This window comes from Pantherophis guttatus, chromosome 3 (assembly GCF_059756535.1).
Source record: "Pantherophis guttatus breed Tessera chromosome 3, ASM5975653v1, whole genome shotgun sequence".
Classification (NCBI taxonomy): domain Eukaryota; kingdom Metazoa; phylum Chordata; class Lepidosauria; order Squamata; family Colubridae; genus Pantherophis; species Pantherophis guttatus.
The window spans coordinates 188,561,635-188,633,723 of NC_142065.1; the positions used below are offsets into that span (position 1 = coordinate 188,561,635).

General features: G+C 37.0%; 2 protein-coding genes across 3 annotated transcripts; one reads left to right on the forward strand and one right to left on the reverse strand.

The window, feature by feature from the left end:
• Nucleotides 1-537: 537 nt before the first annotated feature.
• On the reverse strand, nt 538-11,839 carry MTERF3 (mitochondrial transcription termination factor 3). 2 transcript variants are annotated; one of them, XM_034422484.3, is made up of 8 exons: nt 11,456-11,839; nt 9,674-10,001; nt 8,645-8,797; nt 7,662-7,851; nt 4,797-4,944; nt 3,917-3,988; nt 2,995-3,156; nt 538-2,486 (listed from the first exon to the last, which is right to left on the reverse strand). In XM_034422484.3, the coding sequence occupies exons 2-8, from the start codon at nt 9,984-9,986 to the stop codon at nt 2,292-2,294; spliced, it is 1,233 nt and encodes a 410-aa protein (XP_034278375.1). In that variant the 5' UTR covers nt 9,987-10,001; nt 11,456-11,839; the 3' UTR covers nt 538-2,291. The 2 variants fall into 2 exon arrangements, with proteins under 2 accessions (XP_034278375.1, XP_034278374.1); XM_034422483.3 differs by having other exon boundaries at nt 11,645-11,746.
• Nucleotides 11,585-44,173, forward strand: PTDSS1 (phosphatidylserine synthase 1). Its single transcript, XM_034422482.3, has 13 exons — nt 11,585-12,115; nt 15,975-16,066; nt 22,803-22,847; nt 24,569-24,693; nt 27,788-27,946; nt 30,014-30,165; nt 32,424-32,565; nt 33,474-33,586; nt 34,789-34,854; nt 36,964-37,063; nt 38,813-38,878; nt 39,787-39,856; nt 41,057-44,173. Exons 1-13 carry the CDS (start codon nt 11,937-11,939, stop codon nt 41,164-41,166), a joined length of 1,419 nt encoding a protein of 472 aa, XP_034278373.1. The 5' UTR covers nt 11,585-11,936; the 3' UTR covers nt 41,167-44,173.
• Nucleotides 44,174-72,089: the final 27,916 nt, after the last annotated feature.

Below are 72,089 nucleotides of genomic sequence, written 5' to 3' on the forward strand. Positions count from 1 at the left end.
CTATGAAAACTGATAAAAGGCTGAATATTTCAGCAAGTCAACTGTCTGAAATTTAACTCCAAAGCAACCATGAAGAATGTTTTGCAAGGCAGGATTTAATTCTCCAGGAGCCAACTTTTGTAATTCTAGATTTATCTTTTTATCAAGAGCAGATGTTTCAAATTAATTCAGCGATATATATACATCTCACGCTATATCTTGAATATAATTTGAGATCAAATTCAAGTTGCTTTCTGCTTTTAGATCCTCGCTGTTGTATTATATACCCATGCATATACTGTATGTAGAAAGTTATTTATAAAGTGATTAAAGGTGGGATAAAAATTTAATGCATGAATAAAATATCCCACAATCAGAGAATAAGTACCAAGTAAGAGTGGTTACAAATGATCCAGATTATAATCAAGTTGAATGCTGGCAAAGTACTGAATTCCCACAGAATAAATGAGCAAACTGAACAAAACACATTCCTTTGTGCCTCTTCGTACTATGAATCAATAGCAATAGCAATATGAAAAACCAAAAAAAATCCAAAACTGTTCATAAAATATTTTTTATTGATTTATTTATCAAATATAGAAACTGCCCATCTCCCTCACAGAGGGATTCTGGGTGGTATACAAGTAAACTAAATTATAACATCATGCTATATTTTAGAAAGTACCGTATCCAAATATTATCTTTCCATTTTCCTTCTGAGTTAACCTCCACAATCATTTGGATTATTCTTTATTAGAATAGTTTAATGAGAAAATGTATTTTGGAATTACAAGTCAAATCAGATTGCCTGTAAGGCGCAGAACCATGGTGTAGCTCACACAATAACAACCCAAGTTCTCTAGTTGTACTTGATTTCTTAAATTAAATATGGAAATCATTTCTCCATTTTGCATCCTAGCTTTAGGGAACCAATCCAATCACACAGCAAAATGAAGCAGCAAGAACATTGCCACAAGACACTTAACATTTACTGTCATTTATCCACTAGCAAAAAAAGGTGTACATCAGCTTCAGAAAGTACATTTGCTTGGCTCCTCTCAGACTAATAATAGTGCTGAGAACTTCAGGAAATTTGACTACTCAATTGGGAAGAAGTAGGAGGTATAAGAATTAAGGAAAAAAGTCTTGAAAGTTCTGCTTTTCCATTTAAAATACAGATGGTGACTTTATACACCATGGATATCCTAGGAAGCAACCCAGCTGCAGTTATAATTTCTACATTGGACATGCAGCTTTATTCTGCACTGGTTCCGTTGTGATCCTAAAATCATATCAAATATGACCTAGAATAGAGCTGTAGATACAAAATTCACTTGCATAAAAACCAAGTTCAGTAAATCACTATAATTCCATGCAATGCAAGAGTTGAGAGTGAGATGAAACTGCATAAAGAAATCCATTGTCTCTAGACCGTTGATGATAGACCTATGAGATGCGTGCCACAGGTGACACACCATGTCGTTTTTGGTGACATACTCTTATCTCTACATACATTTAATTTTCATTTATTAAATGCTTAAATGTTAAAGAGAATATCTCACTTATATTCACTGCAATGAAGAACTCTCATTAATCATCAAGTAAGCCTTTTTTCCCCCTTAAAAAAGTTTCTGCGGTAGGGGTTGGAATATGCCACAAAATTATGCAATTGTAGAATGCAGTTATGCAAAACATAGACAGACCTGAGATGAATACAGCCTTTAAAATGGATGAAAAACAAAGACTTTTGCTTTGAGGTGATTTATAATTATGTGTTTAATTATAGTATATTTAATTATCATTAAATATACACAGAATATTTAATAGGGAAATTTTGTCTCGAATGTAACCTGCACTTGTATAACAACTTTTCCTTCCTTCACCTCTTCCCAGTTTAAATCTTGCATTAGTCTAGTAACTGCTGCAACTGATGAAGTGAGCTGTATCTCACATTTATGTTATTCTGAAAAGATGCTACCAGACTTCTCTATTTTATGTAATAATATTGATTTATTCACTATGGAATAAATCTAAAACCAGATATTGTTAGGTAAATATTACATCTAGGTCACTGGTGGGAAACACTAGTGGCTGCACTCATGACTATAAATGCTCAAACATCCTTATATTTTGTTTATGATGTTTGGTTTTCTTATTTAACATTTATCAGCACACTTGGATATAAGTTGTATCTTATTTCTAAATTTGTTTGCATATTTAGAAGTCATTTTACTTATTGACAAAGTTTTGTCAACATTTGCAGTTAGAAGGCCTACTACCAAATGTGTTTATATTTTTTTTAAAGTTCCTCTTTACAGTGTTTTCAAAAATTTTTCAAAGTCTGTTACTTCTGCTTTAGCAACTTCAGCGCAAAACACATCATCTGGCATGGCTATCAGTTTTTCCAAGGAGATGTAGCTTGGTTGCTCCGGATCATATTGGGCCCTTCCCAGGAACTTAAGAAATAGATGTCTTTCTTTGATTCGTAATAACTTTGCATTAAAAATCTAAAATAGAAAAAAAAAATGAAATGTATCTTATTTGGGAACAAGTCATACTGAAATCGGTGGCATACAGTTCTGAGCAAATAGAATAGAATAGAATTCTTTATTGGCCAAGTGTGATTGGACACACAAGGAATTTGTCTTTGGTTCAATATGGCATTAAACAACAGGTCATTAAAACTAGTGACATGTGTAAGACAATTTCATTTATTTTTAAAAATACATTAATCAATATCTTTGCATCTTGAGAATTGGGTGAGCCTGTTTCTTGGTAGTGGTTATGCTAACTGAGTGGTTTTGGCTGCTATGCTATTTTATATTATTTCTTCTCTTTTTACTGTTTTTATTGTTTTTGATTGTTAGCTACCCAGAGAAATATATATGAGATGGTGGCCATATAAATCTATTAAATCTATTATGTTGATATACAATCTGCATGAGTTCCCCTTAAGCTAGTTTTTACATTTTGTGCTCCAATGACTAGTAATTACATACATTTCAAGATTCTTACCTGAGGAAAATGTACCATAAGTTCGTGGGAAATGCCCATTACATTATGCACATAATCAAAAACCTGTGTTAACTTCTTTTTGCCTATACTTAGGTTTTTAGGGACTATGTGTGCAATATGGCGGATTTCATTCTTACTAAATCCAAGTTCTTCCTCATACACCTGAAAAAGAGAGCAATTGCTATGGATCAGTTTTGAAATTTGAAAGAAGTCAGAGAAACAGATGATATTGGGACAATATTTTCAGGGGGAAAATGAAGCATTTTTTTTTTTCATTTTTAAAAAATATTACATGTTCAACACAGTTCTGTGGATTGGCCAAAATAAAACAAGTTACAATATTTTTCCAAAATCCTTGTGTGATTTGTATTCTCCGTATCTTTAGAATACTGAAACAAAAAATAAAGTCCCAGCTTTCAACAGACACACAATGTTAATTATTGTTATTGAGCGTTCAAAAAATTTTCTAACATTCATTGATTGCACATGAATACTGTATAAGGTATAATACTGCTGAAGTTTACACATAATACAATGCCATGTTAAAAAAAGTAAACATTTTAGCCTATTTCATATAAACCTGTCCTAACCCATAATGATGTTCACACACCTCATTAAACATACAGCCCCCTCTATCTGTGGTTTGTGAGCAACAAGGCACAACTTATTATACAAAGCACTACCTCACACTAGCTTTCCATATTTCTGTATTTATAAAGAACTTAAACTTATTAGTTTCAAAGTCATAGGGCTTGTGCAAAACACATTACATGTACTAGGGTATTTTTCCTGTTATATCTTAAGTATGAAGCAGAACTGGAACCTGTGAAAATTGGTCCAGTTGCTATCCTGCATGATTCTTAACAACTTTTATGAGGTGAAATAATGATTTTACAATAATTGCTAAAAGAAGGAGACTTACTGCAAGATTTTCTTCGATTGGTTCAAGTTTGCCAGTCAGCAATCTTGGAAGACGGGTTACCAGATTTCTAGTCTACATTCAAAAACAAATAAATATATATTAAATAATATATATTTGGGTTAAGATAAACATTTGTATTTCATTGGCAGAATATATTGTATTTATATATAGGCAACATGATTCTAGTTGAAAAAAATATGAATGCATAGTATAGTAAAATCACATTGGAAGACAATTTACTTTAATATATAGGCAGTTTCCACACACATGTAATTTTAAAAGCAAGCAGTGATATATCTTCTATTTTTGCTCATGCTTGTGTTTATAGAGTGGGAGCCATATTCATGGGAAGCTATTGTGCCTCAGCTATGGTATTATAGACACAGATTTTCTTATTTGGATGTTATGGTTATGTGAGGAAAAATCTGCCAGATATACAACCCAGAGTGGGAATAATATAGGAATGTATTTTATAACATAGGTATAATCTTAACAGGATTTCAGGTTCAACAATTTATACACATATGTTGAACATCATGACTCAATTACTTCAACTTTCATGGCAATGGATTTTTTTGGCTAGCCTATGACAATATTATACCATTTACATTCTTTTCAGAAAACTGGGTACAATGGCTATTCTCTGCCATCTAGATAAATGTTTATCTAATAGGAAGTTTTAAATTCTTGTAATGAAAAAGATTCTTACTATCTGTTTATGATTTTTGATGATTTTTTTCAATTATATTTTCAAATATATACTGTAATCAAAATAGAAATTATCAGTATCTCTCTAGTTGTTGCTGAATTCCAAACAAATGGAATGCTACACAGTGCTCATTTCAATCTAAAGTGGTCTGTAAAGAAAAGCAAAAAGTACCTTTCTTGGATTTAGTCCAAGTACATTTTGGAAGAAACCCAATCTATCATCCAGATTTTCCACAGAAAGATGGAGTAAACATGGAGCTCTTAAGACCATTTGTGTAACTGCTTCTTTGGGAAATTTTTTTGATATTAGATAATCGACCCTGGAAAATAAGGAAAAATACATTCATTTATAATGAAAGAAAGCAAAGTGGCAACCATTTATCCAAATGGCCACATCCCCGGCATTATCAAAGTAGCAGATATTTCAATAATATTAACAAGCAGAGCAGCAAAATACCACAATTCCCAATGAATGAGAATAAAACCATAATGTAAAAAAGAATTAGTTAACAATTTCCAGCTGCATTTAAATAAAAGTTCTGTCAATACTAGCTGAGTTTTGCGATGTGATCTTAGTATCCCATATGGATTATACTAAAACAAGCATGCAAAAATATATTTTTGCAACTGAATGCAAATACATTTTGATTTTAAGGAAAAGCTCTTAATGAACTTAAATGGCATGGTTAACTAAATCAAGAAAGGTTATCAAACAGCGGGTCTAAAGATTTACATTCTTTCTCTGCCCAAAAGACATAACCATGGAAAAAGTGCTGGGAATTCATCTTGGACATTCATTGTTCTTCTAGCCTATTTCTTAAAATAGAAGCCTTGATACTATTCAGTTCATGAAAATCTGTTTGTGGGGGAGGCAGGCTTTCTGGACAGAAGGTCAATTGTGAATCTCAGAAAGCATTGAGAGTAAACTGGCCAGACAGACTTGGATAAACATTTCCACTGTAATGTCGTAGTTACAAAAGGGACAGTGAAATGAATTAACTTGAAAAGGACCCCAAAATTAACATGTTCTTAGCATTGCAAACTGACCCATAAAGAACCAACTGTAATGTTCTCGTCGTTTTGTTTTAATTAACCTCCCCCAAATGTACGTAGTGTATTCTTCAAATATTACGCAGAAATAATCTACAGGCTTTTTATGCTCATCAAAATTTGGAAGATTGGGAGAAAGAAGATTATATAAGAGAATTGTTATTTATTTCATTTCATTTTATTTCCTTCCATTCTCCCATTTTTTTTAAACTAACGTTATGTTAAAAGAGTCTTATAATTACTTAACTTTTATCCCATTTCTGAATCTACCATTTCACCAGAACCTACTTTAATAGTATTCACAATCTGATTCCATTCAGATATAACAGAAACCATGTTTTTAGCAATTGCAGTGACGCTTAATCTTTCTTTTCTTTTGTGTGCTACAAGGGGAAAAAAACCAATGTTTCCTTTGATTTTAACATTCCCTTGTAATGCTGAGAAATCTAGGAAATTAGGTTTTTAATTATGGATTCTTTGCACACTAGCAAGTGATTTAGGGCTTACAGTCATAATTCAGCAGCATCTGAGGTGACTGTAAATTTTTCTACCATGGGTGCCTTTTTAAAACACTGCTATATAAAGCCTTCTGGAAACTTAAGAGATACTGATCTTGCACTTGAATCGATTTAAAATCCAGATCATTTTTACTTCTTCCATTAATAAGATGCATAAAGATTGTAGTGTGAAGTTAAGCTTCTAGAAAGTGTTTCAATTTCTCTGCCACCAATGCCAACCAGCATTGCAGCCCTATTAAGAATTATCCATCTTCAATGGGCCGTTATGGCACTCCAGACTCCATGTTTTTTTAAAAATATTTTTCATATCTGCTATTAGAGGTAATCATTTCCCTTGAGCAGGTTATCCAAAAAGACTGCTTGAGGTATACAGAATTCCTTAGTTGATCATAAATATAACTTTTAGCAACTTTAATAATGTTATTGTATATAAATCTCTTTTCATGCCATTTTAATTATATTATACTCAAGATGTAACTGCTGAAATATTTCCTATGTTGATAAAAGGCTAGATTTTCCCTTCAACCAGAATATGTTGATTAATAATAAGCCTTTAAGAAAATGGCAAGTAAAATGAATTGAATCTCTAATCAACCCTCTATTTTTTCATTTCTAACTACTGACAAGGAATTTTAATTTTGCCCCATAATAAAAAACACATGTCTGTATTTAGTCAAGTCTCAACAATCAAATTCTGTCCCTACAATTCAGAATGCATTACAAATTTTACTGAAAATAAATAAAAACCTCTTTTTTCCAACTTCAGGAAAACCTCCATGAAAATTCAATGCATGCATTTTATTGGGACTCTATTTGGGAAGGAATCGTGTGTAATAATGAACAGAACTTGGCATTCTTTCTAAATAGTAGCTGCTGTACTTGTTTAAGCTATTCAGTTGAAATTATAAATAGCCCTTATTTAGCAACCACAATTGGGACTGGCGACTTGGTTGTTAAGTGAATTGGTTGCTAAGTGAAACCATGATTGTGTTTATGTTCAGCTTTCCTTTGCTTTACAGACCTGTGAAGGTTGTAAATGCGAGGGTTGGTCACAAAATTACTTTTTCATCACCACTGCAGCTGTGAATGATTGCTAAATGAGGCAGTTGCTAAATGAGGATTATCGGTATGTTCAATTTGTGACAGGAAAAACTTCGGCCAGCTACAAAATCCATTTGGAAAATAGCAAGCTTAGTAACCTACCAACCCAAAAGACTATACTCTGATATGAATCATCTACTGTCCAATACAGACTTAAGAATTCATGTATTCTTCCCTTTCTCATCAGCTTTTATTCTTCATGCTAGCAGTGCTGTTTAGAACGTCTTTGATCCTGTTACATACCGAACCTACCATTTTAAAGTGGTGTCACTGGAGCAAACAAGAAATCCAAGGACTTCCAACCCAATGCAGGTTTAAATATTTGAGGTTTAGTGGATGAGGGAGTTGGAATGCCCAGATGTCCTTACCTTGTTTTTAGATCTTCCACTTCTTCATTGAGAATATAAGGATTTTTAGTGAGAAATGCCCCAAATTGTGTATCTTCCAAACCAATATCATTAAGAAATAGGAGGATTTTTTTTATATCAGTTTCAAAATCGAGTTTTACAAGAAGCTGGCCTGCATTTGGATGTTTTTCCAACATGGACAAGTTGACTCCTGCAGGAAATTCAAAAACCAATTATATAGCCGTTCAGTGAAAATAAATATTTGTCCTGTTGTGTGCCCAATTTTGTACATGCAAACAGAAAAAGCTATGTGTTCTACTTTAGATATAAATATTGTACTTGGAACAACCCCACCGAAATCAATCAGCTTTAAGGTACAAATTTACTATCTTAAATCACATTGACATCAACAAGATTATTTTAAGTCTGATCATGTCTGAATCCACCCCTGATGTTTAACAATTTTGAGTTCCACTGCACAGTCTTTCATTTATAGTCATTTTTAATGTGATTGAGTAAACATAGATAGCAACTCTAAATCATGAAGGATTGTGGTAGAAAGAGCTTAAGGCTCATTGATTCCTATCATTCTGGTAAAATCAACAGATCAGCTCCATTCTTTAAAGGTCTCGGAAGAATATTGATTACTGGCACCAAATAATTTAATATGATACAGATACAGAAATGTTAATATGATGTTGATTGTAAAGGTAATAAGTAATACTGTATACATCCTGAGGTACATGTAGATAAATAATAGTTCTAAAGAAGTTGTTTTCCAAATTCTTCATGAATTTTTTGTATTTAAGAACCCTTCTATCACAAAAAAACTGTGCAAAAGAAAGTGGTTTCTGCCCTGAATTATATTTCTGCAATAGAATATACCTTCCACCTACCATTTTACGATAGAAATATATTCCACAAACACAACTGGTTGTTATATAGTAAGAATGGTTATCACAAAGTTCCAGCATATCACGTCTAGCAAGTGGAGCTATACTTACCTAGAAGCACCAATTTGCGCAATGTTTCTGAATGGTCAACATAATCTCTAAGTGAGAAAGATTCTAATGGAGGTGGTGGTGCAGCTTTGATTTGAAGAGACTCGTCTTCTGAAATTTTCTCCAAGGGAGATATAGGCAACTCGTCGTCCAAATCTTAAATTTATGAAAGTGAAAAAAACAACTGAAATTAAGGAAGTGATAGAATACCAAACATGGTATTCTATATGGTGAATATAGAATTTTATATGGTGAACAGAGCTGAGCTATCTTAGCTACCAATAAATAACCCTAATAAGAATTCTTTTATTATTCTAAATTAAATTGATTATTATTCCTTCAAATTCATTACAGTATTTGTTTTCAAAATATAGGGGAAGGGAGATTCTGCCTTTTAAATAGTCTATTGAAGACTATTATTTTTTAAAAACAAGAAACCCAAAAACAATAACAATATATGGAATCTTTTTTTTTTTTTTTGCACATAAGATATGGCCAATGCTCTGTTTAAAAAAGATGTGGGTAAATGGGAACCAATAAAACTTGTTTAAAAAAAACAATATATGGAATCTTTGAGGATGACAATGCATGACTGTTTAGGGCAGAGATACAAAAGGAGGTAAGGGGTATGATACATTGGAGTTAGTCCCTTACCTTGCTGAGGTTCAGAGCTGAGAAAGACCAATCCAGGAGTAGCTTGGATCAGAGTAGGTCTTTACCTAACAGTTGGTGGGATTCGGTTAACAATGGCAAGGGGCAATGCTATTGCTAAGTAATGTCTCATGTGATGACTTACTTTTCTGGTCTCAATTACTGTTATTAACTGGGAACTACCTGTATAAGATTCACCCTCAACTCTACCAAATAATTTTTTTAGGCTCAGTTAAAAAGTGTGATTTAAATACTATAGCAAATAATAAATTCTAAATGATTTTTTAATAGAGAAGGCAGAGGAAATAAAATTGAAAAATTTTAGACGTAATGCTGCGATATATCATGTTCAACATCATATAAATGTAATTTGTTACTTACCTTGAAGCAATTCTTCGGTATTTAAAGTAGGTACTATCTCGGGTTTCGGCTTGTCAATCAAAGAAAGTGAAGTCTGATGGGGTTCAGTACTTGAGCTGCAGAACTGCCTGTGATTCTCCAGATGCAAAGTTCTAAAGTTCTTTAACAGCATGTGGCAATAATATCGGTAAGGACAAAAGCACTGCAACTCTGATGGTTCAAGAAAACATGTCCACATTTTTACTGATTGCTTTCTCAGCTCTGCACTCTTTATAATATTGTATGTATTTAACAAAGAGCAGCATCTGGATAACTGTCTAGTCCACAAAGGCATCTTACTGATTAAGATCTGTAAGAAAAGACCAAAGGAACATTTACATTTATTTGTTAGACAGAATAAGGATTTGTAATGCTGGTTTGCAGTGTCAATGTAGGAGATGACCAGGCTGAGCTCGAGGGAGGGATCAAACATGTCATCAGTTCTGATCCTTTCATGTCCACAAGCGATCTAAGTTCAGCCCACTTTGAATTCCTTTGACTCTTTATCTACCACAAATTTGCTTTGACCGTTAGTAGTTCAGGTTCTTGTATCGAGCATTAACATACAATAAACCTATATTCATTTGAACTGCCTGGATTTCTGATTTCCTGCGCTTCTTAACTGTTATTATGTTAAGGGTAGGAAACCTTGAAAGCTCTCAAAACCTGGTTTTGCCATGGAGATAGAGATCCCATGGAACTGTGGAGCCTGTCAAAAAACTGGTGTAAGTTTAGACTGCACTCTTTGTTTTTCCCCTCTTACTATAGCTTTTTAACTGTTTTTCATTGGTTTTAATAGTAGAATTGATTGTTTAGCTTTTGTTTTAATTTTGTATGCTACTCAGAGTCATATGCTCAGTCAATCAACCAATCAAGCAAGGTGGATTTGATTTAATTCAAGTCAAATTTAAATCATAATTTTTGAAGAGCAACTGTCATCTCGGTCCCGCAGCAGCTCGTTCTCTGACCTGCGGTTGACTCACCGACAGTCCCAATACTGCAGAATATACAGCCTCACGGTACATAACTACGCTCCATTTCATGCTGAATAAACTAAATTATTAATATATCTTAAATAGAAAACTATCTTTAGATAGTTACTCCAAAAGCATTTTATTAAAATTAATTTTATAAAAATAAAAAAATCCAATTTAAATAAAAAAAAAGTCCAATTTAAATAAAACAAGGTTTGGGGAAGAAACCACAGAGTCAGGTAGTGCATTCCAGGCATTAACCACTCTGTTGCTGAAGTCGTATTTTCTGCAATCGAGTTTAGAGCGGTTTACCTTAAGTTTGTATCTATTGTGTGCTTGTGTATTGTTGTGGTTGAAGCTGAAGTAGTCATTGACAGGTAGGACGTTGTAGCAGATAATTTTGTGTACTAGTTTAGGTCAGACCAAAGGCTGCGTAGTTCTAAATTGTCTAATCCCAAAAGTTCTTCCCCAAACCCCAAAACTTTAACCTTAGACTGTCTACTGTTGACCTCACCCCATTCCTAAGAGGTCTGTAAGGGGCGCGCATAAGAGCATCAGCGTGCCTACCGTCCCTGTCCTAATATTCCTTTTTACTCTCAACTCTTTTCATGTATTCAAATTATGTTTATACTTTTACCTGTTATCTTATAGATGCTTGACAAATAAAACTTATGATTACGATGATTATGAAAATTTCAAGCCTGGTGGCATAATAAGGCATAAGCACAGAAGAAAACCGGGGCTCTGGCTTACTTCCGAGGAAGGTCCCAACCAGAAGCGACCAACTCACCCGGCTGCACCAGGGAAAGCTGCAGCTCTCGATCCCCCGGGAGGTTTTTTTTTTTTGTCCTTCGAGGACCCGCTGGACCCGCAGCTCGGAGCTGCGCCTGAAGGAAGCGGGGGGAGGGTGCGTGTGTGTGTGTGTGGAGGGGAGGGGTGGAATCCAACGCCTGCCCGGCTGCAGCGAGGCCCTCCTCACCTTCACGAGGGTCGCCTTCCCCGGCACGCAAGCCGCTCCTTCTGACGCAAAGAGCAGGAGGAGGCGAGGCCCCGAACGGCTCTTCCTCGTGGCGGCGGCGGCGGCGGCAGCTGCCGGCTACGTCTAAAGCGACGCGCCGCCCCTTCTCCCATCCCGGCTACGTCCTCCTCGCTGCCCGCTGGCGCGCCTCCTTCTGCTTCTGAGCCGCGAGGGTTGGGAGAGGCCCGGGAGCGGCCCTGCTATCGCCCGCCGAGGAGGAAGGAAGGAGGGAGGGAGGGAAGACGCTGCTACCATGGCGTCGTATGTGGGGAGTCGCACTTTGAGCAAGGACGATGTGAACTACCGGCTGCACTTCCGCATGATCAACGAGCAGCAAGTGGAGGACATCACCCTGGAGTTCTTCTACCGGCCCCACACCATCACCCTGCTCAGCTTCACCATCCTCAGCCTCATGGCCTTCGCCTTCACCAGGTATCGGCGGCACCGTTCAGGCAGGGGCAGGGCGCGGTGGCAGCCCGGCTGTCGTTGCGAGGGCGAGCCGCCGCAGAGACCCATCTGCTGGTCTTTTTGGCCACAGGATGGGCGACCCTAAACCGTCACAGTTGTGTGGCCGGGTGTGTGTTTTTTCCCCCCAGCCCGGCTTGGATGCTGGAGAAGAGACCGCATGTGTGCAAGGGCTCTGCACCGGTCCGCTGCTGTGGGGAGCATCGTCCTGTAACGTTACGAGGGTTGCAGCTTTCCGAATATATGCAGGGTTTCCTAACGTGTGGTCCCAGGAACCCTGGGGGAAAACCCTTAATACCCTCTCAGGGCTCTGCAAAAAAAAAAATAAAATCAAAATTATTTGCCATCTGCTGAAGAAATGTGCAAAAAATAAAATAAAATAATGTCTTTTTTTTAAAAAAAATTGTTGAAAAATACAGGTATTTTTCATGAAAAAATATTAATTCATATTTAATGAGTTTATATTGTTGCTTTTACATGGTTCGTTAAATAAATATTTCGTAAATGGGTCAGTTTTAATTTTGAATACGGTAAATACCGATAAAGATAACTTCCGTAATTTTTAAAAGTGGGAAGGTGAGAGCAAAAAGTTTAAAAAAACGCGGTGGGTGTTTCAGCCTTGCAGAAGTGATGCACTTTAGATCTGGCTAATGCCAGCTGAGGAGACTGGCCACCATTAGTTGCCTTGAGCTTCATCAGAGAAGAAGGGTACAACAGTAGTAAAAACTGAAGTGCTTTCTCTAAAAGCATCATCCTGAGTAAGTAGCATCTTTGTTAATGTTTATAGGCCTTAAATTCCTTAGGTGCAAGAACAGTACATCAAACAATATTTGGCTATCCATTTACTACAGAGTAGAGAGACAGAGACTTATGCTTTGCTTTTTTTTGTGGGAAGTCAAGATGTGCATATTTAATTTTTGTGACTCATTCTACTGTCAAACAAAAAGAATGACGAGTTCTGTTCTCTCTAGTGGACTAGATAGGGTGGAACTATCAAGATAGCTTTTTTGATAGTTTTAAAATCAATGAGGAGAGATAATAAAGGGAGTTTGGAAGAGAGAAATGAAAAAGAAAATGAGTGAATGTGAAGGCCTAGTTGGTTAATATATATCGCTCAGATAATACTGTAAGATTAAAAAAATAGTAAAGAAAGAGCTGTCTGGAATTTTTCTTCCTACTCTTTTCTTATCAACAATTTCTGTTAACAATTAGCCTTTCCTGGGTTCGTAAATACATTTTTGTTTTTAAAATCTTGGCAACACCAGTTTCCATATGTTGTGGAACAGTTCTTCTGATAGCAGCTCTTATTCCTATTTTGGTTGCCAGTAATGTGAAAATCTCATCTTCCAAAAGTTTTGTCTGCTGCAGTTGTAATCATTTGGTGCAATATCCTTGTTGTGATGGCAAATTTATAGAGGTAACTGTCAACTATTGATCAATAACCTTAATCCATTTGGAGGGGAAAAGTATGAGGCAGCTAAAATAAAGATAACCTCATTATTGATGGAAAAAAAGGAACAAGATAGCTGACAGCATCCAACAAACATACTGGTCAGTTTTCCTATAATTATGCGCACAAGTAGATCTCTTGTAATTCAATGCACTTGCTGAATTAATACTTATTCTTTGTTATTTTAATTTTCCTGCCAACCTAGCAGTTTCAAAGCATGCAAATGCAAGTAGATAAATAGGTACCACTTTGGTGGGAAGGTAACAATGTTCCATGTGCCCTCAGCTGTATAGTTATGCTGGTCACAAGGACGGACAACACTGGCTCCCTCAACTAGGAAATGGAGATAAACACCGCCTTCTAGGGTTGAACATGACTGGACAGGGGAAACCTTTGCCTTAAAATTGTTTTAATTTAAGAATATTATCATTGCCCTTACAATTTTACAAGTTCTTATGTAAAAATACCTTCCATACTAGCATGAATTGTATTTAATTGATAATTTACACAATTATGCATGTGTGTTTACAGATGTGCATGTTTTTTTTTGTTTTGTTTTTTTAAAATTTGATTTATATGCCGCCCTTCTCTGGAGAGATTGTATCGTAGATTGTTACAGTCTTGTATAAATTTTCACTAATGCATTATGATGTACATATCCATAAATGCACATCATCTATGCATGTCATTTATGCTAATTCCTTTAATGTATCATTGGTAAATCTTTATAGGTGAATTGGAAGAAACTAAATCACAGTGGTCTGCTTTATTTCTATAGAAATGCTAACTAAACAAAATAGAACAGTTAAATAATATTACAAACAAATATCCCAAAATAATTAGCAGAAGATGCAAAGTCAAATTCCATGTGCGGAAGTGCTGATTCTTACAATAGTGTGATCAATCTTTTGGATAAGTAAATACATACAATCCAATATATAAGAAAAAATTACTTTTAAATGTACAGAATTGTACATATGAAGGCTCTTATGTCTAGAGAAAGATTCGTCTAGTGTACAGGAGCTGGCTTTTGGATTTTTCTGCCATTGGCCTTAAGGAATATAAGTTCCATTTGCCTCAACCATAATGCATCAACTCAAAGATACACTACTCTTAATTCTAGCTTGTGTATCATAATTATTTCACTGGATTTTCCTCATTTAAATATTGTTGCTTGTTCTTACACATACTCTGGCATAGAATTACTTAAATTAATTATTGTTGCTTTCACTCATGTCTACTAGCACAATGATTCAAGGTACCAGAATGCAGTCATTGCATCGTTGATAATTACACGGTAATTACACGGTACAAATCTTTCAAGGTATGAAAGATTTGTGCTGTGTACAGAAAGAACAGAAGAATTGAGGCAGAAAGAAAGAGCATCCTTTTATCTACAATGAAATCATTAAAAAAGCTAATCCATCCTTTCTCACAGACATCTATATTAAACCTAACTTTTTATTTAGTAGAAAACTTCAGTTTTCGTTTGTCTGAAATAAGAGAAGGGCAATGTAAAGAACTTTTTTTAAACAAGGTTAGCGGATCATGCTGTTCCTAAGCAGTGGTGGGTTTCTACCGGTTCTCCCCGGTTCGGGCGTAGCGGTGGTAGTGGGAGGCCCCGCCCACCCACTTGGACGTTATCATGGATGCTCTGCGCATGCGCAGAAGGTTCTTTGCATGCGCAGAAGCACCGTGCGTGAGCAAAGCGAGCTCACACGCGTGCTCACAGTTCCAAACCAGTAGCAAAGGTAAGTGAAACTCACTACTGTTCCTAAGGTGGTTCCCTGTTTTTCAGATTAGATACTACAGTCAGTAACTTTATTTTGGTCAGCAATTCTTTACTTCTCTACATATTAATTAAGTAGCAAGTATGGTCATCCCAAAGTGCTTTTCAAAAGGCAACTGGACTTTGTTGGTTTGCCTTTTCACTTGAACTTTTGTAGGAAAAACAAAAGGGATTTAACAGGAATGAGTTTAAATGTCTGAACTGAGCTTCCGAAGAAACAAGGTTGGGAAATATACCTCTATTAAACTATTCTCCAAACTCAATCTAAGTAGTTCCCAAATTCCAGTGTAATCCTTAACTCCCTTAAGGACTTAATCCTTAAGTCCCTTGGGAGTTGGGCGGCATAGAAATGCGACAAAATAAATAAATAAAAGAAGGCCAGTTGCTTTTTGACCTGTAGGACAACTCTGAACTGGATGATTGAGAATTTTTATAAAGGTAAATTTTGAGGAACTAGGAAAATACGTATATATTGATAGTATGAATTAGCTTTTGTACAAAAAGGCAAAACAAGTTACTGAGCTTGAAAATAATTTAAATGAACAGTGCTTTAATTGTATGTTTTACTTTGCCTTTTTTTTTTAAAGAGATGATTCAACCCCTGAAGATAACATTTGGAAAGGCATCCTCTGTGTGATATTTTTCTTTCTAATCATCAGTGTTCTAGCTTTTCCCAATGGTAAGTACCATCACTGTATGTGACTTCCATGAATATTGATTCACTGTATTTTTATAATGATGTTCTGTGTACTGTGTTTCACATTGTTCTTTTAAGAATTACACCGAACTGAAGGTTTATATAAGATTTTCATTTCCAGACTCCCCATCCTCCCCAAAATAGAATAGACACAGACATGCACACACATTAACATAGTTGAAAAAGAGAGTGAAGTCCCTTAATCAAAGGAAATTAAATGTTTAGTTCAGCATGTATACTTAAAGGAAATCTTTTGAAATTTATGGCAATTACTGCAAGAAAAGATTTTTAGGATTCTAGTTATTTATTCTTCAGTGTTTGTGTATGACAAAAACACTTTCTGCATGTGCTAAATTGTTAAAATATGTAGCAGAGTTCTTGCCTATATTGAAAACTCTAAGGATTAAGCAATTGTCACTTTACATACAAGCATATGTAATGCTTTCGAACTGTAGCAGTTTTTTGGTTATAATTGAGACTTAGGCTAAGTTCCTAATACTGTAATCTTGGAAAAACAGATTGATTTTACAAATATTTACTTGGGCATGAATCTTACTATTTCAAAGGAATTAAATTTAAAATGTTTTTTATATTTTGTTTTACTTTCTTTTATTATACAGTAATTTCATTGACCAATTAGTACTCCCAATCTCCCAGTATCTCCCAAAGAAAATGATTTTCTTTAAAGATGTTTTCTTCTTTGGAGGTTAATATTTTTTGGCTTTTACTTATTATCACTAAATGAAAATCCTGTTCATGTGGTCTCCTGAATGAACTGTCCTCAAAACACAGGATGGAGGCAAGCATACCAATTGCCTTCCACCCTGAGTAGAAGCACTGTTTGTCCACATATTTATTTATTTATTTATTTTGTCGCATTTCTATGCTGCCCAACTCCCAAGGGACATATGCTTTAATGCCCATATGACGTTATGTGATTGGAGACTTGACCCTAATTGTAGCCCTTACATGTTTGGGATAGTGCCTGAAAAATAATTTAGCATATGTAGAGAGTGTTTTTTGGTCATGAGCTCAGATTTGGAAGGAACATACAATCAATAAATCTTGCTTAACTTGCTGTTCAGTATTTTAAAATTCCAGTCCTTCTTTGACTCACAAATATGATCTCATTGTGTTTAGTATGGGAATGGGTAGCTTTTCAGCCATTATTATCTATGGTGGATGGTTATTGCTCTTTTCCAAAAAAAGCAGTTTATATTGTTTTTTTCTGACTAAAAGCTATAGCTGTTTGTTCTTAGGAAGGGACTGAATTCCAGATGATGTTTCCCGTGGAAGATGTGGTTGCTGTTAAGTGCCCTTGTTCCAATTCCTCTGAAATTGGCTGGGTTCCCTTGCTATGATAGTTGGTACTTTACTGATTCTTGGCTTTGGTAATTAAGTTGCAGCATAAGCACTTTGCAATACTTCCTCAGGATAGAGCTGTGGTTTAGAGAAGCATTAGCTGTTATTCAAATTATTGGTCATTAAATCATGTCAGTTGGAATTGTACACTATTTCTTTTTACAGGAGACCTCGGAAGTATATGTTGCAAAACTAGATGCCTGATTATGGCAGACATAAATAAAACTAAAGGAAAGACTATAAAGCTAAGTAGATGTGTTCTTTTAACAGTTCAGGGTATTTGTAGGTCAGGAACTCTTTCAGAATTTAAATTAATCTACTTTGAGCCATATAATCTAGATTTATGTCTGATCTTGGTGGTATGTCTAAAAGGTATTGATTTCAGTTCTGCAGCCAAGAGGAATTGTTTTCCACATAAATTCAGCCTACGTGCATGCTATTTGATAGCCTGTTGGATATCTGATGTCCAGTTTATTGAGAGTTTACCTGGTCCATTTGACTCTCTTGCCCTTCAGTCAATAGCACCAATATCTTGGTTCTTTTCCTATCACTGGAACAAAGCAAATTAAGGAGAAATAAACCTCCAAAAATGACTTGAAAATAGACATCTAAACTCAAGGGAACAAGTAATAATGAAATTAGCCTGGTATGAAATTGCTGTTTCCTTTACTACGCAATCCTATGTTTTCTCACAGTTTAGCCCCAATGTGTCTGAGAGGTTTGTTTGTTCATTAAGTAAATTATGTTCAGGATTTCAATCTTCAGCTAGTATATAATGCTATGATCACATCAAAAGGCTCTCTGGGTCCTGCTGAGAGTCATAGCTCAGTAATTTGCAAAGAACTGCCCTCATTGTTTTTGCTTTGTAGTTGTTTGTTCTTTCTCCCTAGTTCTTAGCAGGTTCTAATCTGCTTAGAAAGTATAGTTTTAGATCTTGGGTAGAGCTCTAACTTTGTAACTAGCATTAGGAAAACTCAGAAACACATCCACCCTCAGTTATAGAAGCTTGCTGGGTGACTTTGGGCCAATTTCACTCAGCCCAACCTATGTCTATATGATTGCTGTGGGGAAAAAAGGGAGTGATTGTTATGTATGTTGTTTGGTATTCTTAAAGGTATGGCAAGATGTAAATCATATTTATGCATAAGTATTGAAATTCAAAGGATTCACAAATTGATAAGAACCACTGTAGTATACAGTAGAAATAACCTATCTTCATACAAAGAAAGAGAAAGTTTGGAGTATGAGTAGAGAATCTATGTCCTACAGATGTCACAGAAATTTTATTTCTGACATTCCTTAACTTTGATCATGCTGACTAAATGTACAAGGGATAGCGGAGTGTTAAAGAAGTTCCGTAGGACAAAATTAGTAGACTAGTCAAGTTATAGCCTTGATACAGCAAAGTATCACTTCGACAAGCATGTGAGTTTGTTTGGAATGAGAAAAAGCCGAGAGTTAAACTGAAAATTATGCAAGATGTTCGTGAAAGGGGTGGCCTTAAACTTCCAAACCTACGACTGTACTATGAAGCAGCAGCATTGACACAAGCAAGTGATTGGTTTGGAAGGACAAAGACTGGAATATTGAATATAGAAAGTTATGACCTTGAATTTGGTTGGCATGCATATTTATTTTACGAAAATAAAGTGGATAAAGTATTCAACAGCCATATACTTAGAAACTCCTTGATGAGAGTATGGAAGAAGCACCGTCTTAAATGGGATTATAAAATACCGTTGTAGTTGGATCTTGGTCATATCATACGGAATATAAATATAAAGTCACTCGGGGGGGTGGTTTATACAAAGAAGTACTTTTTAAGGATGGAGGCAGATGGCAACTAAAGACATTAAATACACTGTTGGAAGAAGGGATTAATTTAACTTGGTTACAGTATAGTCAACTTCAATTGAGATGGAAAGAAGATCAAAACACTGGTTTAATGTTGCATGAAGAAGAATTGGTAAGACAGATAAAAGAGAAAGGCCCAATGCATATTAAGAGGTTCTATAACGTTTTGCTAGAAAGAAACTCAAAAAATGAATTGGTTAAAGATTGCATGATAAAATGGGCGCAAAACTTTGCAGAATCAGTTATGATGGAAACGTGGGAAAAAATATGGGTCCAGAATGTTAAATTTACGCAGTCACAGAATTTGAGGGAAAATTTTTACAAAATATTTTATAGGTGGCATTTAGATCCTAAGAAATTGTCGTGCATGTATCCTAATGTTCAACCAAAATGTTGGAGATGTGATTGTTTAGATGCTACATATTATCATATATGGTGGACTTGCAAGAAAGTGAAGGCTTTCTGGATAAAAATTTGGTGGGTTATGCAAAATGTTCTGAAGAAAAAACTCCAATTTTCTCCTCAATTGTTTTTATTGGGTATAGTTAAGGACTTTTCACTGGGTGAAACAAAATTGATATTGTATATGGTGACAGCAGCTAGGTTACTGATTGGTCAATATTGGAAAAGGGATGTTATGCCTACTATTGAAGAATGGACTTTGAAGGTGGCCAGTTTTGCAGAAATGGCGAAGATATCAGCATACTTAAAAGACCGGACTCAAGAGACCTATGCATGGGAGTGGAAGAAATGGATAGATTATGTGCAGAATAAATATCAAACTAGGAAGTACCAGATAGCTTTTAGCTGAATGTTTGTAGAAATGTATAGTATACAGGGGGTAGAATAGTTGAATGTCATGTAGAAATGTATAGTACACAAGGGGTAGAATAGATGGGCGGTACAATATGATTTGGATTTGGATTTCATCTTGGGGAAGTCATGGGGGGGAGGGGAGGGTTAGGGAGGGAAAGGGGGGGGAAATGGGAAAATTTGTATTTGTAAAACTTTTTCAATAAAAAAAAAAAAGCATGTGAGTGAATGACTGTGGCAAAAGGAAATATGGCACAGCCTTTTTTATCCTAGCATTCTCCAAATGGATTGGGATTGCAATTCTCAAAAATTTTATCTAAGTAGAATTCCAACATATATGGAAAGTAACAGGTTGTAAAACCATTGGTTTACAATGGTTGTAAAACCATTAATAGTAAAACTATTAATGTGCCATTCATAGAGACAAGTATAAGATTGATAAACTTGACCATATCGCTTTAACAACGGAAACGGAGATAATAAAAAATTATATTGTAAGATGAACAAACTAATTGTTTTATTATTTTATGATTAATATTTATTGGTTCATTTTTTCTTTAAAAACATAAAAAATTCCACGTCTATCTGAACAGTGTGTTTTGGGACATAATTAATTTTGAGTAAATGTACAACAATAATCATAGTGTGATTATGATTATTGTTGTACATTTATTCAAAATTAATTATGTCCCAAAACACACTGTTCAGATAGACGTGGAATTTTTTATGTTTTTAAAGAAAAAATGAACCAATAAAACACACACACACACACACACACACACACACACACACACACCAATGACAATCTTGGCTAGGGATTATATATAGATTTGTAAATGCATTTTTTCTATGAAATATGCAGAGATGTATAGTAGATATATTTAGGTGCTCGCATATATATGCAGAATTCTTTTAGTGTATGTCTTACCTCAACCAATATCAGTATAATTATGCATGCTTCATTAGTAAGGGTTTTTTTAATGGTTTAGCCTGATCAACCATTAAATGTATTATTACAATTATCTCTTCTGCATTCCAATCTTCTCCAATGAATATTCACTTCTTTGCAGATTATGGCCTTATTTATGGAAGAGAATGAGATCTTAACTTGCTGTTTTTTTAAAAAAATATTTGATTAGTTTTAAAAGTAAAACAATGGGCATTGCTCAACATCTCTTAACTTGTTAATGATTATTCTGAAGATCTAAAAGTCTTGGATTTAGTTACCATAATAATTCGGAGAGGTCTTTGACAAATTCTAATAACATGCTAGCAACCATAGAATTTTTTTAATGAGTTTAGTGAGAATCTTATATGCTATTAAGGCTTGCCCTAGTTTCAAACTAAGGGCTTGTCCAAGCAGCTGCTTTAATATGCTTTAATAATAATTTCCTCCTATCCTTGAGTCATGAGGAAGGAGTATCACCATAAATTGTGTTGCTGCCACTGTCTTTATTAATTCTCAGGAATAGGCTGGGCACTATTATTATCCATAAAGTTTTAGTGCACGACACTGAAAGCAATTGGTGGTAAGTGGTCTATTCCTAGTGTTAACTGTTGGCAGAATCCCCTACCCCCACCAATTTCTATCTATGAAATGCAGTGAGCTGATGCTGGAAAACTACCCATTTGTATACTTTCTTCCTGTTGGAATATCAAATTCCCAGTCTTCTAGAAGATATGAAAGTTTGAGTGATAAAGAGTTTTCAGAGATGAAGATCAAGGTCAAATATTAAGTCATTCAAAATCAGCATGGGTTTCTGCCAGGAGTCAATAGAAACATCTTCAAGGGGAATGCACCACATTAAGGTATAAGGTAGATATACCAGTTTTTCATCCCATAATTGGAACCATCAGTGTATTTGTCTAGATATTTGAAAATCCAAAAAGATTTGGAGCCCAGACCTGAGCTTCCTAACTTCAGATTTGAGGTTTTCTCCCTATAAAACTGTTCCTGATTATCTTGGCTGCTATTTCCCCACTCCTACGCTTGATATATTTTCTCCTGTCCCTATATCAAAAGAAAAAAAGGGGGTGAGGGGTGAGAAATGACAGCTGATTGGAAACACTAAATATGGTGGGATTTTACTATCCAACATTTGTGCAACCAAGACAAAATGGCAATAGGAATTCAGTGACCAGAAATTGAGTAAGATAGGAAAGCCGTGATCCCACAGCAATTGTTTGGCCAGATGTAGGTGAACAGATTCATAGCTCTTTCATCTATAGGTTCCTCTCCTAGGCATCTTAGATTGCTGCCATGTAATCTTGGAGACAACTAGAGATTTATCTCCATTGGACAATGGATTTGTCTCCATTGTTTGGGGGGGGGGATGGATTTCTTATTCTCCTCCTCTTATGGTGTTTATTCTTAGGATCCTTATTACTATGCTTATTATATTAATAATTGTTATTTTTAATATTTTCTGTGTTATCTATTGTGCATCATCAAGAGTCACCTTTGGTGAGATGGGCAGCTATATAAATATAATCAATAACCTTAGGGTACCTCAGCAATGGGCTGAAAATGAGATTGAAATGATGTCATGAGCATACATCTCTACAAAATGGTTAGTAAGGTGTCTGCATCAAGACAATCAAGCTGTGAGGATAAGCCTTAATGCTAGATATATTATTTCAATGCTTAACCATCAGATCATTTTCAGTAATCACACTTTTCTTTTTATAGGCCCTTTCACCCGTCCACACCCTGCATTATGGCGCATGGTATTTGGTAAGTCATTTTCAAGGTATAATTTCAATTATTACAGATCTCTGGGTATCTTCTTTCAACAATCCATTTTGTAGTAGAATATGCTTTATGCTCTCTGTGTTACTGCAGAGGTATGTTATAATATTCAGGTATTGTGAGAAAGTTTTTCCTTTTTAAAATCTTAATGTTCTTAAGAAAAGAAGTCACCAATTTGTGAGTTGGGTGGCCATATAAATTTGTTTAATAAATAAAACCAATTAGAATTTTTGGAATCAGCTTTAGAATAATTCATCGTATAAGACAATTTGCAGGCTCCAACTATGATGGTACGTACATAACATATTCACACATTAATTTCTATTGAATATTTTTATAGATTACAATAATAATTTACTTGTACCCGGTTCTTCTAAAAGTTCACTGAATGGCATGCAATATAATCATTGAAACATAACATAATTTCTGAAAGTCTAAGTGTAAAAAATGTTTAAAAGTGGTTCACAATACAGCTGATATTTAAAATAAAAACTCAGCTCCAAGATTAGCAAGGGTTAAAAAAATGGAGATTAATTTATACTTGGATGTTTTTTATTATAATTGGTATTTTTATAAATTAAGATCCTCCTTAAACATTATAGGCTTTTAGTCCTTTCAATTTTGTCAAATTCAAATTCAGAAGGAGTCACAAACTTTTAAGCATCACCGAGCGTGAGCATGTTGGATTTCTTAAAAAGGAACATTGGACATGAAATAATAAGAGAATGGACATGATACTGGATTAGTGTTAGACGGAGAGATGGCAGAGGAAGGCTTTTATGTATTGTCACTTTAGTGAGAATTTTGCAATGGACATTGGAAAATAGGACTTGACCTGCTGAGTGTCAAGTTCCTTTTGAAAGAACATAATCTTCAGGCAAATGAAACAGCTATAGCTGGATTATAGCTCTTGACTTCTTTCTTTCCAAATGTTTGCCTTTCTATTTGTATCTGATCCTTCTCACCTTGTCCAGTTTCTCCTTGGTAATTAGTTGGGTAGCAACCTAGCAGAATTGTCATGTGATTGAGGACTATGAGTAAGCTATACAAATAATTAGAGTAATGCTCATACTTCTTTTCCTTATATAACTTCTATTGTTTTATCTATGTATAAAATACAGATAAAAATAAAAATAGGAGTAATGATTAAATTGATCTATTCAAAGAGAAAAATATATTTATGTTTTTTTTATTTGGATATCACTTTTGGATTTTATGTCTGTGATGAAAAAAAATGAAACTTTGACTTTGATTTTGCTTATTAGATAGATCTGTTGTTATAGAAATGGCAAGTTATTTACTAACTAAATAACTAAGTTATTTAGTTTACAACTAACTTGTAAAACTAAGTTGAGGTTGTAATGTTGTTATCTTATACTGTGCTAAGAAGAGTCGGAAGTCAATGACTTTTTCTTTCTTCCCTTATTACCTCATTTTCTTTCCCCCTTTCTTTTTTCTTCTCTTAGTATTCATACTAAACTCCCTTTTCTTTCTTATTCTCTTTTCACATTGCATATAGACTGAAAAGAAAATCTGTGACCTTGTGAGTTGGTATAAAAATACAGAAGCTTAATTTAAGAGCCTTAAAACAGTGAAATATTTTAATCTTTTTTTTTCCCGATGAACTTTGCTTGTGTATGCTTGCATATTACCTTTGCATGTGGTACATTAAATAGCCATTCACCAAAAGTATTATTGTCTTTTAGGTTTGAGTGTACTTTATTTTCTGTTTCTGGTATTCCTGCTCTTCCTCAACTTTGAACAAGTGAAATCGGTGATGTATTGGTTGGATCCCAACCTACGATATGCAACAAGAGAAGCAGACATTATGGTGGGTACACTGCTAGTGTGTAATGAACATTTTGGTATCTTGATCTTCGTAGTACCATGTGAGTTAGCAGCAGTAGACAAACATGACCCAGCAGTTTGAAGTTGCTGCTAAATAGACAAATACTATTTGGGGATAATTAAAAAGAACATGGAGTCCCAATTACAGAAAGTAAGTATTCTACTCTGCTCTGCCCTGGTGAAACTCCATTGGAAGCATCACCATTCAAACAGGACAGTCACAAATTGGATCACATTCAGAGGAGGGCTAGGAACCAAGACTTATGAGGAGTGGTTAGAGGTTTTGTGTTTGCTTAGTTTACAAAAAAAACCCACAATGACTAAGGAAGAGAAATTATAGCAGTCTTGAAATATCTGAAATGTTGTTGCACAGAAGAAGGAATTATTCTTAATTCCCCCAAAGGACAGCCAGAACCCATGGATTAAAACTACAAGGAAGCAAGATCAGGCTAGAATTAGGAGGAACTTCCTGACTGTATGAGCTGTCAGGCCACATCTAAAGTGGTGAAATCTCTTCAGACAGAAGTTGTATGATCATCTGCAAGAGTGAATCCTGTATTCAGCAGGTCTTTGGATAGAAGACTTTCCAATTCTTCCAACTCTATGATTCTATGGATGTATAAGAAACAAAATATGCCTGAATCTTTTGGAAGAATTAGGAAATAATTCAGAATCCTCACAACATATATCACGTTGACTTTTGATCATTTGATTAAAAAAAACAAGAATGTAGTGGAAGGTCTAGAGGCTCTAGACCAGAGGTGTCAAACTCAATTTCATTGAGGACTGCATCAAGGTTGTGTTTGACCTCGGAGGGCTGGGGGTGGCTGTGGCCAGGGTGGGCGTGACACAGGACTCGTGTTGGGGGCACCTGTGGTGGCCAAATGCTAAAACAGGGCTTTCCTGAGACCGTCCCTCACTCTCATAATCTCCTTCCTTCCTTTTGATAGCCCTCTGCCAGCGAAAACGGAACCCAGGGGGCTGTGCATGGTCTCCCCGCACTCCGTTTTCAGCCACGACGGCCTCCTGCAGCCCTCTGTCAATGAAAATGGAGCCCGGGTGCAGTGCATGGCCCCCCTGAGCTCCATTTACACTGGCAGAGGCACCGCAGGCCAATCCTTTGCTGTTTCCAGGCTGGCTCTAAGGGCTAGATCTAAGCACCCCACAGGCCGAATCCGGGCCTTGAGTTTGATGCCCCTGGTTTAGACATTTAGTGGTATTGTTTTCATGTAAAGGGATACCAGAAGGAATAACTAAAATCAGAGGAACGACAAAGAATAGTATTTTAGGAGCATATTCAGTGAGCTAAGTCAAATATATCCTCTGCTTTCAAAATCAAAATGTGGTTGGCATTTTTTCGATGGATGGATTGTAGACTTGAAGGCATGTTGCGTCTAATAAAAGTAACAACTAAGTCTACAGGGGCTGAGTGAAGCATCCTTCTGAATCTACTTCTGCAAGTGTTTAAGTGTTGCATCTCTCATAGTTCCACTGTGGCCAGTGTTCCTTGCATGTATAGTTGTGCACTATACCTGCAATGTATGTTTGAGATGGCCTTTGAAGCAGCTATGCCCACTTTTCAAGAGAACCAAGCATCTTAGTGCTTCAAGCAGTACATTTGGAAGGCACCTGTTATATATCTTTGCTAAGTCTTAGTAGCAGTATTCCACTGGATGCCAGATTTCTGATACTGGCAGCTTTAGTGCCTTTCTCTGTTTAAAGACTGCCGACCTGAAAGCAGGAAAAAAGACATTTATTTGTAGCCGGTTTGGTGGGTTTTTTATTTTATTTTATTTGTAGGGCTGCCCAACATAAAACAATGTTACTCTGAGTGGTGTACTATGAACAAACAGAAAAAAAAAATCCAAACCATATAACAGGGAACTCCACTGAATTGGACCAAACACCTGGGGAAAAGCCAGATCTTAACAGCTTCTCTAAAGGTGAACATAGCTGGGGCCTATCATATCTCAAGGAAGAAATATAATTTCAGAGCAGAAGGGCAGCCACTAAGACGGCCCATTTCCTAGGTCCCATTAAATAGCAATGCTCACATGAGAAACATGCCCTCCCTATGGGAGCATAAGGCTGGGCAGATGTTCTTGGGTGCAGGTGATCCTGCTGGTAATTTGGTCCTATGCCATATAGCAGGGGTATCAAACGTCATCACAGCGGTGTCACATGATGTATTGGGACTTTCCCCCCCCTTCGCTAAACCAGGCATGGGCGTGGCCAGCACGTGGCACATCCAGCCCACGGGCCAGGAGCTTGACAGCTCTGCCATATAGGACTGAAAAGGTGATCAGCACCTTGAATTTCACTCTGAAGCCTTTTGGGAGCCAGTGCAGCTCATGGAGTATCAGTGTCACATGAATATAGAGAACTGTGCCGATGCCTTCAGGACCAGCTGAAGCTTCTGGATGATCCTTAAGAGCAGCTCCATATGGGGTGCATTGTAATAGTTCAATCAGGAGATGACTTAGGCAAGAGTGATCATAAACAAGGCCTTGCAGGCCATGAATAGGTACAACTGGTGCATGTGATACAGTTGTGCAAAGCCCCCACCCACCCACCCAAAAGAGCTTTGAGCAGGAGCTGTGAGTCCAGGAGGACCCTCAGATTGTGTACTGAGTCTGAACAGGGCAGAATTATCCATCCAGGACCAAAGATGGAAAATCTCCCAGCCTTGGCAGGGTTGACTTGCAACCTAATCTTATCTAAGAATAAGAATAATTATTTTTGGTCAAGGCTCTAGTTTATTTTGGTGTGAATTTTGTTAGTCATAGCCAGAATTATTTAGATTAATCCTCACACTTTTTCTTTTAAAGCCATGTTTCTATTTTATGAGCAAATGTGTCAGTTAATATTGTATAAAGAGGCATCTTAGTCAGTTTTGTCTAATTGTTCGTGATGTTATCCTACTACATAGTTGAGTTTCTGAACAAGGCTGAGCTATAGAAAAGAATGTATTTTAATAGTGTATTCTATTGCATCTAAAATTATTCTAAAATAAATGTTGGTGTCTGTTGCCTTATTTGTCTCTCTTCTCTACATCCTTTCTCTGTAATCATCAACAGGAATATGCTGTGAATTGCCATGTTATTACCTGGGAACGAATCCTAAGTCATTTTGACATATTTGCTTTTGGACATTTCTGGGGCTGGGCAATGAAGGCTTTGTTGATTCGCAGCTATGGACTGTGTTGGACTATTAGCATCACCTGGGAGCTGACAGAGGTAGGTTGGGTAATAGGCACTGAAAAAAAGATGAATGCACAGGGCACCTGCCATGACTTGATGATTGGATGTGCCAAAGAATCCTGTGAGCTGCATTGCAACTAAGACCGTAGACCAGTTGCAGAAATAAAAGGGATATGAAAAAACACCTTTGGGATAAAAGGGGTTTCTTTGGAGTGAAATCTCTATTATCTATCCTGTCTCTTAGGAGGAACAGATATTTGGCAGCCTGAATCTGATGTGGCAAAATGTGTCCACCTTTTCATTTATAAAGGAAAGAAATTCATATATGATACCTACTCATATATGTGACGTAAATGTGAAGTCCCTATGGCTGGTTTATGTGGCAAATAAATAATTCTTTTCTGTAGAATTGGCACAGCTGCAGATCTGAGTATTCTTCAAGGACAGCCCTGTGCTAAAGTTACTTAGGTAAAGGTAAAGGTTCCCCTCACACATATGTGCTAGTTGTTCCCGACTCTAGGGGGCAGTGTTCATCTCCGTTTCAAAGCCGAAGAGCCAGCGCTGTCCAATGACGTCTCCGTAGTCATATGGCCGGCATGACTAAACGCCAAAGGCACACGGAATGCTGTTACCTTCCCACCAAAGGTGGTCGCTATTTTTCTACTTGCATTTTTTACATGCTTTCGAACTGCTAGGTTGGCAGAAGCTGGGACAAGTAACAGGAGCTCACCTCATTACGCGGCGCTAGGGATTCAAACCGCTGAACTGCCGACCTTTCGATCGACAAGCTCAGCGTCTTAGCCACTGAGCCACCGCGTCCCGCATAAAGTGCCTTAGTGTAGTCCAATAGATCACATTAAAGCCAACTCAGCAGGTTCATTCCTGAACTCAACAGTCTAGCTCCAAGTGATTTTATCCAACAGAGGTCTCAAAAAATCTGTGGCTCTTTAAATTATAAGAATTTCTGACACATCCTTCCCAAGTGCCCAATCTTTTTTTCTGAATACTTGTTAAAATCTTATTTTCTAGAGCATATTGAGACTTATAACAGGAGTGCAATATTAACTACTACGGTAGTATATTCTGTGTTATCCATCTGCATATTAAATTAATTGAATTAAATCCAGGTTTATACAGAAGCTAGCCTTCAAACCTTTTCCATGGTAATCAGTGAATTACTGGTATACCATGGATAAAAGGATAGAACACTTGAAAATACAATACGTTTGTCTTTAGGGCATTAAATAAATAAACTATCACTACCATATGATAATTTATGGCAAGACTAAACGTGTGTGTGTATACATCAGTGGTGAAATCTGAACCGGTTTAGTACGGTTTTCTGGCCGCGCATGCGCGCCACACACCAAACGCATGCTGTGCGCTCGCATGCACAGTACGCACCAAACACGAGCTGCACATGTGCAGTGCACACCAAAAAGAGGCTTGGGAAGGTAAATAGAACAGCACTGGCGGTGTGTGTGATCAGCTGGGGCACGTGATCGTGGGAATCTTTTAAAAAACTTTAAAAGCATTTTTTACTACTGGCTCGGGTAGTAAAAAAAACTTTTAAAAAGTTTAAAAAAGTCTCCGACGATCACGGGGCACAGCTGTGATCATTGGAGCCTTTACTTTTTACTTTTTTAAAGCATTTTTTTACTACCCATTCGCCCAAACCGGTAGTAAAAAAAGGCTAAAAAAGGTTTTTTTAAAAAGTTCCGACGATCACATGTCGCTCAGCTGATCGTCAGAACTTTTTTTTTACATTTTTTACTACTACTGGTTTCAGTGAACCAGTAGCATTTTTTACTACCGGTTCGGGTAAACCGGCCCAAACCGGTAGCATTTCACTCCTGGTATACCTACATACATACATTTGTGTGTATGTATAAAACTCAATATATTATTGTTGCCTTCTTTTTTGAACGCACTGGGTCTTTAAAATTCAAATATAATATATTTCCTTTATTTCTGAAATCATAGGCTGACCTTTAGTCACATTCTTTTATAGTATTAAAATCTTTCCCATATTTTCAAAATCTGGTTTTTTTATGTTAAAAGGAATAAGAATGAATTTATCAAAATTTCTGTTGTATTCTGTAGCTGTTCTTCATGCATCTGCTGCCGAATTTTGCTGAATGCTGGTGGGATCAAGTTATTTTGGACATCCTATTATGTAATGGAGGTGGCATCTGGTTGGGCATGGTAGTTTGCCGTTGGTTGGAGATGAGGACTTATCACTGGGCAAGCTTCAAGTAGGTCTCAAGTACTAGCTAATACACATTGTTTTAATGAGATATTATATTGCAGAGTTTCATAGGAATAGAGGTAGTCCTTGATTTATGACCACAATGGAGTCCAAAATTTCTGTTGCTAAGCAAACATTTCTTACGTGAGTTTGCACCATTTTACGACTTTTCTTCCCATAGTTGTTAAGTGAATCACTGCAGTTGTTAAGTTAGCAACATAATTGTTAAGTGACTCTGGCTCCCCCACTGATTTTGCTTGTCAGAAGGTCGCAAAAAGTGTTCACATGACCCCAGGACACTGCAACTGTCATAAATATGAGCCAGTTGCCAAGTGTCTGAATTTTGATCACGTGACCACGGGAATGCTGACGTGGTCATAAGTGTGAAAAACAGCCATAAGTCACTGTATCAATGCTATTGTAACTTCAAACGGTCACTGAATGAACTGTTGTAAGTCAAGGACTACCTGTATAGTGAAAGTTGCCAATTATAGGGATAATTTAATTATAGGCCATTAAATAGATGTGTTCAAGCTCATGTTTGTGTTCTTTGTATTATTGAAAATACTACATGTACTTGCGCTAGGAATTGTAATTTGGAATGGTTTTCCACTTATATCTACCAGTGGATGTTGAAATATGGACTTACCTACAGATTCATTTGCATGAGTAATCTTAAGAAATTTTGAAAAAAAAAACTTTGTTATTAGTTTTTAATTTATTAGAAGTTAGTTCAGGGGTGTCAAACTTATGGCCCACCGGCCAGATGCGTCACATGCTGGCCCCGCCCAGTTTAACAAAGTGGAAAAAAGTCCCAATACGTCACGTGATGACGCGAGTTTGACACCCCTGATTTAGCTGATTGAGGCTGGTTCTGGTAAAAGATAAATAGACATGAAACTGAATATAACTTGGATGAGAGACAACCAGAACATCTTAGAAATATAGGCTACATTGAGAAATTAAAAATTATTGCAGGAGGTGGTAATAGCAAACAATAAGTGGACTCAAGGAAGTCCTTTCTACTGTATGATTAAGTCTGTGGGATCGGACTTGGAGCATGAAAATGAATTGTTTCATATTGCTTATTGTTAAGTATACCGTTGAAGGGTGAAATTAGGAAATGGTTTCCCCATGTTTCCTGTTTGTTTTCATGTTGAATTTGGTGTAAGAGCATTTTTAAAAAAATGACTTAGTGTTATCTTCTGAGAGCTGTGCCTGAAAAAAAAATGGTTTCCATTTATATGATCCTTTGTTTTATCTATTTTCCTTTCTGGTTACAATCCTTGTATTTTATCCTGGCAATAGAATTAGAAGAACAGATCTGTCTTTCTTGAAGTACTTCTCAACTATGTAACTATACAATCATTTATCCATGTAACAGTAAATCCATAGAGTTTGAAGTAAAATTGATTTCATGTTGTAGTTGCTAGAATGCAGAAAGATGATTTTCAAATTAGTGTTTGAAGTTTTATTATTGATTGTGTCCTGCTAGAAATAAGAGGGAGAAATTTCCCTGAATGCCATTGTGACAAGTACAAAAATAATAGTGGATATCCTTAGTTATTTTTATGCCCCAGGTATAGTGAAAGACATTAAGAAGGAATATTTTCAAGTTTCTTATCCTGGTAATTTAGGGGAAATTTCACTTCCTTCAGCCACACTGTTGCTGTTCCAGAGGATGTCAGATCTTCAGGATCAGGAATATGAATGCAGGACTGGAAAGTCGTATAAAATTGAAAGAGTCTAGAATGAAAGTTGCTGTTGTAGAATAGAAATGGAACCTCACATATGGCTCTTGAAATGTACTTGGAAACTGTTTGTGTACATAAAAAGCAAATAGAAATTTCTGCAAATGCTAACATTCACATTGATATAATCACTGACTTTTTATTCACTTATCCTTAATTCTAATTCTTAATTCTAAGAGCATCTGTCAAATGATAAAAACTGTGTGGGAAGGCCTAGAATTTTCAAATCCTTTTCTTCGAAAGCAATTTTTAAAAAGTGGTATTGTTTAGTAAAAGTGTGTGTTTGAGTAACGTAGGGAATTGTTCTTTGGGCTTTGATATATTTAGGGAGGAAATCCTTTGTGCGAATGAGCATTTTATTGCAAATTTCTATTGAGAAAACTGCTTGCTTGCTTAATGGATTAAAGGACCTAAGTCTGTAACAATATCATAATATATATAATATATAACACCATTTTGAATTATGATTGTTAAGCAAAAATACAACATTGATCTTCTCCTTATCTGCTTTTAGGGACATTCACACCACCACAGGTAAAATCAAGAGAGCTGTTTTACAGTTCACTCCAGCAAGCTGGACCTACGTTCGCTGGTTTGATCCCAAGTCCTCCTTTCAACGTGTAGCTGGGATATACCTTTTCATGATCATATGGCAGGTAAAATACAAATGAAGGCTTAGGGCATCTTAGCTGATGTTTTGCGGGGGAGCAGATTATATTTGTTTTGTTAATGCATAACCAAATGAAATAATACCATTTGCTGGCCTGAATTCCAGGGAATTGTTAGATATACATATATTTCTTAAAAAGCAGGAGTGCCATAGATGTGCATATAAGGAATGATTCAATCCTGAGAATTCTCTTCAGATAAATACAAAGGGAAATGTATTTACAAAAGAAATAATAAGATTATGAGATCCTTGTGAGATAATTTGCTGACTTGGTCAGCTAAGTACACAAATTATTCATACAGGAAGCAATGCTACCTGTACTTAAATACTATATTTACGTAATACATGCAACTACTTAGCATTTTCCTAAAATGATTGAATGTTTATTATTTTTTCCACAAATGTGTATTTATTCCTACTTTTATTATGCAAAAATTGAAGATTTATATTCTTAATCTTAATTTTTCCATGTACCGGAGGGGGCATGGTTTCGTGCGCTGCCTGCATCCCACCTGGATGGGGCTTCCAGTCTCGGGCACATCCCCCTCCCATATCAGCCAATTTTTGTATTGTTTCAGAACATCTATAATTTCACAATTCCTTAGTAAAAGTGTTTTCTTTTATCAGTAAAATGGGACGATTTAAAATCTCATTCTTCTAATGGAGAGAAATAAAATGCAAATTCTTCATTCGCTGCTACATAAGTGCTGTATATGTTGATTTCATTTATACCATATATTAGCTAACCAAGTCACTATATAACTAAATAGCTATGCATTTATTATCTAAGTATATATTATTGTTCTGGAACAAGTCAAACTTGTTCTATGGCTCTATTTTTGTCTTGTTTGTCCAGATGAATATATTGATTTTTCTCTCTGCCTTTCTTTTTAGTTGACTGAGTTGAACACCTTTTTCTTGAAACATATATTTGTTTTTCAAGCAAGTCACCCTTTAAGCTGGTGTAGAATTCTCTTCATTGGAATTATTACAGCGCCAACTGTGAGGTAATTTTTGGCTGTTTTACGTTCATCATTGTAAATCTTTACCTAGTTCCTTCATATGTAGAGATGGAAGCCTGCTACAGAAAAAAAAACATTAATGATGGTTTAGCATACATATCTAGAATGCCAAAGAGATCTACCGCAATGTAAATAAAGAGACAGGTATTATACAATTGAAAATTTGCCGTATGTATGGCATATACCAGATTATAGTCTACTGCTATTGAGATAAATCATAAAAACCATCCAAGATTGATATAATTGTGGTTCTTGCCTCTAATGTCTCATTAATTTGTATGAAATTCTTTTATTTATTTATTTATTTTTATTTTATTATATTTTTATACCGCCCTTCTCCCGAAGGACTCAGGGTGGTGAACAGCCATAATAAAACAATATATAAGACAAATTTAAAAACCATATTAAAATAATTCAATTTTGGCCAAATTTAAAATTCCCATTCTAAAACCTTTTCCTAATGTAGCAGTTGAAGAGGTCTTATTAATGCACAAATCACATGTTATCTAGACATTTTCAGCATTATTAATTTGGCGGCTAACATTAATAGTTCTTTATTTTTAAGTTTTTGATTTGATCCTATAAATAAATGCGGCCTAGCATTCCACATAGCACATCCCATTCTTGTGATGCTTCAGAAGACTTCAGATATATTCCAAAGACTCTCTGAAGTGAGATAGTGGGGCATGCTGTTTGGAGAACAACACAAGTTGTTGTTGGAGAAAGGAAAACGGCCTGGCCTGGCCAGCAATGGCCTCACATAGGATCAAGCTGGATGCTTCTCATCAGCAGAGATAGAAAGATGGCTAAGGTCAGTTGGGCATAGCAGGGCCTGTGGAGTGCAGAGCAGCAGGGACTTAGTACTGTTGTGGCTGGCTGCAGTACAGGGCAAAAGGGCAGAGATGGGAGGAGATGTGTGGAAGAGTTGAAGCGTCCCTGCAGGGAACCACCAAGCCCCGAAATTTTGATCATGTGACCACAGGGGCACGGCAAAAGCCATACCTTCAGGACTAGGCATAAGTGCCATTTGTTCAGCACGGCTGTAATTTCAAACAGTCATTGAAAAAATAGTCGTAATTTTACCTGTAAAACGGATTTACAGGCAACCAGTTAAATAATTTTCAGTTAATATGCCATTGTCTATTTCTCTAAAACATTATTCTGTTGTTGTTGTTGTTTTGTTACAGGCAGTACTACGCTTATCTCACAGACACACAGTGCAAAAGAGTAGGAACTCAGTGCTGGGTATTTGGGTAAGTTGTTGAATATAGAATTCTTGAAATTCTGATTATCTGACTTTCTGGCTGGGTTCATGTATTGTTTTAAGCCACCAGATGATTTTGGCCTAGCATATTGTATAAGCTTGGTCATTTCAGTTTGGAAAACATAGTTTATAAACTATTAATGGTAGTTTATTTAATATACCATAATTAAAAATAATTCACGCTCTGTGAATCTATTTAATTAAAAAGAGGAAACAATTCCCCTCAAATCATGTGGTTGGAAAGTTTCTTGTGAATAAGATATTTTACGACACTATACTTCACTTTACTTCTTGTGTATGTATTTTGTAGTGTCCGTATGACCTACAATGGCATAAAGAAGAATTCTAAGGCCTGTGGAATAGGATAACACTCACTTTGTGTTTTTGCATACGTTTATAGCTTGAGCAATTTCCTTTTTCCATGCTACTATTCCCCATTGGATACCATGCTGAGGAGTCATTTGACTCTCCAGATACGGTTTTCCATGTCTGTAAGTGGCTGCAGGAAGGAGAGGATGATCCAGCCCCCTTGTCAAACTTCTGTTTGTAGTTCTCACACTTGTAGTTTTTCTGCTGTTAACTTTTATGTACTGTACTCATTTGTAAGGAGGACTGTAACAGAGTTTTGATTTCAGCAAAAATATAAAAACCCACCCTTTGAGCTTTGAGGAAGAATTCCTTTCCCAAATATCCTTCAAGAGTATATGATTTGGCTTTCTTTTTTGGAACCACTTCAGTTGCTAAAGAAGAGGGCAGCCCAGCAACCTGGATAGGTTTCTGCTGCTTGTTGGATGCTCCAACTGTCCTCTCATTTGTTGGAGAAAGATGTGAAATCTTGGGCTGAATTGTGTGATATCTAGACCTATTTCAGACTGTTGTTTGAAATCATTATACTCTTTCTTGCATGCAAATACAAGAGAGGAAAGGAAACAATACCCATCTAAAATACGTTACCCTTTCAAAAGATTTTCATATTATGAAGTTACAGAAATAGCAGGGTTCAAATCAGCATGCTCTGGCCTTTTGGAAAAGCTTAGATATGGTAGAAACATGCTGATTTCTTCAGCTGGCGTGAGGTAATTGGAAACATTTTTCTGTCATCACTTGCTTTGTTCTGATCTACCCTCAGGGCCTTGTGTCAGTATATTCAGAATAGCTATTACTCATTCTTCTGACAAAAAAAGATAGAAAAAAAGACTCACCGTCAAAGAATATTCTTGCTTTCTGGAGTGAATCTTTGTTAGATAGTATCAATGATTTTAAAATGATGTAGAATGGAGAGGTGCTAGACCAAATTAATGTTTTGACAGGTGAGGCAGTCTAGTTAGCAAGCTCTTGGCAGCTCGTAGTATATGATAAAACAATCAATAATAATAACAACAGTAATCTCCCAGTGAGATACTATCTTCACGTGGTTATTTGCTGTAAAGTAGATGAGAGTTATGCCAGAGGCTCAACCATACTGGACAGGTCACATCAGAGGAGTCAGGTAAAGAGTGTCTCTCCCATAAACAGTACGGTGAGATATAATTTACAGAAACCCATACTGGATGGGATCTTTGCCAACAACAAGAAGACTGCGCTAGGCATTGGAATTCCTGGACAAATGGCCTACAGAACTCAAGACTGGTTGTTTTTGTTTTTATTGCCTTTGATTTTATTGTCCTGGCAGACTTCATCAGAAGAAGAAAAGCAGATTCTTTATATTGGCATCTGTTGAAAATCAAGAAGAGAGGATTTAAAAATGGGTATGAATATTCTGGTCAGTATAGATAGTTTAGCTTCATTACAGAGTGAGAAAATATTACATTGTTAAAACACTGAAAGAGGCCAACATAAACTTATGAGAAAGTATACCGAGGAAGGAAAAGGAAAGAAAAAAAGCAGTGCCAGCTCAGTATAAAACACTGTGATCCAATTAGTTGTGCGATGTATTTTTTTGGCTGATCCCTGCATCTTGCTTTCTAATTCATAACATGACAGTGATGAGAAATGTTTCTCAAAATACGCCAAAAATAAGTTGAGATTGTTAGGGTAAATAGAGTCTCAAACAGAAATTCAATATATTTTGATTTTTTTTTTTTTGTCATCCCTCTAGAGTTATTGGTTTCCTTGAAGCTATTGTGTGCATCAAATTTGGTCAAGATCTCTTCTCCAAAACACAAATATTGTATGTTGTATTTTGGTTTCTTTGTGTGGTAAGTGCATCTTTTTTCATTTAGGTTGTACACATTTATATTTTAACCCAATTTCTTAACTTGGCATCTTGCAGAGTTACTGGGATAATACCTCCCAGAAATCACATGCCTATTTAAGACAAGTTGTTTTTAACTCCTTAGTTGTTACAACCAGGAAAAATGCTATTTTTATTCCCTTGCTATAGGTAAATGTTATATCAAATTTTGCTAGGATAGCAATAACCTATTTTAGATAGGTGTGTTGTTCCACTGAAACACTTTTTTGTCTCAATAGCACCTTTTTCAGTTGCCTTCGTTAATTAAGATGGCTAAATAGCAAAATAACTAGATTTTTTTTACTAAATACATGCTGACAAATTCATAATAAGATTGTAATGTTTAATATAGACCAACACCTACAATGGCACATTCTGTCACCAGATATTCATTCTCTCACATAACAGGGAAAGACCCATGTGACAGGATGAAAGACAATAAATCCTGCAGATATTTTATACTTCAACTTTGTTCAGCTCCAGGCAGGATAGGAATTGTGGGAATTCAAAACAACAAGAATGCAAAAACCTGCTTATATTTGCTCTTGAAATTTATGTATACAAAGATTTTCTTTATTTCTTCAATATTTATTTATATGTTTACATCCTACCACAAAGCAGATTCTGAGTGGCTTATTATTTAAAAAACAATAAATAAGAATAAAAATTAAAAATACAACAGTCTATAGGCCAAAATGCAAACATTTACAATGAAAGGGGTAATCAATTATTTGGATCGAAGTCATGATCAACACAATTTATAAAATGTAATCATAGCCCTATTTATATTTTTTTCAGGTAATAACATAAGCAGGAGTAAAATAAATTGGTACTACTGAAGTCTGATAAATCTGTGCTTTGTAAAGATTGTTTCTTCATGGTAAACTAAGTCCATCCTGATAGCCATTTTATGAGAGCATTCACAGCATCATTCCAAAATTTGGCACCAAAAGCCAGCAGGAGATCAGAATGAGATTTCTTTCACTGGAAATAAGATCTTTCCTTCTGGTTTCCAGTACAGACCTTACAATCTGCAGCTTTCCTTCTTGAATATCTGCATAGTGGTGCAGTTGTATAGAAAGTTTCTGTCATATTGTTGCCCTTGTGAAGTCTCTCAGTCGCATTCTTCATTTTAGCAGTTGCGCATTCAAAGCACAGAATTGCCAGCATTGTGAAACCAGATACTCCTCTGTTAATGAGGGCTTTGTCCAGAAAAAGTAGATTTGTAACCAGTCTTCAAAGCTCTAGTCTGTGTTACTCTCTTGAATCTGTTCTAACAGGCAGTCTTGATTTTGACTTAACTTATTTAGAAAGCTAGCTGTCCAAATATATTTGCATGGCACAGAGAACAAAAATCAGTGCTCATAAAACATCTGACAATATTGAAATCAGTATAAAGGGTTGCAATACAGTGTCCTGTATTTGTTTCAGTGTTTTAAATGACTTTAGGTTCAAACATAGTTCTACACATACATAAGAAGCCTTATTACCTAGCAAAAGCAAGGTCAGACAAGGAAAAGTGCACATTACTTTAAAAAACTGTTGCAATATTAGCAGTTTTTCTGACTGCTGTAGAAAAGGACCTCCATTTTTAATACTGTCATTGTCTCTTTTAGCAAGCCATGTCATACGATCAGAGGTTGGGCATAAATTCCCTTTAAAAATAAGTATTAAAAGAACAACTCAAGGCCATCTTCTTTTTCTTCTGTTATAGGCGGTTACTACTTTTCTGTGTTTGTATGGGATGGTGTGGTATGGAGACCATTACGGACGAGAAAAGGTAATGTCTATGGAAATGCTAAACTTGGCTTAAGAGATTTCTTGCATTATAGACTGTTGCCCTCTGGGTAAACATGTTAAAATATGTTAGCCATAACTTGTCAACATTTAGGCGAACTTTCATATAGAGACATAATTTGATAGTAAATTTAATTTATTTTTATTACTATTTTGGGGAAGGGAGACTAGATTATACATGCATTAAATAAAAATGTTCAGCGACAATATGCAACAAAGGAGCAATAGTCAGAGGGCTATTGCTCTCATTCTCTGCTTTTAACTTCCTGACTACACTACAAAAATGGAGGAAAATGGTTATTTGGTTGATGTGCATGCAAATTCACCATTTCTGAGCTCTCTTCTGTGATTGAGGCAGAATTCTTAGGTCTAAATCTGCCTTTGGTTTTTTTTTTTTCTGCATTCCACGTACTTTTTCTTGCAGAGTAGAGTTAGAGAGGAAATGATCAGTGATCTGTGTTTGAACAGAAGGGCAAAAGGTGATGTCAAACAGGATTGTGGTCAAGAGGAGATTTAGGCAGTTCAAATGAGTATAAAGATTTATTGCAAGCTTAAACTCTCTACATGAATCTGAGCTACTAACTCAGGGGAAGTCAAGGGAAATGAGCAGGAATTAAGACATTCAAGTTGGGCTGGATTTAGATCTCTTGTGAGCGTGCAGGGACTTGTGACTTATAACATGCTTGACTCCTCCCTCGGGCTCAACCTCGTCATCTGCATACAGTTACAGATGAGAGTAAGGGTTCCTTTCTCACATTGATTAAATTTATATATTTGAAGAAGAAATAAAGTGAATTCCAAATACTAACTTAGTTATCTCAATTATTAAACTTATAGTGTATCTTTGCTACAAGTATTATCAAACATATCTTATTATATTTATCTCAACAGACATTGTCAGAAAGTGAAGATAGTTTGTACATCCCGGATATTTCCTGGCATAACCCTAAAATCACTAGAGGTACTGTCACTTGCTCTGGTATATTTGTTTGTCATATCAATAACACCAAAATTCCATTTAGTTCAAACTTTCATGAATCACTTGTGAATTCACACTATCTGCTTTCATACCCTTTGCTGCCTGATGATTTCTATATTCTTCTTAGGGTCTATTGTAATTATCTCAAGAATTAAAGGGATTTAACAAGAGCTGTATCTAACTATGCATTATTTTATCTATTGAGAAATTCTAGAGGACTATCCTGATCAGGTCAGTTCCAGAAGATTTTGAGGAATTTTAAAGGCTAATGTATTATTATGTAAACATTTGTGGCTCCTGGTCAGTCAGATCTATCATCTGTATAGAAACCTTATTCCATGGCCTTTGGAGTTATTGTGACTCCCAAACCTTTTATGCAATAATATACGAAGATGCTAGAAATATACTTAATAATTTAAATAGTTGCTGTAGCCCCATGTTCAACAGGCAGAAGGATCCGTGTTCAGCAATAGGTTTTTGCACCAAAACAATGTGAAAAACTCTGAGAAAAAAGAATTTCCTTTGAATGATTAAAGTAGTTTCTCAACATCATAGCATTCAAGCATTTTCCATACCTACATTAACAGGAGCAGGGAAGGGAGCACCAGAATTCACCTTTTGTTTCAGCCTTTCTAGATAGTTGAAGAATGCCAGTGGCGTCTTTCCAAAGATGCTCTCCTGTATATGTGATGGGACTGATATATTCCTAACATGATATTTAAAATACATCTATAAAAAAAACCTGTCTAGAACTGTGAGTTAAGTCTAAAAGGAGAAAAATATATCTAGGTTATATACTGTTGCATACACATTACAAAAACGTGATATAATTAAAATGTATGTGGATTACCATGATATTTAAAATTATATAAAATTTGGTAATATATAAAATTACACCAAGTACATCTGTCCAGCAGGAGTTTGGCCTTTCAAGGTTCAGCAGATCTTTCATGGTGTTGCTTAAAAGGTAGCCGCATGAGTATTCCACAATAATCAGCTCACTTCATGACTTGTAAAATTAGTTAGAAGGCAGCTTAACCACTAGATGGCATGTTGGTTTCAACTAAACTTTCAATATGCATTCATAATCCAGAATTTCCCTTGACTGAAAAACCAAACCAAACAGTAAATTAAATGATTATCTCTTATGTGCTTTTGTGTATGTGCCTGATTGCTTGTTAGGAATGGAAGACAGTCCACCCAAACACACAAGCAACAGTGACAGCCATTCATCCAGGAGGAGAAATCGTCATTCAAAAACAAAAGTAACGAATGGGGTTGGCAAGAGATAAAGAAAGAGACAGAGAAAGAAAGAAAGAGAGCAAGAGAGACTGTCAGTTTCTAGATTTCTCCCAGAATTGTGCCTGAGAGCAAAGAAGAAAGTCTGGGTCTGGATCTGAATTCCCTACTTGAAGGTCAACAAGATACGAGGAGGAGATTGAAGGGAACAAACTCTTCAGTCATCGGAGGCCTTGGACTTTGTTAAGAGGGAATTCATCTGTGTATTGCAAATCATTAGCTGCCTGTCCCTTGCCATTAATTGGCTTGACTCTCTGCATTCGACACTCAAGACAGTTGAAAAGGTTTAAAGGCAAAGCAGTTGCTTGCTCTGGAGGGGCCCCGTGGTAGGGTGAGAAGGCCTTATGAAGATTTTGGTTTAGTTGAGAAATATGATCCAAAGTTAACTGTCAGCCAGTTGGTTTATATGCCCATGGCTGTGTGTTTTTACCTTTGTTTTGCATTTTTGCGTTCTTCAGCATAACTTTTTGATTGCTATACTGCCTTTGCTTTTTTGGTAACTAAGCCCTTCTGTGCTATATTCAGTTTTAAGCAAGTAGCACTTCCATTTTTGAGTCTGAGACTGCTGAGTATTATAAAGCGTATTCCAAATTTTTGTAGTGTTTTTAAAATAATATTTAATTCTGTTGAATGCCTTGAATTCACAATCTTATTATGTATGGATTGTGTCCATACAGTACTTATTAACATAGGAACAGGTATTTATGTAAGCATATAGCCCTTTGTTTTCTGGCGGCTACAGTATTTTACATAAGACTGTTCCTTCTTTGAAGTATATCATGTTGGCCTCCTGACCAATAATAGTAAAACTTGACCATAGATTTAAAGCCAAATACATGCTGATGCTTTTACAACAATCTCCTTGGCCTGATAAAGTGCTTGTTCCAGGAAAGCACCATTCAGCATTGCTATTTAAAAAAAAAGAAAGAAGAAAACAAGGAACACTATATACAAACTCACACAGAGTCTTCCTGGATTCCCCTCCCCCGCCCCCCTTTTTGTTTCTTAGGAAATAATAATAGAATAAACTTTTAATGTCAATTCTTAGACATTCCCTGAAAAAGAAATGAAGCATTAAATGTTAAGATGTCAGAAGTGAAATAATTCTGTATTTTCTTTGCCTTGGCTTCCTTTGTGTGTCCCATGTGGGCTGTGGGGCAGATTATGGCAAGAGTCTTGTCCAAGGTGATCAATTAAACAAGAACCCATACCTTTGCCATTGTCTGGGAGGTATTGCTAGCTTTGAGAGTGCCACAGGCTATGCACCCAAGGTCTGATCTGTTGTAAAGGCTTCAGCATGCAAATCAAAGGACTGTACATAGAAAAAGGCCACCACAATCCGTACCACCTTACGTGCTACAGAAGATCTGCTTTTTTGAATAAGTCACACTGCAGCTGCTAAGCTATGGAAAGCTGCCTCCCCCCCCCCCAATAAATGTGTGACCCTTGCATTAAAAACTGCTTTAACCTATTTACTGCAACTCTGCTAAATTTTTGCATGTTGGGGCGGGGCAGGGGGATCCAACTGAAGCTGGTTTCTCATTCATATTTTGCAAATTGTGAACTGATCATTCCATACACATATTTACATAATTCTCAAACATCGGTTCCCTCACAATTTCTTTATTGTTTGTCAGTTGCAGAAAGACAGACCAGTTGGTTTCCTCCCTTTATATTCAAGACCCAAAGCTGGTCAATTTTACTGTCCTTAGAAACTTTTTCAAAAAAATATTTTGAGGTTAATAATTTTCACTTTTTCAAAGAGCCTTTCTTGTTTTACAGGTACTGGAACATGCAGGATTATGGCTCTGCTAAACTCAATAACACGATTCCTATTCACCTTGCTAGAGTTAGGCATTAGGTTTACAATAGAGTTTAATATACAGACACACCTCTGATAGATGACATATGTGGGTATCTTTATTGTACACCGGATGGGCATCCATATCTACCTTACAAAACTAGAGTTTGTGTTAATATTCTCCAACACTGAGATGGAGTGGTCCATGTATGGGGATATGTTTTTCAATCTCTTGGTAATTCCTGCAATGTTGGATCTGGGGATATGCTTTTGGAAGACCACTAGCAGTGATTGCATCTCCACATTCTTGTTATGCTTCAGCAGGCGGCTTGGATTCTGGCCTAAATATTTTTAAAATATATAAATATGGTATGTTAAAAGATGCATGACTAAGCTGACTAGATAAACACTCCTTAATTAACTCTTTTTCAGGGACAGGAAAGACATCTGTGATCTGACACTTTCATGTTAGTTTTGTTCCACTTTTCAGAAATCCAGAAAAAGTCTTCGTTCATGGCCTTTTCTGTATTGGTTAGCTTTAATGAAATATGTTGCCTCAAAGCATCATTTGTCTGCAAGGATGATGTACTTGTGCTTTACTTTCCATGGCAATTAGACTTAGGCTGCTAGAAATAAAGGAAGCTGTGTATTCTGAATCAGATCTGTCAGATCCAAGTGTTTTCTTCACTGCTGCTGAATTGAAGAGATGCACTGCTATTATGTTTATACTGAGAATTCTGGAAGACATAGAATTGCTCCCATTTGTAGATTTCTAGACTTGCCTTCTGACTTCCTTGTTGCCTCATTCCATTTTAAAAGATTTTAAATTAGTATATGATCCAGTTCGTTGTGATTGTTTTTGAATGACTTTTTAAATGTGGAATTATTTGTTTTAAAAAAGTGTTATTCCTGTGGACATTGCTATACTGCTCTACCTGTCATTTTGAAGGGGGAACATTGGATTGCTATTTGGGGAGGGGGGGAGAAAGGTCTGGTGCAAAGAGATTTCTACAAAGAGAATGAAGGCTAAGAAGGACATAGACTAGGAATGAGCAAACCTTGCTGCTGCCAACATTCATCCCAAGTTGAAGGCAATACCACATACAAAGATAATATACAATCAATACCATACATGCAGTTTGGTTTCCATTATACTTTTGTTTCTCACCTATGAGAAATAAACTTTGGACTGCCTGGGATTACTTTTCTGGTTTCTTTTATTAACATTTCATTTTAGATCAAAGATATTAGCATGGAATAAGTTACGATGCTGTGAAAATTGCCATTGTCCCGGGTCTTTAGTCTATGCTTCTTATCGGTGTGAATGATACTTGAATAACCCATCGTGTCTTATAAACTAGAATATCAATTTCCATACCCAAATGACTATCTAAAACTGATTTTCTGCTCATTAAGGTAAATAGTTCATTACAAAAACAATCTCCTATAAATTCCAGTCTAACATGATTTGCACCTCTGAAAAAGGTTTATTTTTAAAGTAAGTGAAATTCAATTAGTTGTCTTTTCTTCCACTTAATTTGTTTTACACACAATCTAAAGCTAATTTTAAAAATTAGAAAAGAGAATCCCCAAACAAGCTAAAAATACAAACTAAAAAAGAAAAAAAAATTACCTCATACCTTATCTATATAATACTAAAACACTTATTTCTGTAACCATTAACTGAGCGAAGTGGTGCATCATAAGGCAATAATGTTTGAACCAAACTGCCTCAAATGAGCTAACTTACACAATGGATCCAAAATTGGGGACCCATGACACTGGAATTTAAATTTTATAAAACACAGTATTTTATGACAGAAAAATGATCATAAAACAGTTTATGACATAATATAAAATGTCATGAAACATATTGTGTGGATGTTTGACTGCTCTCCAACATGGGCTATTTTCAAAATGGGTACTATATCTCAGTTTTTCCAGTAAAGTCAGTACATTAGAATTTTTGTCATTTTTGAAGGTATTGAGGAATCTGGTAAGGAAATATTTCTGAAAGAATGCCATTTCAGACTATTGATCATTATTGGTTTATAAATGACTATAGTGTAATAAAATATGATTGTGTAATATCAACACGTCTGCCACAGTATCATATTGCTGCATTGTTTTGATTTGTAGAACATACTACCTTTTCCAAAAGAGATAGATCACCCATTTTTGACAACCATTCCTTGACAGCTTGGAACAGTACCACATTCCAATTCCTCAGCATGTTTCCTTCAGCTGCCTCCACCCTGGATAGAACCATAATTCCTGATAAACAAATTCCAAAGTTTTGATACATAGTTCACCACTGACTTTTTAACATTTGAGAAATTCAACCAGTTTCACTGTTGTAGCTCTATATTATAGCTCAGTTCTGTTTTCCTAGCATTGCATTCTCAAGTGCTGTCTTTCCCTTGTTCTCTAGCATGACTTAGTTCACCTTTCCTTCTCTAGATGGCACTCAACCACTGCTAGAGCCAAACTTGCCAAAGCCTAATAAGAGTTTATTTTGTGGTGCTATCTGAAACAGATTGAGTAGCAGGAGCTAGCTGAGGACTATTAGATATAATTACCTGACATGAAGTTGCCTTTTAAGGCAAAATGAGCATGATGAGGCTTAAAAAGATGAACCCACATCCTTGGATGAGTCTGATTTTAAATGTACATGCTTTGAAAAACCAAATGTGTTTGTTTCTCAGTGTAGTCCTTCTGCAACATAAAAAGGGATTTTTTTTTTATTGAAATGCCATGATTTCCAGGGAACCACATAAATGCAATAGAACTTAGGCAGTGGTTTGTTCCAAACTGCTTTCTTGGTGTATTTATAATGGCCCCTATCAAATAATAGCAATAGACAAATGCTTAAAAATTAAACATTCTACTAAATCTTACTGTAAATCATTGTCTGACATTGAGAAAAAGAGAATGGTAGAAGATATTGGCTTGCCTATGATTTGGTATATATTTTTGTAGGCTTAATTGGAGACATCAAATTGACCTTACCAGATGATCCTAACCTTGGCAGTTTCAAGAGATGATGGAGTTGACAACTGGCATTTTGACCATGTTAAATTGAAATGTTGGTGGATTGCTCTTCTGACATAACTGGAGGATTCCAGTTAGAGAAGCTTGCTTTAAGTAACAAGAATTTGTTAGTTGGCCACAACATCCTTTGCTTTAAAGCTGTTTCTTTTTACATTCATATTTTTTCTTATATATTGATATACATAATGAAAGTCAAAGCACTATTTTTGGGGGGAGAGGGGAATCTTCCATGGCATGATTTATGAATATTACCTTCATTTAATCAAAGATTTAAAGTGCAGTTTAAAGCGCACCTAGGGCAATTAGCACATATAAAACTGAACCTTAATTAGGAAGAAAGCTAATTTGCCGTGTGGTGTGAAATAAAATGAACTTCTAGGTAGGTTCAGTCCCTTTATGAGAAACTCAGTCTTTACTGGCAGTTGCCTGGCAGCCTGCCTGAAGACATTTGATAGAGGAAAAACGCTGGGGCGGGGGGAGCCAAACAAAAGAGATTGAACTGGAATTTCTTCTGTTATTTTTAAAACTTTTTTTTTAAAAAAAACAATTCTTAAGCCTGGATGGTTATATGGCAGATGCTTGTCTCTTTGAATTCTAAAGGTCCGGAGCACTTTAGCTTTTTCATTTTCTATTGGCTATTTTGTGGTCCCACCACTTCTTGCTTGCAGGCAAATGGTATTTTCTTGCAGATCTTCCAATGCACCATTGTCATACCATTGTTTGAACACAGTCTGTGTGATCTTCTTGCAGCAGCTAACCAGGTGATCCACTATTTCTACAGTTTCCATTATGAGTGGTCCAGATTTTTGCAGCCCAATCCACGGTCCTTAACCCGATTTAGAATGGAGAACATAACATATAGTCCTCATTCCTTTCTTAATGCTATTGTTGACAATGTAAGTTAACAAATTTTGTTCTGCTGCAGGATGGTTTCTATTTGACATCAAGAATGTGAGTGCAAGTGGTGGGAGGATATATGATATCACAAGAGATGCCAACAAACAATTTGAAAAGGAGGAATTAAGTCTCCTTTGTGGACACAAGCAAATTACACAGACGTCTACATAAATGGTAAACTATGGTTTCAAATCCCAGAACACCAATGCAATAATTGACAGTAGATTTTAATCACTCGTTCAAACAAAACATTGTCCAAAAATGTAAGCGTGCAGTCGCCTTCCAATTATCTGTCCCAGGGATAGCTGATGCTTTAGGACTCAATGTGGCATTCTGCCCAGCTGGTTTGAAAAGAAACCGTACCCTCTTTGGCAGCTCTGCCTAAGTAAAAATCAAGTTTTAGAAAAATAAGGAGAGGCAGGGACTTTGTAGGAAGTAATGAAGCTAAAAGAAGCTAAGTGAAAATTTGCCTGGGAAGGCACGTCTACCTCTGCTGGATTAAAGAGTAAAAACAGCAGATGAATTTACAGAATGTGCAAAATACTGACGACCACAACAAAATACCACTATTATGTTTACATAGCCTGCTATGTCTAAGCAAAGAAACCACATTGTGACTTCATAAGTTGCTTGAGTGCACACAAGATCCTAAAATATTATGCTTTACGTTCTCACAGTAAGTTGAACCACAAAATGTTCATCACAAAATAGGATATGAGGGCAATAATTCATGCACACTCATTGTTCCGAATCACTGTGGATTTGAGTGGCATAGTGCTTTGGATCATCAAATATCTGTGGAGGTGTACAATGTTCATCTTGGCTGTGAGTTGTAATCCTATGCACACCTAACTATTCTGAATAGAGATGCAACCCTTCCACATTTATGAAGTAGAAACCTGAACCTGTTGGTCTTGCTTCTATATGAATGTGCTAATTGTTTTGTGAAGCCCATTTTTGTTGGTTGGAAACCTATTTTACACTACTAAAATAATGTTAGCCAACCTGAATAATGTTCACACATTGTGTTTCTTGCATATCCTGTTATTAACTCCTTCATTTATTTTAGCTTACCTTTTTTCCAACACATTCCTACACATTTGCCCACACTCACCACTCCTATTCACAATGTTGTACCACCTCCACAACAGCCATGTGAAACAGACAAGATTGAATAACAACAAACTGAGATTTGAATGTGGGCTTCATACAAATCTCTATATCAATACAAATCTGTCAGAGAAATACTTTAAGAGCTGACCAGCTGTTACAATGATATAAGGCAGGGAATGAGTCAGCAAGGTTTTTGTGCTGATACAACTTTAAGAGGCTGTATATATAAGAGAGGCCCTGTGAGGGAGTCTCTCCATGTATGCTTCTGTGCTATAGTTGATATATTGATTGCCTGACTTTGCCTAGTATGTGTATGTATATATTCCTTGTAGATAAACTGCTATTTGAAAGACAAACCTCTGTTTACTGTATTTTGCTCCTGGGTTATCTCAAAATAGTCACACTGTGCGCACTCTGACAGCATCTCTCACTTAGATTTAGTTTTCTTCCATCATCCCATGCTTACCTAGCAAGGCACAAGAATGGGGTATGAATTAGAACAGTTCCTACATTTTGGTGGATATAATGCAAAAGTCTTAGTGCTGTGAACATCTGCTGTAGCCTTGATGAAGCCACCATGACAGAATGTGTCCCCTCACATCATGAAAGAAGTTCTATCCTTTCATCACACACAAGTGCATAAGAGGTAGAGTTTGCATTGTGACTCATGTAATACTTGTTCCCTTGCCTCTCAACCCCATAAGCTGAGCATAAGTGGATTCTTATGCTTGGGGGTTCAGACAGAAATTTGGGGAATCAGGATCTGTTTTATAACAGGAATTTCTTCAAGTGACATACTACTAGTGGAAGGAAAGCAGTGAGATCTGCTTGAAACAGTTCTGTATTAACTCTGTGTTCTGGTTTGAATGTTTGTTTTCCTCCCCCCCCCTCCCGCTCATGTGCCGAAAAAGCTACAGATGTCACCAACACAAATAATCCCAAGGAGGGAAATGCGGTAGGTTCATACTTCGGAATGTGCTGGGATCAGCAGATCCCCCTTGACCACAAGCGAAATAATTTCTCTCTCTTCCCTCGTCTAAAAGCTGTTAGGGAAATAATGGTTTGGCAGTGGAGGTGAACCTGAGAAGCAATAAAATAATTACCTAAATTCCAGATAACTTTGGACTGAATCTGGTGATGTAGCCTTTGAAATGGATTCCCCCCACCCTCCCACCCACCCGCAAACATAACATCCCTATTCCTGCTTTTGTGCTTCTGAGAAACATGGGCTGTTGAATCTCCGGTAGATTTCTTCCAGAATAGGACAATTCATTGCCACCACCTCCACAGTGGCGAATTGTCCTAGATCCGATTTCTTCAATTCTCTAGAGTTCCATCAGTGCGCCCAAGTCAAGAAAACTTGACAATTAAGTTCTTTTTTTGCTAATGTGTTGTGGCTTTGCTCAGTTGTTCTCTTGTGGATAATGAAATCACCTTGAAAGCCACTTCACTGGCTACTTTGAGGAAGATCTTTACTCCCGTAAAGGACAGCTTCTGTTGCAGAGGACGTGATGAAAAGCCTTTGAAGGGTGACCCAAATGAAGATGATTGAACTCTGGCTAATATGAAGTCATGCAGAGGAGTAGGCAAAAAAGAAGTGGATTTTTTTTTTTTTACCAGTGCTTGCTGCCTAGGAAAGATCTCTTCTGACTTGCCTTGCTGCCTTGGGGAGAGTCCTCAGTGGTGCCATTAAACTGGATTTTGGGGCTGAATGCCAGGACCCTGCAACCCAAGGAGGGGTCAGGGGGTCAGAGAGAGTTGCCAGTAATCGAGGCATTGGGTGGCTGATCAGCCTGGCTAACCAGTTCAACCCTGACATACTTCCACACATTTTCCTTCTGATTTGAAACAGGAATATATGCAGGAGACAGGCAGACAGGCATGTTTACGATATCTGAGGCTCATTTTATTTCTCAAGCACCTTTCACCCTTTTCTATAACAAAATGCATTCCCCATTAGGACTGCACCTGCTTTCTTTTTCTGCAGTCATAACAGCGAGTGAGGTTTTGGGGAGTTGGGAATAGAAACCTCCTGAGTGCTCGGCAGGGGTGAAATGCTCCCGGTTCAGACCGGATTGGCCAATCCTGTAGAGATGGCGGCGGGTGGTTTGGAGAACTGGTAGCAAAAATCCCTGCCCCTCCCCCCGCCTATGCCCACCCAATCGCCCGCTTGCCCACTTGCCGCTTCTTTTAAAAAATGCTTTTAAAAGGTAAAAAAAAGGCTCTGATGATCACAGCTGAGCCATGCGATCGTCAGAACCTTTTTTCTACTTTTAAAAGCATTTTTTTACAACCTATTCTACAAGAGGTTGTAGAAAAAAATGCTTTTGAAAGTAAAAAAAAAGCCTGATGATCGCGCGGCTCAGCTGGGCATGGGGGGGGGCAGGGATTTTTCCTACCAGTTCTCTGAACCACCCGCTGCCATCGCTACCGGATCAAGCGATCTGGTCTGAACCAGGAGGATTGCATCCATGATCCACACCTTTGCTTTCCTCAGCCACCCCCTTGTTTGGTCTGTCTGGCCAGTTCATGTGTGTGACATTGAGCTATACAATTTCCTGTAGTCAATCTAGACTATGATAAGTAGATAGGTAGATAGGTGGAGAGATGGAGAGGTGAAGAGGTGGACAGATAGATAGATGATAGATAGAAAGATAGATAGATAGATAGATAGATAGATAGATAGATTGATAGATAGATAGATAGATAGATAGATAGATAGATGATAGATGATAGATGATAGATGATAGATGATAGATGATAGATGATAATAGATAGACAGACAGACAGACAGATAGATGATAGATAGATAGATAGATAGATAGATAGATAGATAGATAGATAGATAGGCAGGCAGGCAGGCAGGCAGGCAGGCAGGCAGACATAGATAAAATTAAATACCGAAAACAACAGGAAGAATAATAGATAACTAAATAGAAGAAAGGGGTTGAGGAAAATAACCCCATACAAACTTCCAAAATGTGTATTTACAGGCCTTCTTCTTCAATCCTTCAAACTGTATGTGTGTTTCACCACTTCCAAAGTGTGGTTATTCTAACTGTGGAAGAGAATGCAAAATTTCAAGTGATTCATTCTAAATCAGTTCAATGTCAAGGATGCTTAAGTGTTTCCTGCCTCTAAATGGCAGGAAATCAGTGCCACTGGTTTTTACCAATGTGGCAAAAAAAAAAAGGGGGTGGGAGTGGGACAGCACAAAAAGACTCTAGCTCAAGCCATAAGTAAGTTAGGTGTTGTTTTACTCTCAAACTACTTTTAGGTGGTATGTCAGTCAGGCTGTTTAACCTGTTTTATTTAGCCTACTTTGTTCTATGGCAAGCCTGGCTGTGAGAAGGTTTACACACTGTATTATTAAACTCCAAGTTTCCTACTTGGTTACAGTAATTGAAATAGGCTTTGGTAACCAAAGGTTTGTAGAAGTCTTCAGCTCATCAAAAAGTTGATAAAGTACAACTGATTAAGTATGTATTTTCCCCAAATTTCTGAACTGTCTGCAGTGTGACCCATTGATAACAATATCATAGAGAGATTCCTTCAAAGATTGCCCAAAGTGCCTGTGCAGATGGATTAGAGCAGTGTTTCTCAACCTTAGTCACTTTAGGATGTATGGGCCTTAACTCCCAGAATTTGCTAGCCAGCAAGATCACACATCTTAAATTGGCTACAATTGAGAAACGCTGTTCTAGAGCAGTGATCTTCAAACTCGAGATACCCAAGGAATGGTAATCTGAACAAATATTCCATGGAATCAATTTTAAATTTTGTTCAAGTAGATTTTATTTGAACAAAATGTTACAATTAATGTTTGGTGTGTCGCAACCCGGCAATAATACATTTCATATTATGTATACAGAAATGGTTGTGTTCCATCCCTCATGGAATCCTGGGCTTCTGAGGAACATTGCAGTTTTGGAATGATTTCCTCCAATCTAAAGATCTCCAGAACAGTTAGGCCTCAACTCAGAGCCTTGGTGGCGCAGCAGACTAAAGCACTGTTAAGAAACACCAGCTGCCTGCAATTACTGCAAGTTCAAATCTCACCAGGCTCAGCCTTCCATCCTTTTGAGGTAGGTAAAATGAGGACCCGGTTTGTGGGGGCAATAAGCTGACTTTGTATAAAAAAGAACACCCTACTAAGCAGGTATATACAAAAGTATATACCTAAGCAGGTATATACAAAAGTATATACCTAAGCAGGTATATACAAAACTATTGCTTAACGCATTGTAAGCTGCCCTGAGTCTCCAGAAAAGGGCGGCATATAAATCGAACCAATAAATAAATAAATAAATAAAACTCTCAGAATCCCTAGCCGCAAATCTTCTTAGAATCTAGTTGGAAGTGAATCTACCAGGTCTGGGAACCCTCAAATTTCAGTTTAACCTGGATTTAAATAAACCTCAATTTAATGAACAGCCAATGTATGAAAAGTCAATATGTCATAAGTGTTTATACAAAATTCCATAGTTTATATGCTGCCCATGTTGAAGTAATTATTGCTTATAGGAGTTTTTAACCAGTTGTAATATGCCCACAAAAGGGTTTTGTAATTGGTGTTGTCTCTATAGATTTATTTCTCTTTGGGTTTTCCCTTGCACAAGCAAAATGCTGTTGCAAAAAAAAGAGAAATGGATTTGGAATGCATATATCTCAACATACCGATGCCCAGACAGTGTTTCGGTAATCATAACAGATTATTCTGCCTGTTCTTGAAGTGACATTTATGTACTGCATTGGGAAAGCAAGGCATGTCTGACTTTGTGACAAGGGAATATGTTTGAAAAGGTGAGCATGAACATTTTACTTCCTCTAACTTCTCTTTTTAGAAATTACCTCCCTGCCATTCAGTTAACTACCTTTGAGCTCTCTCACGTGCGTATTTCAACCCGGAATTCTAATACTGAACAGTAATTTAGAGATTGCAATTCTCAAATGTGTTGGCCTGTGTCCATGGCACTTTAGAAATTGCATGAATGATCCCTTTTTGCAATTAATTCTGTGGCTTATAAGTGGTTCTCACAAACAGATCCTGTTTGCTGTTTGCATGCATGGCATGCATTTCCTCCTGGCATTTGCTTACAGCAAACTTTTACATCTGTCTGCAGTTTGGGTGGGATCCCAACTTGCCATACATACAATTTAAGCCCATGTGTACACACACACAAACACACACACACACACAGAGTACAGCTGATCTTTGCTTCTTTCAACTGAATTTACAAATAGACTGAATTCCAGGCAAACAAGGGCTAAGTGATTTTTCCCCAAGGTCAACATGTTTACTGGACTACAGAGCAAGATTGAGACTCTGTTCCCCCCCCCCACCCCTTGTATATTTCATGAGAGTATTAGTACAGTGCATCAGTTTCCTTAGCTCAAAGTGATACCTTCTGTAGGCTGAACTTCAATTCTCATAATTTTCAACTCTTATAAGTGTTGAGGTCCACCATATCTGGATTGCACACACAAAAAAAGGAAAAGCTGTTTTAGTCCTTATAAAGACAATCTTAATCCCAATCAATGTATTTATTATTAGAAGAGCCATAGTTTTCTCTTGCACTAGGTTCAAAGGAATCACTTCTTTTTTCTTTTGTGGAAACTTTTAACACAGTGGTGGGCAACTTGTATATTATTGGCAGCCCAATTTGATTTTTGCAGCCCTGGTAATCCCTAAGAACTATGCTACTGAATTTTGATTTGTGCCAGAATCTATCTCAGTAATGTTCCACATTATCCCTGCATCAGTGGTGAAATCCAATTTTTTTTACTACTGGTTCTGTGGACGTGGCTTGGTGGGCAGGTGTGGCTTGGTGGGCATGGCAGGGGAAGGATACTGCAAAATCCCCATTCCCTCCCCGCTCCTGGGGGAAGGATATTGCAAAATCCCCATTCCCTCCCCACTCTGGCGCCAGCCAGAGGTGGTATTTGCTGGTTCTCCAAATTGTTAAAAATTTCCGCTACCAGTTCTCCAGAACCTGTCAGAACCTGCTGGATTTCACCTTTGCCCTGCATACAACCTACGTGTCCTCAAAGCACAAAAATGAGGTTGGAAGGAGCAAGGGTGCCTCCCAACCAGAATAGTTCAACTCTATTCTAACATTTGGAGACGAAGTGGCAGAGCACAAAGATGGCCCATTTATTTTTTATGTAAGCCATTATTTTCCCCAATAACACGTCTCCAAAATGATGGTGCATTTGTATTCATGGGAGGCTCAAGATGCCAGCGGAAAAAATAAAAAACTTTTGTGTGCGTCTTGTATCTGCATTAGACAGACTCACCATCTTTGCAACTTGCAAATTATTTGTGCCATTGAACTCAAACATATATGAGGAAGGCTGAATGGGGAAATCATGGGAAAGATGCATGGATCTCTCATTTGCTTGATGCTCCTTTTATTGCATTTTGCTGGTGCAGCAAAGAAAGCAAGTCGCAGGACACATAGGATTGCTTTTGTGTAAAGACATTGAATTTATGTTCAACTGAATTGGATGATTATTTCAATGACAGATTTGGCAATTGCAGAACAGGAATAAGCTCGGGAGTCTATGAAAATGAAAGAGTGAGTGTTGTTGTTATAGCCTGGAATGCCTGTAAATTGGATTCAGGGCACCAATATTCTGATTGGAAAGTGTGGTCAGAAAAAAGCTCAGAATTACAAAACGAATGGTGCATTTTGACCAGGAAATAAGAAGTTGGTGCAGTTATTAATCTTAGGATGATTGATTATGTACCATCAAGTCATTTACAATTTCTAGTGACTGCACAGATAGAGAGAACCTTACAATATTTTTTGTTAGCCCACAGAGTTATGTAGATGAGATAAGTGGCAATATACATTTATTAAATAAATAAAATCTGCACCAATGTGGAATCCCTATAGATATGTGGACTTCAGTGCCCAGAATCCCCCAATTTACATAGCCACAGCAGAGTATTCTAGGAGTTGTAATCTACACATATGGAGGAATATGCACACTGATAAATGTTGGTTGAATGAAACAATTAGAGCATTTTAGACTCTAAATGTATAGGTTTTATGAACCACAAATTCTTAAAAAATGCGATTTGCCACTTGGCAAACCTTATGTTTCCCCCTTACATGTCTGCCCTACAGCCTTAGTCTGAGTTCAGAACTTTTAGTTTGGGTGGAGCTGCAGCTGGGCATCTGTTTTTCTAGCAATGATCCTCCCTTCTTCTGGGCATAAGTGAGTCCTCCTGGAATGTTTTAGCCAAACCATCTGAACTGGAGACAGAGAAACATAAGACAAAAAGAGGAACAGTATCATCGGCCAGTTATATTATTCCCACTTACAACTTTTGCAAGAATCTTGAGAAAAGTTGAGGAATATTCATTGTCAACAAGGAGTGAAAGTGGCCCCTTCAGATATAATGGCAGCTGCTACCTGATGTTCATCTAACTCAACCCCTTTGCCTACTTGACACACTTGCTTGGCAATGGTGGTAGTTCCAGGACTCCTGCCTGAGCTGAGCCCCTTCCTATAGCTGTGACCAGTAGTGGGTTCTTCCCGGTTCCTCCCGGTTCTCCTGAGCCAGTAGCGGTGACGATATGACGTCACTGAACCAGTTTGCCCCCACCCCCCCGCGCACCCCCACCCCCCGTGCCTCCCATGTTATTCTTACCTTTTATTTGCCCCCACCCCCAATCTATTGCTGCCTTCTGAGTCCCAGCTGATGGCTAGAGGGAAAAAACCTGTTTAAACTCTTGCCGTGGGGCTTCAAAGGGCTGCCCTACAGCTGATCAGTGTTAAAAGAAAACAAATGAGTAGATCAGTGCCTGCAAAAATAAATGGGTAGATCAGTAAAGCTCTGCAAGCAGTTAAAAGCCCGGTAGACTAGTACCTCTGCTAAATCCTAAATAATTGTCACATGACCATCAAGCCATGCCCACAAAATAAGCCACGCCCACAGAACCGGTAGTAAAAAAAAATTAGAACCCATCCCTGGCTGTGACTATGCCAATGGAGTGGAATTGATATAATGTAGAAGTGCTTTGAGTCCCAGAAAAGAATATTTAGGATTGTCACAGAAGATGTAGTAAGTTGTCTGCTAAGAACAGGCTAATGGTGCTCTCCGTTTTATCGAGCTTCAGTTTGATCATTCTAGCAGAACCAATAAATAATGTTTAACGTGCACATTTACCCAAGAAATAATTTAAAGGTTTTTCCCTCCTTTAACTTTTGCTTTTTATTGAAAAAACAAATACAAAACTAAATGCATTACAGAGTTAAATGAAAAATAAATAAGAGATGAAAAGAAAAGGGAGAAAATAAAATACGTGCACGTAAATGTACTTCTGAGAAAATATGAATAGAGTTGTGCTGTAAGATTATTAATTTCCTGACGTTAAAGGTGGAAACAATTTGCTTTCATTAGGCTTTTGACAATTTTATACTGAGAAGAGTATTAAACCCTCATGCTAGAAAGCATAGACATTTATCAATGTGGAACAGGTTTAATAATGACATAACAGTTTTCAATAGAAAATCTATTCATCATGTAAAAGCTACAGTGCCTATAAATGAAGAAAAAAATCTGAATGTCATTCTTCTTACTTTTAATTTTGGAGTAACTGGATTTAATTAATTAAAATATCAATGTTAAAGAGGCTTAGAACCAGGGGTGAAATTCAGCAGGTTCTGACAGGTTCTGGAGAACTGATAGCGGAAATTTTGAGTAGTTCAGAGAACCGGCAAATACTACCTCTGGCTGGCTCCAGAGTGGGGTGGGAATGGAGATTTTACAATATCCTTCCCCCAGGAGTGGGGAGGGAATGGGGATTTTGCAGTATCCTTCTCCCAGGAATGGGGTGGAAATGGAGATTTTGCAGTGTCCTTCCCCTGCCATGCCCACCAAGCCATATCATGCCCACCAAGCTACGCCCACAACCGGTAGTAAAAAAATTTGAATTCCACCACTGCTTAGAACAGTAACAGATTCATCAATAACTAATCTTAACTGTATAATTGTTCACTTTTCTCCTTTTTGGTAAATTTGTTTTTTCAAGCACAATAGACAAACCAGAGATACCAACAGCGTATAATAATTGTAGCACCTTAGAAGCACAAATGACTGAATTCTTGAAAACAATAGCCAGAACCTATTAAGATGAAAAATCACTGTTTTATATGCCTTTGATCTTTCAGGAAATACTTAGTTCAAATCAAGGTTTAGAAATGGACTTGTTATAACAGCTTTCCTTGGCCAGCTGTCCACTTAGTCAGCCATATTTGAACTCTTATAATGTCCATGCTTAGTGTTGATTATAAAGTTGAAATCCAAAATAGTTTGGAAGTGATCTCAGATTAATCAACTGTGTGTAACTGCGATTACAGTGAACTGTAACTGTGAACTGTAACTGTGATTAGTCCTTGTGAAAGGACTAATTGAGAGAAAATGGCGGACTTGATTTGCCAAAGAAAAGAACATTTACCTTATTCCCATTTACTTCAACACCATTCTGTCTGTCCCGAAAGCTGGCTATGTGAAGCTGTTTTCTTGTTTTTGGCGCTCTCGGTTGTGTTCAACTATTTTTTAAAAAAAATAAACTTAAAGCTTCTCATTAACAGGTATAACAGGTGCATTTGTGTTTGTAGAATGAGACAGGCAGGAGTTGAATGACCAAGCTAACAATTTGAGTTGTTCTCCTGAATAAATAAAAAAATGGTTTTTTATCAGAGAAAGAATATCAGTTGCAGTATTTACCTCCACTTCTTAAGTGCAATGATCCCCTACCTATAGCTAATACACTCATTGATTTTGGCAATTAAATGTCATTCAGAGATGAAGATTTAAGCCATAGAGGAAAAGAGTCAAAGTAAGAACAGTGTGGTATCCCAGACTGCTAATCCCCCAAGTGGTGTGTTCCTTCCAAGTAAAATAACATAATTGTTTAAAGTCACCCAAACCTCACAAGACTGCAAAACTGACACAAAAATCTCATATTAATTTAATGGCTGCATGGGAGATTGTGTGAGATATTGACAGTCTTGCATATAGTTTCACCATGCTATAATTTAATAATTTGGGGGAGGAAAGAACTGTCAAGTTGCTTGAGATCATGAAGTTATTTGAGCGAGGTTCCTGCCCTGTAGAAGTCATGTATTCAGGATGCAGCTAGTAAACTTCATAATTGATTGAGGATTAGCTCCTAAATCTGAGGCCATACCTGGGGTTTCTCCAACCTACCACCTCCAGATGTGTGGGATGATAATTTTCATCACCATCCCTCAAGATAGACCAGTTCAGATATTCTAAAGTTCTAAACCCACATATTTTGAAATAGTGGAGTTCTGGATTGGGAAAAGCTCTTTTATGAACTGCTTTGCCACACATCTGGTGACTTCTCATTCCTCATCAGATCTATTTCCTTAGCCCAACTTAGAATATGGTCTCTGTTATGAAAATTTCATTTATTTATTTAATTCAGTCTGATCAAGATGCCTCTTTTGACTTACTTCTTCGAAGCCTTTCCATTAAAACTTCCCAATACAAATACATTCCCTCATTGTTATTTATTAATTTAACAGTAATTTAGCTTACTCTATCACACTAGATTCTAAGTACGTATTTCCATTCTTGCACTTTCCTGGGCTCAAACATACGAACCAATTCTTTCAAGAGTTTACATCGGCTCTTGCTTTAACTTATACCTGTTACATTTATCATAATTATTGGATTTGCAGTGTGTAAGTCTTGTTTCCTGACCTTTTGCTTAAACTCTTTCTCAAATGAGAACGGAATGTTTGTCCTACTATTTGAATATTAATTCCACTTAGTGGTTATGCAACAAAAGTAGAAACATAGGACTTGCAAGGGAGTATCTAGAGAAATGTAAGGAAGGATGTTGAAAGAGCTCAAAATTCTGTCAATTTACATAGATTATGGTCCAAACTTTAATTTTAAGATCAGAAATGTTATATTTACCCCAGAGATGGGAGGAATAGACGCTTTACTTTTAGTATGTTTCTAGTTGCTGTGCATTCTCAGTGCTACACAAATTGTGCATCATAGCGATAAAATACGGTAGGTTTGGGCAAATCATCTGATGAAGGATGTCACTTGTAAGCTATGCATTCCTCTGGAGCCTGTCCTTGATGCTTCAAAACAACTGCAATTACTCAATATTTCAGGCCAGCTGCTTAAAAACTTCCCCAAGCAGGGTCTTCTGGAATAACTGGCAATAACCTTATCTGATGATTTGCACTGGCTTAATTTGTGAATCTTGGCATTTGCCCCATCAAGTCATAGTTTGCACATGCAAGATGCTTGTGTAGTTCCTTTGGTTTTTGTTTTAACTTTTCCTACCCTGTTTCCCCCAAAATAAGACATCCTCTGATAATAAGCCCAATCAGGCTTTTGAGCGCATGGCAATAAGGCCAAGCACTTATTTCAGGGTTCAAAAAAAATATGAGACAGGGTCTTATTTTTGGGAAAACACGGTATTAGTTCTGAAATTTTCAGTAGAGAGGGCTACAGACCTAAAAACAAATCGTTTTAGGTGGCTGACAATTACATAATTTCAGTTTACATTCTCCTTAATGAGATGGTGCAGTGGATGTAAAACAAACAAACTCAGTTGCTATGAATACAGGCAGCCCACCCAATGATTTCATAGCAAAACTGGGAATTTGGCTTCCTTTTTCTGATGAATGACTTGCTCTTCCCTTCTGTATGAGGATTAAATATTTGTAGATGAGATGACCTCTGTGTCCTGTTAATGTTTCAGTCCCTGCGCACAACTTTTTCTTTTTCTCCCCTAACTCTGTGCTTAGCTTGCAAATATCAAAAAGCGAACACTGACACACATCCCCATCCAATAAAACACATGACAAATTAATAGAGTAATCAAAGGAAGTCACTTATCATGGAACAACCTTGTAGTACTAGGAAACCAGAGGACAACTTGTGTCCTTCCAGAGAAAGTGTGCCTGCCAATATATCCAAAGGCAATGTTCAGATATTTGCAGATTGAAGGACTTCATATGACCAGGGTTTTGCCCTGTCAATGGATTTAGAAGAGGAGAGCAAATGCTTTTGTTAATCTTCTCGTAGGAAAAATATTCTGACTCCCAAGATGAAATGGGGAGAGGGGGGATATTTTCTAGATCCTGTATGTTTCTGAATATTTTAGAAGATAATAGTTGCTTCTCATATTTAGTTTGGGATGTGCTGTTACAGAGCACAATTGGAAACTTGGAAATTTCCAGATCCACAATTGGATCTGGAAACTTGGTCATTAAATGAAGTGGTCTCTAAGCGGTCTATAAGTGAAACCATGGCTTATGAGCTGTGGTGGTGGTGCACTGGTTAGAATGCAGTACTGCAGGCTACTTCTGCTGACTGCAGTTCGAATCTCACCAGGCTCAAGGTTGACTCAGCCTTCCATCCTTCTGAGGTCAATAAAATGAGGGGGCAATATGTTGGGGGCAATATGCTGACTCTGTAAACCGCTTAGAGAAGGCTGTAAAGCACTGTAAAGCGGTATATGTCTAAATGCTATTGCTATTATGATCTTACTTCAACTTTCCTTTGCTTTTCAGATCTGCAAAGGTCATAAATGTGAGGATTGGACATAAAGTTATTTTTTCATCACTACCAAAACCGTGAATGGTCACTAAATGAGGATTGGGTAAATGTAGGAGGCTGTTTGAACAATGCTCTTTTCCTCCACTTCTCTCTATTCTGTTGCATAAAAATAGATAACAGACATTGTTGTTTAAAAGATCAAGTATGACAGGACCTAGAATATTCTTTACATTACACCTTTTCTCCAGGGATATTGAGGAGCCAAAAACAGATGTTGGAAGGTGTACCTCAAGCTTGCATGCCATTCTGCTTTCCTGCTGCTCTGATAGGAATTCCCACAATTGCTGAGATATCATTTTCTCCATTAAAAGCTAAGTAATGAGTCTTTGCATTTTCCTGGGCATTTTCTCCTGGAATTATTTTCTCCAAGTCATGTCCTTTCCAAATCATCTGACAAAATTGTGTCAGCCCTTCAAAGTAGGGAACAGACTTGAACATCAAAGTTATGAATACTCAAACTACTTTTATCATAGGTTTATGGTAAATCTTGTGTTTGTGCCTTTCCCTCCCCTATCCTTATAGGAAAGAGAACTAGGAATGGTCTAGTAGTCTGAGACGTTTACTCAAACTACATTTCTTCTTTGGCCTCAGAGCTATCATTTGCCTCTTCTGCCAGACCTCATGTAACCACGGAAGGAAGGAATGGAACCTGAATGGGAATAAAATTATTAGTCTTGGCCATGGAGCTTACCCATTACTACTACTACAGCTGATATTATCATGCAGAACCATCATTGTAATATCATACCAGCTAGTCATGGAAAACCATGCCTTGGTATGGGTAAAGACCCATCTATCTTTAGGGAAGGCTATAAAAGTGCTCTAAATTCTTCAGGGGGTGATGTAGAAATGTAATAAAATTAATGCGGAAGCAAAACGTACACGTTCTGACAGGAAGTTAAGGCTGTATTAAAAGCCTTGGTTGAGCTCCCAACTTTTATGCACAGTTCAATTGGTATTTTGTCTCACTCTGCTGAAAATGAAAATTAGCTTAACTTTCTCCATTAAAAAAAAAAAAGATATAGTACAATCTTGAATGTGGTCTAGAGAGGGAAAGTTTTTCCCCTTGTATAATGGTGACAATTTTGCAACAGGAATGATTTATGCTAACCACGAAATGCTCTCAGCTGTGTCATGCAGTGCGCTTGGAATAATAAGTGGCAGGCAGTAGAACGAAGCTTGATTGCCGGGGAATCTTAAAGTGATTGAAACGTGTGTGTGTGTATGTGTGTATGTGTATGTGTGTTTTCTTACTGGTGATGGGCAATAACTGAAAGAGAGGTTATCAGCACAAAGTGCAGATATCCTCTTTAGAAAAGTATTTGAAACCACAGGAAATTGCTAGGCCTGAACTAAATAAAGTTATTATCAAAATCTAAACTCTTCCAAGATGAATTACCTGTTTTCTGAGAGGTTTTCTTCCTTCATTCACCCCTCCCCCCTTCCTTGACATTCATGGCTCTCTTCAAAAAGGAAGTATCTGTCATGGGCCAAGCAAGCTCTATAAACTTTAGTAAAGCTGTGATTACAGTCTATCACAAAGTGAGAAAGTTTTTGATCACCAAGGAACACACTTCATTATTTTTCCGGAAGGGCAATAATGGGTGTGGCAATAATGCAAAATAGTTAGGGCTGGGAGTTCTTAGTTTTCTTTGGCTTGGAAGGGGGTTATTTTGTTTTCTGATCCAGTCTGTTTGTTTGTTAGTTAGTTAGTTAGTTTGTTTGTTCATCCATTCATCTTTCCCTCCTCAAGATTGTATGCAACTAAACAACTTGTGTCTTGTTTGGTCATTTCTTCATTTCTTCTCTTTACCTAAAAAGAGAAACAAAATGACCACAGGTGGGTAAAATAGCAGTGGGAACCAGAGCAACTTCTGATTTCTGCCAGTTCCCTATTGAGTTTCTCTGTGGTTAGCTGGCAGGGAGCATTGCAATCCTTCCTTCCTCCCTCCCTCCTTCCCTGTATTCTGTCATTATCTTTTTCTTTCCTTCTTTCCTCCCTCCCTCAAATTCTTGCTGGTATCCCCGTTTACTTTGCTTATGGAAATCTTGCAGAGAGAATAACTGTGGGAGAGCCAGGAGGAAGTTGCAGCAGGCAGGTAAATGACTGTTGCTGGGTGAAGGAGGGAACAAAGGAGTTTGCAGGGTGCAACTCTGATAAGTTACATGCTGGTGTGTGAGAGGTGCCATGTGGGTTGGGAAGGATGCCTGGCAGTGCCCAAGAGATGTTTTGAAGATCATGTAGGATGCAGGAGGTGATGGTGGCACAGGTCTGAAGGATGGTAACAGAGTTGGAAGGGACCTTGGAGGTCATCTAGTCCAACCCCCTGCTCACACAGGAGACCTTACTAGGGATTCGAACCGCCGAACTGCCGACCTTTCTGATTGACAAGCTCAGTGTTTTAGCCATTGAGCCACCTAGTCAGGGTTAGGGTTAGGGTCCTTGTCTTTCAATTAACTTTAACATTGATTTTTAATTCATCTTTGCCTTTAAAATTTTTATATATTGTTTATATGTTTAATATTTTATTTGTACACCACCAAAAGTCTTTCTGTAAAGGAAGATGGTTTTAAAATTTGATAAACATATAAATAAATAAAAATATCTAGAGGTTAGCCCACTAACAAGCCTGTTCTTAAGCTCTTCCCATGGAAATCGAGATATCTTGGTTCTTATTCATAGACAATCTAGTATCTGAAATAGGATCAGTTTTCTTTCTTTTTTCCTCTGTTGGTGAAACACGTGGAGAAAAGGGAGAAAAGGGCTGCCCACATTTTCTTGGAGGAAGGCATTTAGACAGGAATAGAATAGAATAGAATTCTTTATTGGCCAAGTGTGATTGGACACACAAGGAATTTGTCTTGGTGCATACGCTCTTGGTGTACATAGAAGAAAAGATACGTTCGTCAAGAATAATAAGGTACAACACTTAATGATAGTCATAAGGAACAAAGAAGCAATCAAATCATATTAGGAAACAGTCAATATAAATCTTAAGGATAGGAGCAACAAGGTTACAGTCATACAGTCATAAGTGGGAGGAGATGGGTGATAGGAACAATGAGAAGATTAATAGTAGTGCAGACTTAGTAAATAGTTTGACAGTGTTGAGGGAATTATTTGTTTAGCAGAGTGATGACGTTTGGGAAAAAACTGTTCTTGTGTCTTGTTGTCCTGGTGTGCAGTGCTCTATAGCGTCGTTTTGAGGGTAGGAGTTGAAACAGTTTATGTCCAAGATTGAGGGTCTGTAAATATTTTCACAGCCTTCTTTTCTTGGAGGAAGGCATTTAGACAGGAATAAAAAGAATTGTAGGTTTTCATTTTAACACTTTATTATTGTTTCTGAAAACAAGAGAGAGGAAAATTGCCCAATCTATGGATTTTTCTTCCTGGAATGATGAGTACTGCTTGATTTAAATTTAGAAATGTTTAAAAAAGTTAGTTTCATTGTTTCCCAAAGGGAAGAACATGATTTTTCTTTGTTCGCTGAATTTTCAGAGAGAAAGGAGAGGGTGAACTTTGTGGTCGGAAGTTCTTTTTTCCTTAGTCACATTCTATTCAAGATTCAGAAATATTGTCTAGAATTCTATATTTTGATTAAGTCTCCAGAGTTGTCATCAGCTGTTGTCCAGATGTGGCAACTTTTCCTAAATTGCCCTCTTTCGCCTCAAAGGGGTTAGATTTGGGAATTAAGAATGTTATCCCGCCTACCGAAGTATTTGGAGTTCTCAGGAACCATTTGTTTTTGTAGCTTCAACACATGCATTTCATTACAAGTAAAACTGGGACAAATGCACTGAAAACCTCTTTTGTCCATAGGGCACCACTTTGCTTGGCTTCCCTGCTGTTTGAGAGCTGTCAGCCTACTCATTACTCTCTGTGTTTTCAGAATTCTGCGTTTGGAGCAAAAGCTCTCCATACCAATCCAAAATAAAAAGTTAACATTTATACATTGCTTTCAAGTGTTCCACCATGTGCTATCTAGATATAATCCTTGCAGCTATTGTGTAAGTATATCTGCCCCCCCCCCCCAGTTGAAGGACCAAGTAATGAATTCATGACACGGAAAAAAACGGGATCTTTTTTCTGGCTTAGTCTGTTAACTTTGCTATTATACTAGCTCTTGATCCAGCCAGGATACAAGACTCTGGAATGAGAGATGTAGCATAAAGTTCCATTGCCATTTGTTGGTTTAAGGAAAGGAGACCGATTGTCTCAAAATGAGCTTCATCCTAGCACAGCAACTACTGGTAATGTGCAGAACACAAATGTATGATTGTCATAATAAATACGGTAAGTAGGACAGTCCATTCACCATGAAAGGCAGTTAACTAAGCATGGGGAAAGGCAAGATCAGCCTCCCTAATCAGATTGATATGAAACAAATCTTAGATTTACATAAAATGCATTCTTCTCTGTCAGGCAAAAATTAAAGTTCCCCAAAGGCACATTGATTTTTAGTAGAAGACAAAAAAACCCCAAGAAGAGCTTTTGAACTATGTTCGGATCACTGAGGCACAACCCATGTCTCCAGGGAACATATGGGACTCAGCAGAATTGGATGTAGCAGCCTATTTATGGAAAGAGCAATGATGCTGTAATGGTATGTGGGAATTACTTTGGGAGATAGAAGGAAGAGCCACAGACTAGACAACTGTCATGCAAAAGGCATCTCAGCTCATAGAGGAACAGGGGCATGGGAAGCATGGGGCCTTCCCTAGTTTTCTGGAAAATAAAAGTAAAGAGGGGAAGAAGTGTTTTCAGACTTGTAGGATTCTGTTTCTGTAACCTTACAATAAAGATTGTGTTAGTATTCATGGTTTATGCTTCTTGTATGGGCTACCTTGAAGGGCTGACAGATGTAGATCAAGAGGTTTTTTTTTTTTAATTTGATTTATATGCCGTCCTTTTCCGGAGACTCAGGGCGGCTTACAACACGTTAAGCAATAGCCTTCATACTTTTGTATATTTATACAAAGTCACCTTATTGCCCCCACAAACTGGGTCCTCATTTCACCTACCTTAGAAAGGATGGAAGGCTGAGTCAACCTTGAGCCTTGGAGAGATTTGAACCAGCAGAAATTGCAGGCAGCTGTGTTAATAACAGGGTGCGTAGACCACTGAACTATTAAGGCTCTTGATAGTAGAGTGCCAGTCACTTGAGACAATGAAGCCACAATCCTTCAGAAGTAATCAGTTGGAACACATGTGCCAAAAGGGGTAAGATCAGAGGGCCCCAAATGGGTAGGTTATTCCACAACCACCCCAACGTACAAACTGCTCTGTTTTTCGGGATGGGTTCACATGATGGATTATTAGATAGGCTAAATACGGTGAGGCCCTTTGTGGTTCAGTGCTTTTGGGAACTAGCCCTTGTCACATCTGATTATGTAAACCATGACACTGATTTAAACCAGCCTAGCCTAAATGGTTTTTAATGGGATTTTTTAAATTTTATAGACTTGGGGTTTTAAATTGGGAGGCCGATTGATTTAATCTCTTTTAATTATCTTAACTTTTGTATTGTATGTATTTTAATTTTGGCTGTTCACCGCCCTGAGTCCCTTTTGGGAGAAGGGTGGTATACAAATTAATTAATTAATTAATTAATTAATTAATTAATTAATTAAATAAATAAATAAACCATAATATGATCTATTTGAGGGAAATAGCACGTCATGAGAATAGAGCAACTAACAGCTCTTAATCACAGTTTAGGGTTTACTCTTGTATATTAATCTAGTCTCTCTCTCCTGTGCCCCCCTACTCAGCAGATTACCAGGGAGGAACATAGATTACCAGGGAGAACGAATCTAGTATTTGCAAAAACTTTTCAATTTCTCTCTATTGATCCATTTGGGATCCTCATTCCATTTATTATTTTTCTGTCTTTCTGGGCTCAGTATCTGTATAGAATTAGGCTAATGGCCATGTGCTAACTGGGCTAAATTTTGGCTAAATGAAGCCAAAATATTGACATAGGTGTGATGATGTCTTTGCTCAAATGGTATGATTTGACCTTGCATCAATAGAGTTGATGTGACCGTGTCACAGCATCTGTGCGACAATGCCATCTTTCATGAGTCATCCTTTGCCCCCTATTATCTCTCCTTTGGACACCCATGATCCAGGAATAGACTCTGCGGCACATGGTCCTTTCTCCTTGTTTGCAGTATATGTATTTTTCAATTAGCAAAAATTGAACACCTCTCTGTGTACACATTTTTAAGCACAGAACTCTGCCTCTTTTGTTTCCTTTCAAGGCAGAAAAAAGAACACAAGGGGAAAAATACCCAGGCTACTGAGAAAGTGTCAAAACACTCTATGTCGCTCTAGGGAGCCTGGTGGTGGTGTCATTTTTCTGTCATGGGAATAGTGGATGTTCTCTTCCAAGTGTTCCTTCTCAATATTATTTGTAGTATTCAAGCAAGCCTTGGCACTGCATTCATTCCCAAAGTACATTTCACTGTGTTGAGACACAATTCAAATTGGGTGGCCTCTGTCTGCTACTTACAAGGAGGCAATAGTCCCTGAGAAGGATTCTGCATAGGAATTAGAGCTGTTAGACTTGTAAGAGGGTCTGCTTAAGGCATCTGTGTTCTATTATAATTGAAAGGGAACTTCCTCACAAATTTTGGCTGGCTTAGTAAAACCTTCTCAGTGTAGTGAATTAGACGTTTGTCCCTTTTATTGTAAAAAGGGCTTTTCAAATCACCATGACAGTTTTATGAAGGAATTGGTTTTCCAGATGCCAGCCTTGTTAGATGGCTTATAAACTTATTTTGCTTCATGCCTGGTTTATGTAAGTGAGGGATTTAGTTTAAAAACTTGCTTTGAATTTCAAGGGCAGAGTTGCCTCGACACCAAAGCCGAGGGACAAAACTGTTCTTTATTAAGATGGCTCGATGTATCAAGAGATGTGCTCATAGGAAAAAACATGTACACCAGAGGAATCTGTTCACGGATGGCTTAAGAGGGCAGGGCTTGGAGGTCAGCAGCTCTAGTAGCTGAATATCAATGCCTTAAGAAGGCAGAGGATTATAAGTTGTTACAATGGGTGACATTGGGTGTTATTTATTAATTATTATATTTTTATCCTGTCTTTTTATATATGATTCAAGGCAGCAAACACTCTACTATTTTCCCTACAACAGCAATGGGGGTGAAATTCAGCAGGTTCTGACAGGTTCTGAAGAATCGGTAGTGGAAATTTTGAGTAGTTTGGAGAACTGGCAAGTGCCACCTCTGGCTGGGCCCAGAGTGGGGTGGGAATGGAGATTTTGCAATATCCTTCCCCTGGAGTGGGGTGGGAATGGAGATTTTGCAGTATCCTTCCCCTGCCACGCCACCAAGCCACGCCCACAGAACCGGTAGTTTAAAAAATTTGAATTTCACCACTGAACAGCAAACCCATGATGTGCATTGCGTTGAGAGAGAGGGATTGGCTCAAAGTCACCCAGCTGGCTCTCATGTCTTAGGAAGGTTTTGAACTCATCATCTTCTGGTTCTAGGCCAGCATTGTAACCACTACGCCAAACTGGCTCCCATGATGATGAAAAGGAAGGAGCAATAGTAATATTTAATTTATTATTACTGCTCTTTTTAAAGCAGTCTTTGATACCTCTTACATGGAGTTATCCCTTCAACCAGACTGCAAATACTTTAGTTTTAAAGATGTACTTTAATCTTTGCTTTGCATTTTATACATTGTCGTTCAATTGTTGTTAGTTGTTTTCGGTCAAATTGAAAGATGTTGAAAGGGTTGCCCACCCTTGCTCTAAAACTTGCCTAAGGAGGCTATGTCATCTTGCTTGATGGCAGGACTGTTTCTGGGAACTGGCATCAGAGATGCAACCATGACATGAATTCTCAGCCAAAGACTCAGTAACAGACCATCTGCATTTAATATTTTGGAACATGATTTCATGGTTCTCTCACACTTAATTCAGGCTCTCTTTAAGAATTGAAATGCAGATTACAAAACTGCAGTAAATTAGATTCCATTAATGGCTATCCATTTATGTTTGATCATAAATTTGCTGCTGTGCTGCAAATTAGAGCCATATAAACTACTAATAATTATCCAGCTGTACCAAAGCTACATGCTATCCATGCAGGATCCCTTGGGAAGCATCCTACATGAATCCGGTTAATAATTTTTGACATCAGTACTTAACATGGGTCAAAATAATCTTTTCTTATCATTTTGTTGTTGGGATTTTTTTTTTTGCAGAACAGACTCAATAATCATTAACAGCACTCTGGTTGGAAGGAAAAATGTTAGCTAAATGGAGCTGAAAAATTAAATATGCTCTTGTAAAGGATCTGTCCAGATCAAAGGATCTCTTAAATATGATCTATGTAATGACTAAGACTCATCATTGGTTTGATGGAACATAATCAACTAATTAATTTCAAAAAAGTAGTTTTTTCCCCACAAGCCAAAATTTAAGGCAGGGTTCACTACATTATTATTTATATCTCTGTTCCATTAAATTATAAAATGGGGTGTTTTCTAAAAAATAATGATATAAACAAGCACATATACAAGAGAACCAAATCTTCTTCTGTTATGCTGCTATCTTCCATGCAAAGCAAACGACTAACTAACTAACTAACTAACTAACTAGCTAGCTAACTAACTAACTATTTCATTAATTAAATTGTATGTATATACAACCACAATCTTAATGTCTCCATAAAGTATTTTACATGCGACTGGGCTATTAAATGAGTAAACAAATGTCACATTTTATTGAACTTGCAAAATTGTTTGTTAATTATTATAACTACCAAGTATATTTCTCTAGAAGTTAGATAGAAATAAAAGTTATTTTTAAAAAGCTTTTATCTCTGACTGAACTTTCTCAGTGGAAGATAAATCTGTTAATTGTATTATTTTTTACTATTTATTGTTAGATGTTAAGAACATACACTGTCAGAGGAATATTTCAGATACTGTAAGAAATGATGTAAAAAGAACCCCAAAAGTAAGCAAAAACGACACCAAAATCTTCACAGCAATATTAAGGCAGTAGATATACAATAAACCCTATCAAATAAGGCAATAATTTTCAATCAAACACTTCTAGCAGAATCAGAATACTCTTTTTCTTGTCTTACAAGCTGTAATACGTCTGGCAGGAACCCAACAAAATGAAACCTAAATGGCAACATGATGATGAGATTCGGAACAAATTCAATATTTGAGATATATTCGACTTATTTTGGATAAGAGGTTATCCTGGAATCTCTTTTGACTGCTATCAAATAAGTAGTTGTCCGTTCTAGATGCCATTATTAAAATTTTATATTTTTCAAAGACCATTCTTATTTGGAAGACTTGAGTATGCATCAGAGGATTAGATTGGGCTAGATTTTGGATCAAAGGAATAAAAATTGGAATTGGAAATTCCAAAGTAGGCTCTTAGGACTTTTGTCAAGGCGCAATAAATTCTTTTTGGAACTGAATGTGGGATAACATCTGTTCTCATGGAGTTGACCTACATTATTTGAGATGCTTTTTCGGTTACAGTGAAATGGAAAATATTGGTATTATTTATTCAGCTATACTTCCTAGAAAAACCTGTTGGAGGATAAGCATAAATGGAATATTACATTTTAACTACTTTAAAGCAGGGACATCCAACTTTGGCAACTTTAGGATTTGTGGACTTCAACTTCCAGAATTCTGAGGATTAGAATTAGACATCCTTGAACTAAATGATTTCTTGTTTCAGATCATTGTAATATTCTGAGGGACTAGTTTTTTTTCCCCTTGTTATTATGATGCCCCCCCTCCCCCCCGGATCAAACAGTCATTAATCAACCACTTTTTCTGGTAATATCTGAGCCATTCTATTAGATGCTACTATTGAGCTATATTTAATTGTATAAAATTATATTATATTTAATTGTTGAATTTAAAATTAAAGTTAAATAGGAATTTTATAGATCTTAGAGGTTTAACCAGCCTACCTTGAAGGAACTTTTACAACTTGTGACTGTATTGAAGAATCTGGATCAGACTAGTTAGTATAATGTGGGGAATTCCTAGGACATTCTCTTGAGGAGAGGGTCATAGAACTTCTATCTTGGCAACTTTATTTAATCTATCTATCTATCTATCTATCTATCTATCTATCTATCTATCTATCTATCTATCTATCTAGATGGTGCTCTGTGTGTGTGTGTATGTGTGTGTGTTCCAGCATAACTCTGGAACACCTCAAGCAATTTCAACCAAACTTGGTACACAGATAACTTACTCCCGGGAAACAAATACTGTGGGGGTAAGACACCCCTAACACCCCTCAGTGTGTGTGTTCTGTTAAGATACAGCCTGTTGTGCTTTAAAATGGCTTCTACTGTACTGTCTTAAAATGGCTTCTACTGTACAGCACAGTGGAGTTGCCATGGTAACGGCTTCACATTATTCCACAAGGGGGCTCTCTCTGGTAAGGGAGAAAATCCAAGATTAGAAATTATGTTTGGTCCGGACATTTCCAACAATGTTTCAATTATTCTTGAGGACAAATGTATGGCCATGATCAATAAAACATTACTGTAACTCAGCCTGCCTGCACTACTACGAGACCGACACGACATACTTCATGCAGATTACATATGAGAAAAGAACTATAACGTCGAACAGCTTAGTGCATATATCGCGGACAAGAAGCCACTTCTAAATCAAGATTAGAAAAAAGCATACCAAATGATCATGGATCAGCTACCAAAACAACAAGATGGTATCAGTTTACTTGATGCTTCTGGGGGCACAGGGAAAACATTTTTAACTAATTTAATTCTCGCCGAAATCAGGGCTCAGGGTGAAGTTGCTCTTCCTATCTAATACAGGATTGGGATAAATAAATACCCAGGCAACGCCAGGTTATCGGCTAGTTTTTTAATAAAATGCAGTACACAGTTGTTACCAGTCCCCTTCTTGGAAGAAGGCTGGGATATAAACATAATTATCACAAGCATGGGCAGTTGCCATCTACCTGCATTCTTGGCCCTAAAAACTCTATGTAATATGAAAAATAGCCTTTCTTTCTTAGCATGAGTCTTGCAGATTACTCTTTTGAATCATGTTTTATCTGTCCATAGTCAAAGCCATGCAGAATGCTGTTGAAAATATTCATTAATTACATCAAACATTTAGGAGTGTTTAAAATGAATGGCAGCTTTTTTTAAAATAATGGGAACATTTTAAAGCAATCCTTTTTAATCTTTTACTCATCTTTTGTATTTAATTCATTAGTTGCTTAAAATAGAAACTTCACCTTCCTAAGAGCAAGGAGATATGAATAATGATAACTAAGAAGAGATGGTAGAGCTATCTTTTAATTTTTTTGTAGTAGCATGTAAAAGATCACCATTCTCTCTCTCTCGATAGAAAATGTGGACTTTTAGTATTTTAATA

Bases quoted from the DNA above. Each gene is read 5' to 3' on its own strand.
- MTERF3 (XM_034422484.3), bottom strand. From the start codon at position 9,986: ATGCCTTTGTGGACTAGACAGTTATCCAGATGCTGCTCTTTGTTAAAT. The intron at 7,852-8,644 runs GTAAGTATAGCT...AATTTCCTGCAG, and splicing joins GCGCAAATTGGTGCTTCTAG to GAGTCAACTTGTCCATGTTG. The intron at 4,945-7,661 runs GTAAGGACATCT...CTTATTTTCCAG, and splicing joins GTGGAAGATCTAAAAACAAG to GGTCGATTATCTAATATCAA.
- PTDSS1 (XM_034422482.3), top strand. From the start codon at position 11,937: ATGGCGTCGTATGTGGGGAGTCGCACTTTGAGCAAGGACGATGTGAAC. The intron at 22,848-24,568 runs GTAAGTCATTTT...ATTGTCTTTTAG, and splicing joins ATTATGGCGCATGGTATTTG to GTTTGAGTGTACTTTATTTT. The intron at 39,857-41,056 runs GTACTGTCACTT...ATTGCTTGTTAG, and splicing joins TAACCCTAAAATCACTAGAG to GAATGGAAGACAGTCCACCC.